Source organism: Nicotiana tabacum, unplaced genomic scaffold (assembly GCF_000715075.1).
Source record: "Nicotiana tabacum cultivar K326 unplaced genomic scaffold, ASM71507v2 Un00029, whole genome shotgun sequence".
In the NCBI taxonomy this organism is placed as follows: Eukaryota; Viridiplantae; Streptophyta; class Magnoliopsida; order Solanales; family Solanaceae; genus Nicotiana; species Nicotiana tabacum.
The window spans coordinates 378199-450287 of record NW_027438267.1 but is presented as its reverse complement, the minus strand read 5'-3'; the positions used below and the strand labels follow the sequence as shown (position 1 = coordinate 450287).

General features: G+C 38.1%; 2 protein-coding genes across 13 annotated transcripts in view; both read right to left on the bottom strand.

Moving 5' to 3' along the window:
* Positions 1-3572, bottom strand: part of LOC142178902 (anaphase-promoting complex subunit 1-like) — a 29574-nt gene extending 26002 nt beyond the window's left edge. The window contains exons 1-4 of one of the 2 annotated variants that reach the window (XM_075248711.1): positions 3140-3572; positions 2875-2938; positions 1351-1435; positions 173-450 (exon numbers count right to left, since the gene is read on the bottom strand). In XM_075248711.1, coding sequence (XP_075104812.1) covers positions 173-450; positions 1351-1435; positions 2875-2938; positions 3140-3363 — 651 coding nt within the window. In that variant the 5' untranslated portion in view covers positions 3364-3572. Of the gene's footprint in view, positions 1-172; positions 451-1350; positions 1470-2874; positions 2939-3139 lie in introns of both variants that reach the window. The other variant, XM_075248712.1, reaches the window with a different exon arrangement.
* A 13082-nt stretch (positions 3573-16654) lies between these two features.
* LOC107772467 (anaphase-promoting complex subunit 1-like) lies at positions 16655-61041 on the bottom strand. Of its 11 annotated transcripts, none has more exons than XR_012707089.1 (39): positions 60540-61041; positions 60275-60338; positions 58750-58834; positions 57572-57849; positions 56230-56335; positions 55978-56135; positions 55552-55739; positions 55403-55472; positions 52607-52738; positions 45131-45618; positions 42903-43362; positions 42277-42615; positions 41772-41855; positions 39559-39651; positions 39388-39447; positions 36188-36286; positions 35902-36042; positions 34850-34930; positions 33910-33981; positions 33305-33376; positions 32698-32791; positions 32545-32627; positions 32056-32112; positions 31857-31934; positions 31644-31765; positions 31400-31560; positions 24845-24921; positions 24663-24776; positions 24486-24587; positions 23976-24116; positions 22986-23034; positions 22657-22830; positions 22488-22551; positions 22262-22398; positions 22033-22181; positions 20800-20878; positions 20424-20522; positions 17324-17741; positions 16655-17185 (listed from the first exon to the last, which is right to left on the bottom strand). XR_012707089.1 is itself a non-coding variant. In XM_075248716.1 (39 exons), exons 1-38 carry the CDS (start codon positions 60761-60763, stop codon positions 17361-17363), a joined length of 5460 nt encoding a protein of 1819 aa, XP_075104817.1. In that variant the 5' UTR covers positions 60764-61041; the 3' UTR covers positions 16655-17185; positions 17324-17360. The 11 variants fall into 11 exon arrangements, 9 of the variants coding, with proteins under 9 accessions (XP_075104817.1, XP_075104816.1, XP_075104820.1 ...); XM_075248716.1 differs by having other exon boundaries at positions 22657-22835; XM_075248715.1 differs by having other exon boundaries at positions 16655-17741; positions 22657-22835.
* Positions 61042-72089: the final 11048 nt, after the last annotated feature.

The window sequence follows — 72089 nt, the reverse complement described above, 5'->3', positions numbered from 1 at the left end:
AAAGGATAAAAATACTCATATAGGAGGGACTATCTAAGTTTATTTCTCTAGATAACAATATAATATTACCAAAGCCCAAGATCAGAAAGAGAAAAGGAATAGACAATAAAACAAAACAAAAGAAAAGAAAATAATAGAGACAGAGGGGAGGCAGAGAAAGCATCATGTACACCTGAGGTTCTTCCAATGGATCCTTTAGTATCTGAAGTGAGGACATTGAAGAACCATCTCCCCTGACAGTAAAATCTAGACCATGAACAGCAGTACCATTCTGAGGGTTAATGTCCCTTTTTGAACGGAATGTATCACGAGCACTTAAAAATGGACTCAAAGACGAAAATGGGATATGCGCTGGTGAGCTCCCTTCAGGTGCCTGTTGGAGCAGTAAACCATATGGAAGAGGCCATATGGAGGTGATGTTACGAGAAAGAGGAACGGATGTTACTTCACCTACAAGGCAAACCACTCAGCAATTTTAACATCTTCTCTAAACAAGCAATTGTAATGGCAAAACGGCAAGAACTCACTTTGACAAAAAGAGGAAAATTTAAATACTAAAAAGATTGCCATGGGTCAGGTAATTGAAAATTTTGAAAGGATGAAAATTTGGCCCACTTTGTCTCCTCTTTACTCAGCAACTCTTTAATTGTGAAAATAGCCTCATTCAGAGCCTCCCATTACCACAAAATTAAAATCAAACCAAAAAAACGTATCGACACAATTTAGAGAAAAAAACTAATTTCTTTGCCAACAATAGTTCAAATATCAACTAAAAACCAAATCTGCCCCTCTGCTGCACTAAACTCCAGTTCCCCTTTCAGTTTTGAACAACTTTATGTTTAATCATTTTAACACATCCCAAAGAGGCAGTTGCAAGGGAGCCGACACCAGTTTGCTTCACTACTCTACAATTATGACCCATAAAAGAAAAGGCAGACCTATCAACTCCAATCACAAAATCTCACACTGGTACACATTTAAAAGCGTACATGGTATTTGAACATGATGAGAACTCCAAATGTCAACCAATTCCTTCACCGAAACACATCAGTCAATTCGCTTACCGACTCTAGTTGTTCAATAAATGTCAAATTATTGATTTTTTCAAATCCTAAGTTGTATGGATTTTCCTTACCTAGAAAGAAAAAATAAAAAATAAACAATAGGAACTAAAATAAGGAAAGTTGGTCTAATGTTTGCCATGGGACAAGTAAATCAACTTTATTTTTTATTTTACTGGGGACAAGTAAATCGACTTGATTATTCAAAGAAATTCTTTATATGCAGTGAGAAATGTGGAATTAGCTCAATGTAAAATAGAATACGCAGCAGTAAAACTGGTTAAATCACCTGATGTGTTATAAATTGTCAAACTATCACTCTGTAGAATGCACAGAACAGCTTCTGAAGTATAGCCCATACGGCACCAGCATGCCTAAAACACCATTAAAAGTTGATTAAACATCCACCTAGAGAATATGAAGGCAAACAACAAATGATTAAAAAAAAAGTAATGATCATGAAAATCATAAATCAAGTTCCATTTATGTGAGATATGCCAAAAGCTAAGCACGACACCAAGTGGATGTGGGGAGGACTAATAGACAAAGAAATGAACAAGAATAAAATTAGACAATTCCACAAGACATGTAAATTTACGTGAAACCACGTATTGGCCATATAAGTGACCTGCAAATGTTTGTTACAAACCAAACCACACAGGTTCATGTCAATAGTCTAAGCAAGTCAGTTATTTGCATATTTATTGAGCAGTAACAATGCATCTAAAGTAAGAATAAAAATAGTTGCAAATGAAATAGAACAATTTCATTCACATGGCTCAAATTTTATTTCAATCAAGCCAGCCACTACTTGAGCTGGTTTTGCAGATTCACCAAGCGACCAATGATATTTAGGTTCGCTTGAGACACTATTAACTTTTTAAGCTAGGTGAAACCCAAGTTGGACGTTTCACTTTGCTTAGGTGCTCTTTATCACAAAGTCATGTGCCTCGTCATCCATAAACTCGTCTTTAAGAGGGTGGCAACTAAACAATAATACTAGTATGGAAATGATAATTTTTAACAAAACATTATGAATGAATTTTTTCTTATTACAAATAAAAATTACAATTTCAGTATAAATGGTTCTTTTACATGATCGATGTGATTTTTACTTCATATATTTCAGCTGATTAGCAGTTTTTTTCCAATTCTTTTGTTCTACTAAGAAATGTTTGTGTTTGTAGTAACTTTTTCCTTATAGTAGATACATATTTTTAATTTCTCATCATTAGCACATTTCTTGACTGCCCATGCTTTTTTGTACTTTGTGCTTGAAGCCCGACAGACCCTAGCGCTTTTCTAAACTTTTTGCCTTTGACAACTCTGCAAGCTACAAATCATGGAAATTGGATCAATCATGAAAGAGACAAAAATGATAAATGAGACTAGGTAGACCTATTTCAGTTCTAAATTTTAATAGTACATCGCATTTCCATGATTTCATTTTAGGATAAAAAGACGTCAAGCAACGAAAGCATACAAAAAAACTTACATAAACTCAATAAGGCAATACAATAAGCAAAACCTTTATATGAATGCTGAGTCAATCATTTGTAAACCATATTCTTAGCTAGGTACATGTGTATGCTTAGTGGTAGGGTCAGTAGCGTAGCCCGGCATTCTAGCAAGGGATTCAAAAAAGTACAAGATATCACACAGGAGATTTGAATCTGCAAACTAAAGTAATTATAAAACCCATTTACCACTATACTAGAAGCTTCACTTACGTTAAGGGGATTGAAAAGTTTAGATATACACAAAAAGAACTGTTTTACCCTATTTGTGCAAGTTTTTATGATTGCAGAGTTACCTTTATTACTGTGGAGGGTGATGTGAACCTCTTATAGACTCGCGAACCTATGCTCCATATTATCCTGTAATCATGTGAGCAATAACAAGTAAAGCCAAGTTACATCTTGATATTCACAAAACAAAAAATTTGGAACTTTGACTTTCTTAATTGCAATTTAGTAAAGAAACAGAAACTAAAGAAAGAAGGCTAACAAATTTGCAACTATGAATTGAAAGAGCAAAACATTAGAAGTCCTTAAGGGATAATTTCTTAACCAAAATACCTATTCCCTCTAATGAAGAGCTCATGATCGCTACGGTCACTAGACGGCGACGGCAAATCGAGCTCATCGGCTTCATCTCTTTGTTTGGTCAATTCTGGACTGAACAGGAAGTAACGATAATCCTCCGCACAATTATCGGAGGGGCTGCCGTCAAGAGCTTCGGCAATCAAGCCAAAGGGCTTGAACTCACCAAGAACAGTAAGTTCACGGGCACCAATTGACATCTTCGGAGCCGAAAGGCGTTGGGAATGAGCGGGAGTGTAGTCTCTGCTGCTCCCTCCCGCTCTTTTTTTGCTGTTTCTTGGTTTTGAAGTGGGAGTGACTGAGTAAGCTATCTACTCATAAACCCTAACCGGGGCGCACTGAATGGCGCCCTTTTTTTTTTAAAGACAAGGTTGGATTCGAAGAAAGCTTTTTCTTTTCTTTTTTTCCTGTTTGGAAAAGTTACAACTCAAGTTGAATCTTCTCGTGTTTTGCAAAAGTAATTGCAAGGTTTCCAAAAACTCAAACAAAACGCAATTTTAATCGAATAGTAAATTTGCCACACTTCATGTGCAAAGGTACTTACAAGTAAATTAAGGAAATAATTCTTTTGTCACGGCCCAATTCCCACCATAGATTGTGACGGCGTCCAACGTTGTCATTAGGCAGACCAACGGAGAACCACCAACACAATTATCCATTTATAATACCTTTAAAATCAAGAATTTCATTAAGAAAGTGGAATGAAGTCTAGAATTCATATTAAAATACTTTCATTCTTAATAAATCATAAAGTATGAAACAAACATAAAGTGAAATGATGATAGTATTAGGTACAACCACAATCATCTACTAGATCCCCAAAACTCGGTGTTGCAAAAAATATGAACTACTATAACTATTGTCTGGAATAAAATAGACAGAATAAAATGGACATAGGGGGAAGGAGACGCCGGGTGTTGTGGGTCGAAGCATGAAAAGCAACTCACCACAAGGTCTCCAGCAAATGCGGCTACGCACCCGAGTGACCATGGCCATGTGAAGTACCTATATCGGTACTTGCACAATAGTGCAGAAGTATAGTATGAGTATGTAAATCAACGCGTACCCAGTAAGTATCTAGTCTAACCTTGAAGAAGTAGTGACGAGGGGTCGACATCGACACTTACTAGTGGTTCAATAATAGTGTATATAAAATAGACATGTATGAAACACAACAAGTAGTAACGAAACAGATCAATATAAATAATAAGGTTCTCAAGTAGGGGTGATTACGAAGTCATCAAATACCATAACACTACTACCAAGGAAACTGGGACAACCAATCTCAAGTCAGAAAAACTCATATGTACGTTAACTCCCTATCGAGTATTATGCACAAGTCTGACGAGGTGAATGGCCCGATCCCATAAGAATAATATTACACAATATCGCTGAGGCGAACGCCCCGATCTATAATGATATTTCACAACACTACGAGGCGAACGGCCCGATCCCATAAGAATATTTCATAATACTGCTTACGCAAACGGCCTGATCCCATAAAAGTAGAGAAACTCTCTTACCCGTGAAGATACGTGCGAGTCAAGAAGACATTGAACTACCGATCACATGAGCACCACATGAAGATAGTAATGCAAGAGGAATATAATTGTTACAAATCATCAAATATCCCACAAAAATCAAAGTAAGAGGCTCGGTCAATACATAAATTCTAGTCTCAATCTCAGTTATAAATTCAAGTAATCAAACACACAAGTTTAATTCAAAAAGTAAAGTTAAGGCATGGTGTAGGTGTAAGTCTACCCGGACATAAATATGAATCCAGCTACGTACGGACTCTCGTCACCTCGTACGCACGTAGCACCCATAACAAGTAGCACACAATAATTAAAATACCTACGGGGATAATTCTATCTTACAAGATTAGGCAAGAGACTTACATTGTTTTCAAGCCCACTACTAGGCTCCCGCACCTTACTAGTTACCTCAAATCGATGCCGAGTAACCCGAAACTAGTCAAAGTACGTACAAACCAATCAATATATGCTCAAAAGATCATAATTTAACTATTAGAGTAAATTACCAACCCACTCAAAAAGTCAACAAAAGTCAATTTCGGTCCCACGTTGTTACACCCCATATTTTCGTACGCAAAAGTATGTCGTAAGTCAATTGATATAAGCTCAGAAATGAGATCACCATGTTATCTTGAGGGTTACAAATATATAAGATCATAAATAACAAGTGCCAAGATGGTTGGAAAGGCTTAGAAGCTAAACAAATTGAAGAAAATAAGTTTCATCGAAAGTCGATAAGTTTGGAATGTATAAACATGCACTTTGGGGTGAGACTAAGGTTCTTAACGTGATAAGGAGGTTATGTTATGATTTATTTTAGGCATATGATAGTCGTGTGTTACCCTTTTAAGTCAAGCGAGTTGTGGAACAAAACTTGGCAAAGGTCATCATAAGTTACATTCATAAATGTGTTGAAAATTAAGTCAAATGTAGTGGAGCTTTTCTCCCAATACTTGGAATTACAGGACAATCCACATATCAAATTGAATATCTACGAGACTAGTTTCTAATGCATTAAACTGTTTGTTGATACACTATTGGAGTAGAGAGATATTTGCAGTTTTGCGAGACTGTACAGACTGCATATGTGACAAGTAGGTATGTCACTAAAGCTTTTTGAGCAACACATTTCGTATGTTATATGAGGTCTTTTTGGGACATATTGTATACCAAATTGAATATATTGGAATTTAGTTTCCAATGCTCTTAACCATTCATTCATAGGACATTCGAATAAAAAGATATAAGCATCGAAAGATGGGTCAATGCTAGAGTGCCAAGCTAACACCTCTTTAACTTTTCAAAATTGTTGATATATATATATATATATATATATATATATATATATATACACACACACACACACACATACACACACATATACATATAGGTTTTAACTCGTCTTTCTTTCATTTCTCATAGCAAACGACCAAAGAAACCCCATAGATTCCCCCTTAAGCTCTTTCTAGGGTTTTAAAGAAGATTAACCTCCCAGGTACGAAATCAAGAAGCGATTGTCACACCTCCTTTTTCCGCACCCGCGAGGGCGCAAGGGAGTTTTTTTCAATTAAAGGACAATCGAGACTGAATTGGTTTATTTATTTCAGAGTCGCCACTTGGGAGATTTAGGGTGTCCCAAGTCACCAATTTTAATCCCGAATCGAGGAAAAGAATGACTCCATATTACAGTCTGCGTACCAGAAATCCGGATAAGGAATTTTGTTAACCCGGGAGAAGGTGTTAGGCATTCCCGAGTTCCGTGGTTCTAGCACGGTCGCTCAACTGTTATATTCGGCTTGATTATCTGATTTTATACAAGTGTGAACTTATGTGCAAAATTTAACTTTTAACCGTTTTTTATCATTTATTTTAAGGAATGTGAACATCGCTTAAAACATGTCTTTGGACTGCGTCACATGAAATGCACCGGCAATCCGGAACATATTTTATTTGACGTTTTGGGATTTGGATTTGGGTCGCATGAAATGCACACCCAAGTTTAAGAAAGTAGATTATTAAACACGCGCCTAAAGAGACTATCGTGTTATTATTTTGGGAAGGCCACGAAATTCGCTAAGCGGCCCTCCTGAATTCTGAGTAAATTTAAAACAAGTATTTACTGAGGGGCCCGCAAGTTGCATTTTTTTTGTTTGTCGAGGCTCGTCCCATTTATTATTTTAAAAATGAATTTGCAACGTCATGAAAATGCATCTCAGACCACGTCACAGTCAATGTACCCGTGATTAGAGACACATTTCGATTTCGTTGAGATTTGGATTTGGGTCACATAAATGTGCACCCGAGTTTAGGGAGATAACATTATTAAGGCGCGCCTAAAGCAACTAGCGCATTATTATTTTTTGGTAGGGCCGTGAAATTTGCTAAACGGCCTGTCCCGAGTTCTAAGCATTTAATACATATATTTTGTGAGGGCTCCGCAATCTGTACATTTTTATTTTTGGCGAAGCTAGTCTCGTTTTTTTATTTATTTATTTTTTCTTTTTTTTAGAAAAAGGACAACGCTAAAATGACTACATTTCTTTGCTACTTCGCGAGGTCATGGATCGTAGATTAAACTTATTTGATGAAACGAGTATTTTTTCCGCGGGATTAAATTACTACTATGATTTTAACATTACTACTACATGTACAAACAACTATTAAAACAAACATTGAGATAACAATAATCTGAGCATGAAGAAACAAAATGCCGAATAACTACTTAACATGACGAAACAAAGGAAATACATTCACGACCAAATTTCAATATCATACGGAGTTAATTAACAAGAAATAGCAACTTACAAACATCATATGAATATGTCTCGCTCATTTGCATACTATTCGCATGAATTAGGATTGTATTTCAACGAACACATGTACATGTTACTAAACAACAAATATGAAGGACACGGACAGAGATGACCTACTTGATATTATCGTCCGATGCGTTGGACCCGCGACGAAACCTCGGACAACAATCTCGACGTACCGGACCTCGATGAACCAAAGACGACCTCAACGGACCTCACCCCGGACAGAACTTCTGGGCTACCTTTTCGTACGTTTTCAGTTAAGCTTCAGCTGGTGTGTGTGTGTGTGTTTTTCGGTCAGCCATGGCAAGGGGGGAAGGGTCGTTCATGGCTGGACGTTGCAGGCAGTCGTTTGGACGTAGGGGTGCGACTGGATGGTCACCTTGGGCAGTGACGACGGGAGGGGCTGCTCATGGTAGCTTTTGGACTGGTGGGGATGATAGTTTGATATGAGGTCGTTTGGGCAGTGTAGTGCAGCAGCAATGGTGGACAGCAGGTGGTCGCCGGTGAGTGACGTCGGAAAAGCTGGAAGGGTCGACGGGAGGGTCTGTTTGGTGTAGGGTTTGGTTGCGACAGTAGGGGTGGTGGTCGACGATGGCGGAGTTGGGTTATGGGGTAGGTTCCGGCGTCGGGGAAGGTGGGGGAGCTGAAGGTTTTGGTTGATTGATTATGGCGGGGTAGCGGGCAGCAATGGTGGTGTTTGAACTGGTGGTTTTCGGACAAGTTTTGTGTTAGGGTCGACGGAGTGATGGAACTAGGAGGAGACGGGGTGGTTGCGGATGGTAGTTTTCTAGGTTTTTCTCTTCTTCTTCTTCTTCAGGAAGAAGATGTACAGTAGTTCCTTTTCTCCCTTTTCAAAATCTTCAAAGTCCAGTCCGTTTTTAGTTTTTTCCAAAAGTCCCCGTTCAAAATTTTCAGTCCGTGTATTTGTGCCCATTTGCCCAGGAAAATGAGCCCCACGCGTGGTGGGGTTCGAGGCTTGTGTTCCCCACGCGTGGTGGGGTTCCCCATGTGTCATGGACTCGGTTTATTATGGGCTAGGCCCGAAAATTAGGCTTAAAACCGGGTAGTTTGAACCCGAATATTATTCTTTTGCCCGGACCCGAGAAATAGGAACACGTTGCTTAACTAGTCCTATGTAAGCAAAATAATTACTAAAATAAGACTAATTATTTAAAACAAAACCATATCTTTTTTAAATATTTTTCAAGATTTAAAATAGCTACCAAATATTAATAAAAACTATTTTTTTGTAATTTTCGTTTTTTTATATATAAAAAGATAAAATATGAAGTAATATTTTTTGTATTTTTCAAAATTATAATGACTGCAAAACATTAATAGAACTATCTTTTTTTGGTAATTTTCAAAATTATATAAAGCACAAAAATAAAGTGCAATTTTTCTATTTTTTCAAGTTTATGAGAAATACATAAACTAAAATTTATATATATATTTTTTGTAATTTTTCTTTTGCGAGGAAAATAAAGTAAAAATAGTCAAAATAACTATATTAGACCCATTTCACATATTCACGCTACAAAATGTGAAAATTCTCGGGGAGGGTCAAAAATCCGGTGTCTACAGCTGCCCCTCTTTGACTGGAAACACGAAGAGTTTTCCGACAAAGAACGACTAGACATGTTTTTGACCCGACCGTTACTTGGACGAACTACACTAAGGAAAGGAAGGGAATGTGACCGAGCCCTGGTATCTGAGCTGCCTACATATCCTTGGTTTTACAGGAATCAGGCCACGTGTAGTTCGGACATGAGAGAGAGATGGTAGAGTGTACCGAGGTGAAGAGCCGATCGAGGTGCCGTTCCGTTGAGGTTCCGGTCCGCGGTCCTGTCATTACAACAAAAATGAAAACTGAAAAAGACTAACTAAGCCTATCAGCTACTAGTTACAAGGATTCTTATCTTTAAGTCTTCTGAAACTTGGTCTTGAGTCTTGAATGGTGCTTCATACAGACTTTGGATTTGAACCTTGACTTGCTAGTTATAGGTGCTAGTTCTTGAGCAGACCACATTTGTTCCCCACTTCCGTAATTTGGGTTCTTTTTTTTCTCTTTTTTTTTCTTGTTTTTGTTTTTGTGACCAGCTTCTGTTGATCATCCCAGACCATTGACTCGCATTCTTGAGGCGAGCTTCTACTATTTCTAACTTGGATTGAATGCTGGGGATTTCTGTTGTAACCTTCTGCTTTCCAGTGGGTCACTGCTTGATCTTGAAAATTGTTCCTCCGTTCTACAGGCGGGTCCCTGACAATCAAAACAAACAAAACAAACAAAATTTCCTAACCAGTTTGTACTGGGAAGATTTGTGAGTCGTTAGCAAAATTGTAACCTATTTGTACTACTGATGCAATGACTTAGTAAACTAAAGACTAGACTAGAATGTGTATCTCCTACGAGTAAAACCAAAAACTCTTGCTAGCAAAAGTATCTGCGAAAATAAAAACCACACTGACTCAAACTAGAAAGTGCTTCTTCTATGGTTGAATCGGAATGAGCTAAACTAGGAAGTGCGTCTCCTAAGGGTGCAAACTTCAGTGACTAGAACTAGGAAGTGCGTCTCCTATGAATAAAATTTCGATTTAGGAAGTGCGTCTCCTAAAAAACTTGAAAGACCTCGATTAGGAAGTGCGTCTCCTACGGGTAAACTTAAAAAACTGGACTAGGAATTGTGTCTCCTATGGTCGAACTTAAAATGAATCAAACTAGGAAGTGCATCTCCTAGGGGTGAAATCTCAATTCCAGAAGTGCGTCTCCTGAAATAAAATATAATCTAAAAAGCCAAACTAGGAAGTGCGTCTCCTAAAGCAAAAGTATAACTTGAGTGAACCAGACTAGGAAGTGTGTCTCCTAATAATGAAAACTTAATTCAGGAAGTGCGTTTCCTGTGCATGAAATTAAACTTAGAAAGTGCGTCTCCTAGGGGTAAAATAGTCTTAGGAAGTGCGTCTCCTATGGGTGAAACCTCAATGATTTTGAACTAGGAAGTGCGTCTCCTATGAATGAAAATAATTTAGGAAGTGCGTCTCCTATGCGTGAAATCTTAATTTAGGAAGTGTGTCTCCTATGGGGTAAAAGTAAACTTTAAGGAAGTGCGTCTCCTATTGGGTACAATAAACTTAAGGAAGTGCGTCTCCTGTGGGCACAATAAACTTAGGAAGTGCGTCTCCTATTGGTAGAACTGAACTTAGGAAGTGCGTCTCCTATTGGGTACAATAAACTTAGGAAGTGCGTCTCCTATTGGTAGAACTGAACTTAGGAAGTGCGTCTCCTATGATAAACTGAACTTAGGAAGTGCGTCTCCTATTGGTAGAACTGAACTTAGGAAGTGCGTCTCCTATGGTAGAACTGAACTTAGGAAGTGCGTCTCCTATTGGGTACAATAAACTTAGGAAGTGCGTCTCCTATTGGTAGAACTGAACTTAGGAAGTGCGTCTCCTATGATAAACTGAACTTAGGAAGTGCGTCTCCTATGGTAGAACTGAACTTAGGAAGTGCGTCTCCTATTGGGTACAATAAACTTAGGAAGTGCGTCTCCTATTGGTAGAACTGAACTTAGGAAGTGCGTCTCCTATGATAAACTGAACTTAGGAAGTGCGTCTCCTATTGGTAGAACTGAACTTAGGAAGTGCGTATCCTATGATAGAACTATTCTTAGGAAGTGCGTCTCCTATTGGTACAACTATTCTTAGGAAGTGCGTCTCCTATTGGTGAAACTTGTTTAGGAAGTGCGTCTCCTATTGGTGAAACTTATCTTAGGAAGTGCGTCTCCTTAGGAAGTGCGTCTCCTATTGGTGAAACTTATCTTAGGAAGTGCGTCTCCTACTGGTGAAACTTATCTTAGGAAGTGCGTCTCCTATTGGTGAAACTGACTTAGGAAGTGCGTCTCCTTAGGTGAAACTGACTTAGGAAGTGCGTCTCCTATTGGGTAAAATGGACTTAGGAAGACACAATATTCCCTTGTTATACAGGTGGGCGTCTAATGGCAAAGACACAAAATGTATTCCCTTGTTATACAGGTGGGCGCCTGAAATATGAAATGAAGAGACAAAAAGTATTCCTCTCGTTATTCAGGTGGGCGCCTGTCAAGAAATTTAAAGACTGAAATGTATTCCTCTCGTTATACAGGTGGGCGCCTGGTAAGAAATTTAAAGACTGAAAGTATTCCTCTCGTTATACAGGTGGGCGCCTGGCATGAAATTTAAAGACTGAAAAGTATTCTTCTCGTTATTCAGGTGGGCGCCTGGCATGGACAACAACTTTAAAAATAGAATCCTATTCGAGGGCGGATGAACCCAAAATATCCTATTCGAGGGCGAATGAACCCAAAATATCCTATTCGAGGGCGGATGAACCCAAAATATCCTATTCGAGGGCGGATGAACCCAAAATATCCTATTCGAGGGCGGATGAACCCAAAATATCCTATTCGAGGGCGGATGAACCCAAAATATCCTATTCGAGGGCGGATGAACCCAAAATATCCTATTCGAGGGCGGATGAACCCAAAATATCCTTAAGTCTTGAAAATGTCCTAGCTACTATGGGGCGGCGGGTGGATTTGCAGGTGCTGCCCTAGCTACTATGCGGGCTACACCCCTGCCCCTACCACGGTCTCGACCGCGACCTCGGCCTCTAGTGGTCCCAACTGGGGGTACTGGTGGTCGTCTGTCCTGACCAGTAGCACGTGTCCTCACCATCTATGAGAGAATAGAATAATAGAAGTTTAGTACTAGAATCAACAGATTCGCACGACAGGAATTTCAAGAATGTGAAATTTCCTAAAGGTTCTATAGCCTCCCGAGAATAAGTACAGATGTCTCCATACCGATCCGCGAGACTCTACTAAATCGGTTCATGACATGTGAGACCTATATAACCCAGGCTCCGATACCAACTGTCACAACCCCGAATACCCCGGTCGTGATAGCGCCTATCACAGTAATAGGCCATCCAAAACAACACGAACAATATAAAAATATTTTGTAAATTCATTTTTCTAAACAAATTAAGTCTTAAATCTTTCATTTTTAATATATCAAAAGAAATACGCGGAAACAAGTACGTAAATACATCAACACAACCCGAATTTGGTGCCACTAGTCATGAGCTACTAAGTACAACTCAACATTGTCTGCTTAATACAAAATAAGTCTGATATATAAAGTACTAGGATAGGAAGGAGAAAGGCAGGGCTGCGAACGTCGTGCAGCAACCTTGCTAACTCCGGAAATACACAGAAGCTGTTGAAAGCTCTCACTCTAAAGCTCTGGCACCTGGATCTGCAGACAAGGTGCAGGAAGTAACGTGAGTACGCCAACTCAGTAAGTAACCAAAGTAAATAAAGTGTGAGTGCAGTCACGAGCATTTAAAATCATATGCATACTTTATCAAAAATCTCAACAGAAATATCAAAGTCAAAATCTGCAGTTCAATAACCAAATATCTCGTAAAAACCTAGTTTCAATGAAAATCCTTTAAAGCATTTATTCAACATTTTTCAATAGAGGCTTAGTATAAAAGAAGAGTGAAAACAGAAAATCTCATAAACAAGTCCCTCGGGCAAAGTATCACTCAAAAGTATAGCCCCTCGGGCAAGCCTCTCAGTCATTCGTGTCTCTGCTTTTGTCAATCAATACTCACACTCAGCACTCCAGCTCAATAGATATCTCATAATAGTAACTGTTGCAGCGTGCAGCTCGATCCATAATATATAGTTGACTACGCTCACTGGGGGTGTACAGACTCTGGAGGGGCTTCTATAGCCCAAGAGTCATATCGCTGCGGCGCGCAGCCCGATCCATATATATATATATATATATATATATATATATATATATATATATATATATATATCATTGTGGCGTGCAACCCGATCCATAACATATATATAATCCTCACCAATTGGTCCCCAACCTCTCTCTGTCATTAACCTCACGGCCACTCGGGCATTTTAGTGAAAATCAGGGAAACTCGGCCCAAACAGTTTTCATAAATAATGAAACCGGATTAAACAATAAATAGGTAAAATATGACTGAGGATATGCTTTCAAATCAAAACAGTGTGAGGAAAGTAGTAAAATACCCCTAAGGGTCTAAACAGTTCGGCATAAAGGCCCCGAACATGGCATTCAGTCCAAGTTAACAGATTCATTTCTAAAACACATGGATATCATATAAAGTAATCTAAATATGCAACTATACAGTCGCCATGGGACGGACCAAGTCACAATCCCTAAGGGTGCACGCCCACACGCCCGTCACCTAGCATGTGCATCACCTCATTTATCAAACAGTACAAAATTCTGGGGTTTCAACTCAAGTCTGGATTTACAATTGTTACTTACCTCAAACCGAATGAAATCCTACTCTATGACGCCCTTGCCTCTCGACACGGCCTCAACTCACCCCGAATCTATCCAAAATCGGAATCATAAAATCAATATATGCTAAGGGAACAAAGTCCATGCGAAAATAATCAAATTACATCAAAAATCCCGAAATTGGTCAATCCCGACCCCTGGGCGCATTTCTCAGAATTTTATAAAAATTACATCAATAGAATCCTTATCCTCCCATGAGTCCATACATACCAAGAACATCAAAATCGGACCTCAAATGGCCCCTCAAATTCCCAATTTTACCTCTCCAATTTCAAGCCCTAACTTCCCAATTTCTCACCCTTAATCTCATAAATTTCATGCTTAAACAACTGAAAATTAACATAGAATCGAGTTTTAGGTTCTACAACTCACCTCAATGAAAACCCCCTTGATTCTCTCTTCAAAACCCTCCAAAAAGCTTCAACTCCGGATGAAAATGGTAGAAAATAACCCAAATTTCGCGAAGGCAAGAATTTATATGTTCTGCCCAGGGGTTCCGCATCTGCCGTCCAATACCGCACTTGCGACCTCCGCACCTGCGACAAGAAGTCTGCATCTGCGGAATTTCATTTAAAGTCCAAATCCGCCCCTGCGATCAAGTCACCGCATCTACGGGCTCGTAGGTGCGACTAACCTTCCACATCTGCGTTGCATTCCCAGCCAACTGGCCTTCGCTCCAGCGATCAAAATGCTACTTCTGCGGCTCGCACCTGCGGTCCCCAATCCCCAAGTGTGGTTATGACAGAAACACAGCAGCTTCAGCTAAAAACTCTATTTTCCAACTCTCCGATAACCATCCGAAATCATCTCGAGGCCCCAAGGACCTCATCCCAAAATTACGAACAAGTCACATATCATCATTCCAACTCATACCAACCCTCGAAACACTCAAAACAACATCGAAACACTAAATCACCCTCGGATTCAAGCCTAAGGATTCCAAACTTCCGAATTCTGCAATCGATCCAAAAACCCTTCAAACCTCATCTGAATGACCTGAAATTTTGCACACACGTCACAAATGACATAATGGACCTACTCCAATTTTTGGAATTTCATTCCGACCACAATATCAAGATTTCACTACCAACCGGAAAACGCCAAAATTTCAATTTCACCAATTCAAGCTTAAATCTACCACTGGCCTCCAAATTACATTCCGATCATACTCCTAAGTCCCAAATCATCTAGCGAAGCTATCCGAATCATAAAAATCAAATTCCGAGATCATTTACTCACAAGCCAACTTTCGGGTTGACTTTTCCAACTAAAGTTTCCAAATAAGAGACGAAGTGTCTCATAACACTCCAAAACTACTTCAAACCCGAACCAACCAACACGATACGATGAAATGTATCTGAACAACACATAAAAAAGTAGAAATGGGGGAAACGGAGCGGTAACTCATGAAACGACCGGCCGGGTCGTTACAGTCATGTAGTAAATTGTGTTTTTCAATTACTTCAACTAAAATAAAAGAGTTCACAAAATTTCATATCCATATTACGGAAGACACATATGGAAATAAATGATGAACCAGATCATAACATTTTATAATTTGAATATAACTAGAAAAATATGCTAGGAGGAACACAACGCGAACTTTATGAACTGGCAGTCTAGCATGTACTATAGTTATTTCTTTTATGTTTTGTTTATTATATGATGGTATGAGTTGAGCTTAAACGAGGAAGTGAGAATTCTACAGCCGACTGATCCATTGCTGGGATTGAGGCGTAGATATTATTATACTTTTTTACAAGTTTTTATGCTTAAGCCTTACACTGAGTTTGCCTTTCGTTTTCAAATAATGTGATCTACTTATATTTTTAATTCAAAATTAAGTAACAGACTTGGATTTATTGGAAGAATAGGCTTTATACTTAACAAATTGTGATCTATATTTAATAATCTCTTTCCCTCCCACATATCTTGAAAACGAAAACCGAATGAAATTAGTAAATGTGAAAAGTTTACTAAAAGATCATCTAGTAAATTGTGCTTCCCAATTACTCCAATACAAATTAAAGAGTTGATCAGATTTTAGATCCACTATTTTTGAAAGAACCAGGTTAGACATGAAGATGAACCACCTCATAGCATTTTATGAAAGTTCATAAAATCAATGCCACGATCACGGCCAAACGGGTATGTCCCATGCGGACCGCGACGGCAGGCCAAGATCCGGGATCTCGAAGAAGCTTAGTCAAGCTTAGGTTTTTCATGGGGTTCCATGATCACATTTGGCCTAGTAATCAAATAAAACCAAGTCAAAGAAATTAATCAAGACAAATGAGAACAAGCCAAAGAGAAAAAAGAAAGTCTCAAATTTTAAGCATGATTGAATGTGAACATAGGACAAACAAAGTTTCTTTGTGATGTATAAATCAAAAATCCATCTAGTAAGAAAATAATTGCAGAGAAGCTCAATTGACTATCAAACAGAAGCGGTGAAAAACTGAAAATTATATCAAATCGAACGGAACTCAGAGTGCAAAATAACACCAATCAGTACAATTTGCTTCCTAAATTGAAATAAAATGATCATAAAAATGCTTATGCTTATATACATATAAAAGAAAAAAATTGCACCATCATTGCTACAATTCTCAATAATGAAGAAATATAAGGTAATGAAACTTTAACATTTTTTATGTTCTAAATCCCTATTGGGTGAATTGAACTGCAAAAATAATATTTAGAGGGACATATGAGTAGAAATCAAACAAAGCAATTGAGTATCAGCTCAAACAAATTAACTTCAATGTATTAAAATGATATCCATGCATTTACATGAGGCAAAATCAAACACGAATAGGATTATATCTCAATAACTTTCGAAGATGATTAGCAACACCAGGAGAGAAGGAAAAAAACGAACACTTTCACTGAATTGTGAAACGCCCAGCGAGAACTTCCGAAATTCATTCACTTCCCAAAAAAAATAAAAAGGATTAGAAGAAGGTGAATCTAGTTTCTTTTTTTACTCTTTTCAATGTTCTATTTCTTCACTACTGATCTCGCTCTTATTCTTCAATTCTCTTTTTCTTCACTGGTCAAAATGTGCTATCTGAGACGGCAACTCCGGAAGATGCTGGCTTCATCCGATCTCAGTTCTCGGGTTTCACAGTAGGCTTTGTCATATTTTCAAATTGAAGCTCTGATTGACTATTGGATTGTAACGGTGCAATTGATTTTCTTCAAACTTCAGCTGAGTTCACCTGTATGACCCTTCGTCTATATTTCACGAGCACTGATATACGACTTTTGAGCTACATGGAAATGAATATCCTTCTAGTTATTAGGACTATAAATTATAACATAGTAGTCAGTATATTCTACAAGAATAATCTTAACCATTCTCTCCTATCTCCATATTAACATTATTAATAAAAAATAGATAGACTTACAACAACAACAAAATTTAGCGAGTATATCTTAAGCTCATCAACGGGAGCAAAACCCTGCTATCTCACTGAGGGCAGTAACATCAGTCGTCGGGAACACCAAATGTAAAAGAGGGACCGAAGAGGATGTGTTAATTGCCTTGATTTTATCCAAAGCTCTTTTAACTTCGAATGGTGATGCCACATTGTACCATCGTACATACCAAGAAAGAAGAGTTGATGAAACCCTTCTCTCAGAATCTTCAGTTGGCCATTTTCCAGATTTCATGTACGTAGAGAAGTCCTTTGGGAATTCAAGAGATGAATTAAGAATCTCATCTACACGCTTCTGCACTGAACCAAGAAAAGTTGATTGCACTATCCCTTCCTTTGAACTTGTTGATCTTTTACTTAGCAAACCATTACTGTAAGCCAGTGCTATCTATACACCAAGAATGGAATACGGTAATCAATTAAAGATGGATATCAAGCACAACAATTAAAGGTAATTGCAGAAATAAAACTACTTGAAACTAGTCATATGCAGCTTAGTGGGATAGGCGTAGAGAAAAATTATTTTCCCTATTGATCAGCTTCTGTCAAGCACACATACAGCCAGTAAATCAACACAGACAGCACAACGTTAAGAGCAACGAGCATTTCCAAATAGATCTGTGACCTAATTCACTGTTAAGTGTTTGTTCCTTAATATAAGGAAACTTTAACGTAAAGCACATAATTTTTACTAAATATTAATTAGATGACATATTGATTGTCCAAGGTTTACAAAGAATAAAATCTGTACTTGCCACAATAAAATCCTCTTATTGACTTATGTTAGATATCTAAAGAAGATTTATTTCATAAAGATGACATAGTATTTCAAGAGTATTAGGTCTGTAACGGTGTTAGATATGTTAAGAAGGGGTGTTCATAAAAATCCGAAAACCCGAACCAAACCGAAAACCAAACCAAACCGACCAAAAAAAACGATACTTTTTGGTTTGGTTTGGTTTTGGCTTTGAAATTTAAAAACCGATCAAATTTGGCTTGATTTTGGTTTTAATTAAAAAAAACGAACCAAACTAAATATAGGAGTAGCTATTTTAAATTTATTATTACACCTATATATATGTATACTTTTATACAAAGTTTTAAAATTTTATAGTAAATATTAATCGTTTGCACTTTTAGTACAGTTCTTTACCGTTACATTCTAGTTTAATTGGTAGTTTTCTTTTGTTAAGTGTAAGAATCTATTTCATGTTAAAAATAATATATTTTTAATTGAGTCCTTAAATTATTCATCACTATTTGATTCAATTATCATCAATATAGCTTGGTAAATAATAGATTTCTCAAAGGGCAATTGATTTGATAGTATTACGTTGAAAATGTGGTCGCCGAAATGTGTGTTTGGTAGTGTATGTCTTATATTTAAGAAAAAACCGACAAATAACCGAAAAACCGACATAAACCAAATCGAGAAAAAACCGACTTAATTGGTTTGGTTTGGTTCTAATATTTGAAATACCGACTTACTTGGTTTGGTTTCTTTTTAGGGAAAAACCAATCCAAACCGAACCATGAACACCCAATAAGATACATTGATACTCATCGACCAAGGGTAGGATATAAACTTTCCAAAAATAAAATCATTTGTCTTTTGGACTTTCTTATGTTAGATAAGTATCTATACTATATTAAAAGCACGAAAACCCTTAGCGAAATGTCGTTCGCCTTTTTTACCCTTTGAAAATAGATTTTACATTGTACAAATTCGTAATTTAATTATTTTTCCTAATATTTAGGATGTTAAAATCAACTAAAATTTTGGTTATTAATTCTTTCCTTTAGGTAGAAGTTCCTACTATTTAGAAATTTAAATCGAGTAATATTCTACTTATATATTCTTTCCTTAGTAGAATTACGTAAAATACAACAAAATGATCCTTTGTAATTTTCCAAATTAAAAAAGACATTTTTTTTCCGTGGATCCTCAAACCGGCTATATTTTTTAGCTCCTTTAGAAATCTTTATGTAATTTCTTTTCATCTATAGACAAGAGGGACAGTACCAAAAAGCTATATAAAAGCAGAATAAAAACAAGATAGTAAGGTGATCAACAATGAAAGAAAACAACGGTTAGTCATAAAAACCTATTACCAACAGAAAGTGAGACTGTATGCCAATACTACTGTTATGAGCACTCTAGACTACCTACTCTACTACCCTAATCATCGACCTTCATACCTTCCTATCAAGGGTCATGTCCTCGGTCAGCTGAAGTTGCGCCATATCTTGCCTAATCACCTCTCCCCACCTCTTCTTTGGCCTACCTCTACCTCTCCGTAGGCCCTCCAATGTCGACCTCTCACACCTCCTCACTGGGGCGTCTGTGCTCCTCCTCCTCACGTGACCAAACCACCTAAGCCGCGCTTCCCGCATCTTGTCCTCAATAGGGGCCATACCCACCTTGTCACGAATAATCTCATTTCTGATCCTATCTAACCTGGTGTGCCCGCACATTCATCTCAACATCCTCATCTCTGCTACCTTCATTTTCTGGACATGAGCGATCTTGACTGGCCAACACTCAGCCCCATAGTTTCAGTACTTAGCTAATGGAAAAAGAGTTGGCTCATGCATTAAGTTGATGATAGATAAATAAATCTTTCTAATACCAATCAGACTAACTTTTAAGTAAACCATAGCTAGCTCCCCTCAACTTCAGCAATATCACGTACACTAACCTCTAGTTTAAAAGTTACACCAACCTCCTATTTGATTTGTGTTATGGAGACTTCCCATCACTTGTTTCAAAGAGCATTTGGTATGGTTTTACACTCTACGGTAGCCAGGTATACAAAAAAAACATGCACCAAAGCACTAAACAGATAGTCCAAATATGAGTCTAAAACTAGATCACATTCAGGTAAGAAAAGGAAACCCTTCACTTCTTCCAAAGAGAATTTAGAATGATCTAAATGCAAAATAATACAAAGATAGCATGCCCAAGCACTAAGCACGTAGTTAAAATGGAAATTTGAGTCTGAAACAAGACACTTTTAAGAAAATTCATAGGTTGAACCAGCTATTCAGGTACAAAGCAAACAACAGATACCTTCAAACTTGAGATGAACAGTGTGTCTTGTAAATTGCTGGATCTACTAGTAATCTGATCGACCATGGAACCAATAGTTGTGTATAATGACAGATAAACCTGCAGTGTTTCCAAATGTTAAAAAACTACCTCCTAATAATAACACAAGCTTCTGAACAAGGAGAACAAGTAACAAAACCTTCATGAGAATCTACTTCTAATATTGAGTAGATAACATTTTTTCTGAAAAGGCTAGCAGAAGTTCAATTCAAATGTAAGTTTTTTCTGTGGTAACTACACAACTGCATGGCTCCTTACATAGCATGCACTTTCCACCATTTAAGAATTCGCTGTTTAAGTATCAAGGTGAACGAACATTTGCAAGATGAAGCATCACCTGTAATAGTGCTGCCCTGTCCTTGCTTACACACTCAAATAAAACTTGTAAGCAAAATTCCTGGAAGTCAATGTCAGATCTGCAAACATGCAATACAGACTTTACTATCAACTCGTGATTCCAATCAGAAGACAAGATTATCAGCAGGACTTCAGACAATCTTGCTACATTCACATCTTGAAGGCTAATCGTTCATTATCTGTGCAATCAAGTTTGATAGGACTTCACAAAATCTTGCTGCATTCACATAATCAAGGCTATTCATTCATGCAATCTTGTTATATTATTTAGTTGGTTCCTTGTAATGAATTACTTGGTAGATAACTTCCTTGTAAATAGTCCCTTCTTAATTGGAGCAGATATAGCTTTATTTAATCAGCTTGATGAGTCAGTTCATGCATGATTCCCGGGATTCTCGTATGCAAGTTGGTCTTCGCATTTTGGGGTATCTGAAGTCTGCTAAATGCAAAGGTCTCCTTTTCTCCAAACATGGCCACCTCCAGGTAGAAGCCCATACAGATGCGGATTGGGCTGGATTTCTAGATGACATAAGATCTACATCCGGTTAATGTACGCTCATAAGAGGGAACTTAGTTACTTGGAGAAGCAAGAAGCAAAGTATTGTTGCTTGATCAAGTGGAGGCGGCAGAATATAGATCTATGGCCCAAGGTGTTTGTGAACTTTTGTGACTACAAAAGCTACTAGAGGAATTGAGATTGTCTAAAAAAGGGAAACTTTCCTTGTATTGTGATAACAAGGCCGTTCAACATGACAAACGAAACATGCTGTAATTGATCGACAACACTTCATCAGAGAAATGATTATAAGTGGTATCTTGACTTTGAGCCCGTTTGGATGGGCTTATTTTAAGTGACTTTTAAGTATAAGCCATAAGTTAGGAATTCTAGCTTTTGGCTTCTTCTTTTTTGTCATTTTAGCTTAAAAACAAGCGGTTAAAAGCACTTTTTTACTTTATCCAAACACTACAAAATAGCTTAAAAGCTATTTTGGCTTAAAAGCACTTAAAATAAGCCAATCCAAACTGGCTCTTTGTTTCAGGTGTCATCATAGAAACAACTAGCTGATGTGTTTACAAAAGGACTCAATAAAAGATCCTTTCACACACTGGTTTGCAAGTTGGACATGTGTGACACTTTGCAACATTGAGTCAGGAAATCAGTAATAGCTAGTGTATTGACTTGAGAATGAGCAATTAATAGACGGGCACTTGCCTGCTATTCCAGTTAGGGTCACAGCAGAGTTGGGCAAACGAAATTAAGCTTGGGTTAGACGAGAAAGTACTGATCAACTGATCTACCATGTCGCCATCTCGACAATCTCTACTGGTGGCAGAAGCTCTTAAACGTGTCAAACCAAACACCTGTGTTAAAAGCAAACAAAATTTGATTTAACACGTAAACTAGACAAAGAAGAGTTAAATTGATATAAATGAGAACTAACCTTGTGCATTGCTCGTGACAGCAGTGACTGACACCCCGCAGGATCATCCACATAGGAACATGCTCCGACTTTTCTCTTGACATAGAGGACACCAGAACTAAGCGCGTCATTCTTGTCCCCTGAGCTCCATGATTTTTCTGAAAAAGAGTTGCAGATAATATTGAACAAAATAAGTAAATAACCTCAATGTCCAACTACAAGAAGCCAAAAGCAATATCAAATTTACCCTCAGGGATGTGGTTGATGACTTGAGGCCAGTATCGAGGACCGCAGACATGAACAGCCTTTAACTATAATGCAAAAAGGCAAAAACGTGGTTTGGACCTAAAGTTTCACGTATATGGTAATCTTAAAATTACAGCATAACTTTGCTTGTAGAGAAGATCAGAACTTACAACAGCACGTTCTGGAAGAATACATGGGGTGACCTCATAAAAACTTGTTTCTGCATAGTGTTCTGTCTCTCGAACAGTAACTTCTAAAGGACAATAGACAGGTAAACCAGTGTCCACATCAACTGTCTGAACCCAACGAGCTTCTGCCGCAAGAACATACAAATGCCGAAAAGCCTGTACTGATGCAAACTTGAATTTTAAAGTACAAAAAAACAAATCACAGGCAAAGGAACGGAAAGAAGCATAAACAATGACAGTATATGATGTTTACTTAGATTATTAACCAAAATAGAAGACATCAATTGAGATCGAAGAAGAAAGAGTAATACACTTGCAAAGAGATACTCCACACAGGGGGGAAAGGAAATAGTCAATAACCTGTCAATTTGAAAAAGGGAAACCAATATGTTGAATAATTTCAATTTCTGCATGACTAGTATCAATGAAATCCACAAATGAGAGTTTTGAGACAATTCAGCTTCAAATAAGAGACAATATATCATATCATGCAACACTAACTTTCAGCTCAATACCATGTGCAAGTATTGCCAATGTCTAGATGTTCCGTGGGACTTTTCATATCTGAACTCACCACCTGTAAACAGATCTTAACTCACATGTATTAGTGGATAGCTACATATACCTTCTCCTTTGTATCACATTACAGCTGACTATGTCAGAGACTCCTTCAACAGCAGGTGCATTCATATGCACTCTTCAGAACAAAGTTTACATATCCTAATAAGTCGTTTGTTCCACTAAAAGACGTCAAGGTCTTTTTATCAGGCAATGGTCAAACACAGGTAATACCAGTTTGATTTTTTACCTCATTAAAATAGCTTTTGCAGCGACCATGGTCGTCTCTCTCATTTCAACTGCCCATTCTCTATAAAAATTACAACTTTCTTAATAGGTAGTCCTACAATTGGTGGATCTACAGAAATCCAATGAGAAATGTTGTCTACTTCCAATGTTACGGGACCTCCAGTGTTCCCTGTATCTACTCGACTATCGGCAAACAAAAGGTCTCAGATGCACTCGATTACACAATGTTTAACTTAAAAATCTTTAAGTTCTTTTCACATGTCTTAATAGGAAATACCCCATTTACGCTTTTCTTTTATCTTTTTTTAAATAAAAAACAACTATTGTGAACACCACATTGAATGGAACTTGTCTCAATTTTTCTGGTTAGTGAAAGCAAAATTTGGATGGACAAAGCACAGGCAGTAGCAATAGATTCCATTTTGTAGTGTTGGTACACCAAGCCTGATTTATAAGTTCCTAAAATCTACTAAGTCACTTCTGCATTCATTTACCTGAAGGTGGCACCGATTGTCATTAGGTCCAGTCGGCAATCGCGGATATAGTGTTATTAGCAAAGCAGCAATAGAACTTTTGCTAGTCGAAAAAGTCTGCATTCCACCCCCAAGAAACAAGAAACCAGTAGCTAAGCTTACCTGAAACATTTTTCAGATCAATGCATGAAAAAGATGGTCATAAAAGAAACTGCTATTTGAATCTACAATAATTTCTGCATCTTAATGCAAATAATTTGAATGAGTGTAGACGGAAGAATTAATTTCACTAACGAGTAAGGTCATACTATCAGATGCTTTGAATCTAAAATGAACATGTCCAAGCAATTATTTATTGGTTGTTGAAAGAAAATAGTTTATGGCGATCCTTTTCTTTTCAAGGTGATGAGTAATCCACAGTATTTGTTGGTTGATCATAGACATTCCTCTGATCTCTCGTGGAAATTGGGTAGCAACCAGTGCCAGAAACAGGTGATTCAAGAACTCGTTGTAAAATGACAATACACTTACAGCCATCTGATTACCGAAGCTCAAGTGCCCATCAGCAGAATTTCGACCACGCAAATATTTCAACAATTTGAATGTTTGTAGGTGTCCAGACCCCGCCATAACCTGCACAAGTAGGAATTCTGAATGAAGCCTACCCCTACAATTAACCAATTTGCACTTGCGCAACTATATACCAACCACACAAAGAGAGAGAACAATTAGGTGAAGACATGTCTCCAATGAACCACGATCAATATATCTAGACAGTCCTTTTGGCAATCCACGTCCAGTTGTGACAGATACAGGTTTAATCTGCAATTAGAAGTAAACTTGTCACAGCATAATAAATATGAATCAGCACATTAAGGTGAAAGACAGACCTCGTTAAGGAAGTATAGAGCATATTTGTAGAGCAGCTCTTGTAAGTTGTCATCTCTAGTACCAGCATATCTTAACCCTGCCAGAATTATAGCTTGCAAATCAGGGATAACCGAAAGTACAACATCGGGCAGATGTAATGATGAATCAAATGCGATTCACCTCAGGCCTAGAAGTAGATTAGTGTAGTAAGCATAAAATACACTCTAAAAGACGAATAAGAATCTAAGACTTCGCTCAGAATCTGATCCATTTCACATGGTATGAATTTAGCATATTTTGATATCAAGACTGCCAACAGAAATTCACTATAAATGAAGAGCTGGTGTCAAACTTGAAACAATAATTGGTTAGTTCTCTGCCAGCATTCAGCATGTCCAAGAAAATCTAGCACCCAAGAAACCTCATACTTCGTAACCTATTCCCGTCTCCATCTGTTAAATGAGTTGTAGATTACTGATGAACCTTCTGAGCTTAGTGCCAAAGGCAACTAAACAGGAAGCCAGAGACAGAAGTAAACACTTTGAGTTGTTAAATAGTCTCCTTCGCAGCTGACCAAATGAACGAAGCCCACATTTTGCATTAGCTGTCCATCCCTCTCAATTGATGTGCTTTTGAAACACTATCGCATTGCAAAAGAGCTTCTGTCCATATCAACTAACTTCTGAAAGATCCACGCTACTACAAAAATATATACTCCCACTTTCCAGAATATTCATGTCTCCACCTGCTCTAATTCAGTGTCGAAGTAGATGTTTGGACAATATTTGGTCGAACAACATTAGTTATGCCTCAGTCCCAAAAACATTTGGCATCGGCTATATGAATCCTCACTTCTCCATTTAAGCTCAACTCACGTTATCATACCAAATAAAAATAAAAATGAGAATAAATTATATATATATATATATATATATATATATATATATATATATATATATATATATATATGTATGTATGTGTGGGTTTTACTAACCTACTACATGGTTGTAGTAGGTTAGCATTGTATACATATTTGTTTTGCCTTAATCCCTAACAGCATATCAATAATGTGTTAATGTGAGGGCTTTTTTGCCTTTCTACGAAAAATCTATCCAAATCCACACCCCCCCCCCCCCTTCTTTTTATATTTTTGTTCTTCTCAAATTGAACTCTATTAATTCATTGTCAATTGTTGTTTTGCTCCATTGGATCCAACCATTAAATTTCAAATTTTCATACTCAAAGCATAAATAATTTGACATAACTTAAAAACAGACATTGTTTTTTGAGATGCAATCCTTCTTCTTGCCCCTTCTCAGTGACTGAAAAATCGGCAACATTGCCGCCGTTGATCAGAACTACAGCAAAAGTACTTTTTAGAATTGGGTTTATTGGGTAGTCCCCATAGGAAATGGGTTTAATCGTTGGATCTAATGTTTTACCCCTGCATTATCTTCTTCAAAATCGAACCTAGAAATTAATCAGCGGAAACACAAACTATGGGTGAAATCTTTAGCAATGACAACACTTTAATTTTTTGCTGAACTTAAAGAGATAACGAGAGAGAGAAAGGAGGGGAGGGATGGTTTCGCCATGGACAAAAGGACCAGGAAAAGAGAAGGAATTATTATTTGATTTTATGACGAAAAGTCAGAAAACCCCCACCTAACCTACTACAACAGTAAAACCCTATATATATATATATATATATATATTTCTAATAAAGAAAGTAGTAATCATTAATAATAATAATAAACATATTATTAGAGGTTCTTTAACAAGACTAAATCCTATTCCCCAGGGGCGGATCTAGAGCAAAGGTTACGGGTTCCCGTGAACCCAGTAACTTTTGCATAGACCCTGTATTTGCACTAAAAAATTCATTAAAAGTATAAGAATATTTAGCGTGAAACCCAGTTCGTTGGTCCAGTTATCATGTAGATTAACTTGAGATTGTTATAAGAACCCATAAGCTTAAAATTCTGGATCCACCTTTGCTATTCCCCACTAGTAGATATCGCCAAATGAATCTTTTTTTTCATTGTGTTCGATCTTTAACTAAGTCTACATTGATCCATGTAGGTGTTTCGAGACAACTTCTTTCCATATGATTTTAGGTCTGCCTTGTCCCTTTTTAATACCTTCATACACCACAGCTATTTCTCATTTTCCCTTATTCCCGGTCCCATTGCTTTGAACTTCATACCAAAAACCAAGCTTTTTAATTCTTGCAAGCCCTTCTTTCTGGGATAGCAGCAACTGATGATTTTGCAATTTTCACTCTCTTCACATGCCTTCTTTTGTCAATTTTCATAAACATAGCCATTGCCTCCTTTTCACATCCTTGGAAATCCAGCTCAAATTGTTTGCTGAGTTTGATTACATTTTGGTGTACCCATAAGGATGCGTTCAGTTCACCCTCTATCTCCCCCTCTATCGACTGTATTTGCAACGGTGCGGCTTCCTATATAGGCCCAATATGTGTCCCTATTGTTTCAATCATTTGCATGTCTCTTGTGACCACTCAATTCTCCAATTGTACCCTTTCCCTTTCGATGTTAGTCATGGCATCTTCATAGTCATCAGCTTCCTCATGTATTATCATCTCTTTTCAATCCTAAAATTTTGGTTCTTATTCTTGTATGTGGTTTTCCATAACTCTGTAGCTTTTTCATCTTAGTTCTGGGACTTCAGCATATTGACCCCAAATTCATAAGCTGTTGGGTTAAATTTGTTCTCCATATTTAAGTAGACTTTGTTTTGTTTAAAGACTTGGGCCTCATTAAATAAGTTTGGGCCGAAGGACCTGCCCTTATTGTTAGTTTTGCTTGTAATACCTAGCCCAATCTCCATTCCTTCAATGAATTTAGCTCACGGTTGTTTGTCACGTGTACGCTCCCTTTCAACCTATGCAATTTTATCTTTCCGCTTGCATTTATTAGAGACCACGTGTGCCCCATTCTTTATAGTAAAGCTATCAGGACTACCCACCTCCTCGTAGCTCTCATTTACCCAGCGGTTCTCCATAAGTTTCTGTTCATCTTCTCCGATAAATACGATGATTGGCGATTCGCAACAAATAGGATGAAGGTTAAACATTTGTCTTCAATCACCACTTATTTCGGAACTTTTCTCCCATCTCCTTTAATCTTTAATCTTGCCTGTTTTAGATGATTTCTCATAGAAGTTTCCTCCTCTGTTTCCGCCATCCTCCACAGTGATCTCCAATGACTTTGAAGATTTTCTCTATCCTTTCGCTGACTGTTAGAGCAGTATCCGGCCACCAGGGACCACCATTCCATATGGAATTTTATTCACTTCCACCACCACTCTCCTTATAGTACATGTTCCGCCATATATTTTGTTGGGAATTCAAAAAGAAAGAGGTTGTACCCCATTTCGTATATGTTCCTCCAAATGTGCTTTTTCAAGAGCTCACAGACTATCTTCGGATGTCATACAAAGTTGGTTTTTCCTTCACTTCTTTATTAATATGACCTAGCAGACATCTTCCGAGAAGCCCACTTTCAGCATTTGCCTCTCCTCCATCTATGATAATTTTGTTGTTGCTTGTGTTGATCATGGCTTAATTTGAAACCCTAATTTTCCATTTCCTAGCTCTGACAAAGGCTGTGTATGGATTTTGGGATCTGATTTTCCTAGAATGTTTGTAATAAATGGCCCAGTATTTTCTTTAATGAATTTATCAATCTTAAATGCAACATCCCTCCATCCAGCATTGAATGTAATTTCTGGAATAATAATGACAGATCTATTAACTCCTTGTACTGTTACACTGCTTATGAATCTGCCAAAATTATTGTTTTTCCTTGCACAGAAAAAAAAAGTGACTGCTGCTCCTTTAGCTTCCATTTTCTCATCAGCCTCTCAGTGTCTCTTGAAGCTTCTTGTAATACAAAGCATATCCATTCCACAGTTTTCCTGTTGAACGTGGTTATGCGCGTCAAGTTCCGACTTCGCTCCACCTAATCAAACCATACTTCAGTTCTTGATTTAACTCTTGTGAAATTATATGACTTAGAATCCAACTGCAAAATAAATTTTGTTCTCCCCATTAAATTTGTAACAAGAAAGATACTGAAAAAGCACTAAGAAACTACCGAAAAAGAGTTCTTTTCCTTCCTCGATATATGTGTCTGGGTGCATTTTCTCTCTCTTAATTCCTTGTGTTAAAACTTGCTACTTTCTGCACAACTTCTTCATACCACAAAAGCATTAAAATAGCCACATGAGCATCTACTTCATATTCAGATATCAGGTCCTCTTTACCATTATCCGTTGAATCATCATAGTATTCTTATAATTCGCCATCATCATCAACTTCGATTAGCTCTGTTCTCGTAATTTCCACATAATCAGCTTCAGTAATCATGTCGTCCTCTGATTGTTCGCTAATTGATTGACCTAAATTCTCTTCCTCCATTTTCTCTGCTTCTTTATCTCTATAATGCCCATTCTCCAAATTTTTGATTCTTTATTCTCAACATTTTTGAAGATGGAATTTCTCAACAGCCTCTTATCTCGATATTCATAACTATGATTATAATGAAGGGCAGAACTTGGGTCAACCTAATTATAAGGACTGGGCATATTATCTTTTTTTATTGTCCACACTGATGTCACTTGGCTTTTGAGCCTTTTTTATACGCATTAGCAGCCGTCCCAAATCTCTCCACTTCATTACCTATAACCCGAGGCCTTTTAAAGTTCACTTTAATATTCAACTTATAATTAATGCTATGCACACATTCCGCACGCGTCTCTAATTTCGAAGTCCACCTTCCTGGGCAGCGGCGGAGGTAGGATTATCACAAAGGCGGTTCAAAAAAGAAAAAGTTAAAAAGGTTGTAGCTAGTGGGAATAGAACCAATGACCTTACAAAAGTTTTGAACCCCCTTGACCACTAAGCTATTGCTTTTGGGTTGGGTCAAGGGGATTCAAAACATAATATATACAGGTAAAAAACAGATTTTGCCTTATATATACAATATAATTTTTCGGCGAAGGGGGTTCGGGTGAACACCCTTCCGCCCCCCTAAAACAGCCCATGTTCCTGGGAATCTGCTCTGTCGTCTCTCTTTATTCGATGAACTGTTGCGTCACTAATCCTGGCAAACCTCTTCAATTTTCATGTCACTTGTCTCCACCCAAACTGTGGATTTCACCCACACCAGAACCGTGAAAGTAAGATCTTCCACTTTGAATTTCCAATTTGCCGAAAATTTATTTCTAGAGAATCGAACACAAATTCTTACCCATTTTATATGTGTTCTGAATTTACTATCATCATCATCTTCCAGATACCCTCCAAGTCGATCTCCAATTTTCTTGAATAAACTCTCCGACCACAAGCAAATAGGGAATCCCACCAATCTGACCCACACAAGATTAGGTCGGATTTTTTCTAGATGACAACTCCAACCTCAATTCTAAATTCTTAAAGAACCAATTTCCCATCTATCACCTTTTCGTCTCAGAATCTTGAAGGAAACTCAAATAAGAAAAGACCTCCATTTAGCTCCTTCAAAGACTCCAGCGCGAATTTGCCACTTTCTACGAACCCATCCTTAGACTTCATATCTACCGGAAGTCAGAACTGTATTGTCACGGTAAATAGCCAATTAAACAACTATGCAGATATTCCACCCTTGACTTGATCGACCTTTTGCCTATTATGAATTGATTTCCTTCAGCACCTTCTTTTTCTATTGCTATCACATCATCTTTGGGTCATCCCTTAATATGTGCAACTCGAGCAAACTTTCTTTTGCTTTGTATCTTATTGTTACTCTGATCATTGTTGATTCCCCCTTTTTCGATGAATCTAAGGATCTTTTCTGCATAATCATCCCAACCAAGATTTTCTCCTATTTCTGGGATGATATTAATAGATTTTTTCCTCCCCTTATAAGAAACGACTCTGACGTATCTTCCATATACGTTAAAGTTCAGGTATATAAATATGAATATAATTGACTACTAAACTCCCATTCTGCAGGTTTTACCATTCTCCGTCGATGCCAATTTGAGATATTTGCAAAGCTCCAGAACTAAATACATCCAGTATTTCGAAGGACTTGTTACCAGCTAGAAAGAAAGAATTCCTCCCCATGTCATTTTGTTAGTTTCTAGGACAATCACCTTTCTCGCTGCCATATACTAGGCTTAAGTTACTCAGTGACCGTCTTCAAAGCTAACAACACACAAAGTAATGGAAGAAATAGAACGTTGTTATGAAGGATGAACAATGGTAACAGGGATAAGAAAGAATAGGGCCCACCTAAACAGACAGATTTGAATCTGAAAATAAACAGTAGAGAGAAATAAGAGAAGAGAAGAATTGAAGAGAATTATAACAATTAATCGGAAGAAAAGGATGGAATTCTTGCCGGACAATCTAGTCGGAAGAAGAGGGATGAAAGAGAATATTTATTAGCGCACTTCCCAAGAGAGAAAATAAGATCCATTCTAATTGGAAGAAAGTATTACATAGCATCATAACTAGAAAAAGTTCAACAGACAGGAGAAAGACATCTTTTAGAACTTAGGCTCACCAAGAGAAATGCAGGCTCCAACCATTATGTGAACATACGCCTGAACAAATGCATCAGCATGTATTTCATCTGTGTCACTCATGCTATCACCAAGGTCTTTAACACCATTTTGAATAACTTCTGGAATTTGAGAATGAATCCATCCTTCAGATGCATGAACTCTAGAAAAAATTAAACTATAGTTAAACCTGAGAAGCAACTTAAAAATGTTTTGCTGATTGAAAAGTGTTGGGAGCATGTTTACCTGCTCCACATTATCAAATTCCGGGCAATGACACGAAGCATTATGAAATCAGGTCGAACATAGTGTAAATCAAAATGTGTCTGCGGGACAGACAACCTAGAATAGACCAACTCTGACTCCGTCTGCAGTTGATTGAGAGCAAAACTAATCACTAGAAGAAAGTTGTCTAGGAGGTTATCTCAAACTAGAAAATAATATAATGTATAAATTTACCTTCAAAAACATAAGAGCAAGGGCAATGGTGGCTCCAGGTGCAGTAACATCAACATTGACTGCAGCGCTGTCCATTATCTGCAAGAAAAAGGATACAGTTTCAGAAGATAGATTTAGAGATCCATATATCGGTACCTATCTTTAAGTCAGATAAGACTAGCAGCACTATAATATACGCGGAGAGACAGGATGACCTAACCTGTCCAGCACTCCGATTATGTTCATCAATAGATGGTGCGAAAAGATGGAACCTCTCCTGAAGAAGATCAGTTTGAAGAATTATATTCAAAAAAATGAGAACATTGAGTCCCACATCGACAATGAAGGGGATGGGTGGTCTCCTTATATGGACTTGGTCAATCCTCACTTCTTGAGCTAGCTTTTGGGGTTGAGTTAGGGCCAAGATCCATTTAACATGGTATCAGAGCAGGACCCATCCCGATTTCCCGATGTTGGGCCCCCATAATTGTCCACGCTCCAGATGTCCAGTCCTGGGCGTGAGAGGGGGTGTTGAGTCCCACATCGACAATGAAGGGGATGGGTGGTCTCCTTATATGGACTTAGTCAATCTTCACCTCTTGAGCTAGCTTTTGGGGTTGAGTTAGGGCCAAGATCCATTTAACAGTCACAAATCAAAATTTTCGAATCATATTGCATAAAACAGGAGACAAATTCTGCAAGCATATACATTTTGAGGCTCCTTGCAGCCAATGTACTGAAACAACCGATCAACCAAAGCATCCACGAAACCAAGAGCATCTTCTCCACGACCTTCAGTTAAACCAAAAACACTTAGAGACAGACAATAGCCATAATGATGCATGTGATCTTTCAATCATACCCAACGCGACCAATCCCAGTGAAAACCCTGCAGCAACTGCATAACCCTCCCTTTCAAGTACATTATCTCCTCCACTTCTACGACCTATTTCACCCTGCAAACCAGCTACCAGTGGTTAAATTCATGAAAACATGCATAAAACTTGGATTAACGCTATATTACCATTTTGGTCCAATAAGAAGCCATCTCTTCTTGCACACAAGCAAGATCATTATGAACTATCTATAATCACCTACTCCTTTTCACTTTAATGCCAGAACTTATAAGTAGAAACAAATAATTCTGCAATTCCCTACAATAACTTCCAGAGGAACAAATTATTTAAAATGAATGCCACACAAGATCAATTGTCCTAGTACTCCAGTTAGCTTTCAGTAGCCCTCTGCTCCTAACTAAAATTGAGGAACAACAAAAGCAAAAACTCAGTCATGCACCAGAAATAAGAAATCAAGTTTCAAGTTTCCATATATTCGAATAAGGTGAACACTAATCTTGAGTCGAGACCAACTACCGAATAATACACAGTGACTGTTCAACACTTGACCAACAGATGATCCAAGAAAACTCCAGGAGTGTATAGACCTCCAAGATTTAGAGAAGAAAGTACCAGAAGAATTTGCATTGTTTGGGGATGTGCCGATCCCTCATATAAAAGCCCAACAGAAAGGAGAGCTGCTGCCTGAAAAGCAATACACCTTACGAACAATCATTTTTCAAGTCAAAGATACTTCATTAAAGAGGTTGATTGTTTACCACAAAATAAAAATTCAAAAAAAACATCACTTTAACACAAGTGCATGGAGGAGGAAACACAAACCATTTTTTATTAGGTAGGAGGAAACACATACCTTTAACTCTTCTAAAAGTTAATAGGTGGAAAAAAGAACAGAAACATATTGGAGTAAGGATATCATGGAAGCATGAAACATATATTCAGTTCTGATTTGCTAGCAAGTATATTAACATAGAATGAAAATCTACTAGGGGACAAAGAGGAAATTATTTTAGACGAAAATGATAAAATGAGGTAAGGATCAGTACAGCACTTCGGCTGAACACTGAAGCTTAATAAAACAGAAGCAAGAGTATGATGACCTAAACGAACTGCAAATAAAAGATAAATCCATAGAGAAGACCAATCTCCACTGAGAATTCAACATTTTCACAGATTTACAATGCATGCAAAATTAGGAGGTAATCCTGCAACATTACCTGCAAAAGGGTTGGCAACTCCAATTCCGGAAAGGAAGATGGATGATGTGATGGTATATGAACATAGAGAGACTGCATGGAGATCAAATAGATTCCTGATTCGTTAGAAGGAAAACGAGAAAAGCACATCCAATGACAAATTCGATAAACTGCAACTAGAAAGTAGATACAAAATTAATAAAGCAGATAAGGCACCCAATAATAAGGGACGTTTGAATGCCAGTACTGATTGTTAAGTAGGAAATATCATTCAGTAACTGACAAGGGCAGATCTGGAGTGCTCTAACTGAAAAATGCGTTGAAATAAAAGAATCAAAGTTACACTAAGCTAGTTTAGCAACAAGAATACGGCAACTTCCTATCTGCAGATAAACTAAGAGGCACTCTACTCGTCGAATTATTATGAGTTATCCTCCTAAGCTTCGAAAAGTAAAACAATCTGGCAGCAGACAGCTATATGTTGTTGAGAACAACAAATGAAGTGTAAGGAAGCTTGATGAGAATATCCTGGCAATAATAAGGCCATGGCCTAAGCTAGCTGAAAGTTGATAAAGGTTTTAAGATCTGCTGACACAATCAAAACTTCATGCAGTATGTCTGTTAACTTCATTAGCATAGGTTACTTCCACGAGACTTTATCAGCTACAACCTTCTATTTATCCTCTTCCTCCACCCACCAAAAGGAAAGATAAAAAAACAGCAATCAGATATGTACATACCTGTGTTGACGACTCCTAAATAACACTACTAGTGTAGTTTACAAGTACTCTACTTAACTAAAATATGCGTAGGCCGTGAAGCGACGGCTCGTAATTAGATGATCAGAGATCACAAGGAAAATAAGAACTCTTTGTTCCAACATTTCATATTCACAGTAGGTGGAGCAAAGATATGACAAGAATGGAATAGGAAATGGGAAAAATGAAGAATCATTCCTTACCTTTGAGATTGCTGGCTGCATAGTTCCCCTGTATGATGCTGCAAGGCCAAGCATCAATCCAACAGTTGTACTTTCGTGTTCCTACAAGGGACAACATCACCGGGAGCAGAAAATAAGCATGTGTCTAATAGATTCATACAGTGTTATCAAGGGCGAAAAGCGCAAAAAAGCTCTAAGGTCCATTGGGGCTTTAAGCGCAAAGCGCAAATAAAGCACGTGTTTTAATAAAGAAAGGCTCAAATGTGGGAAAAAATATAAATATGTATGTGTAGTCCAAACCTATTAATTATAAGCATGAAATATATATATATATAAACAAAGAAATAGAAAACAATTACGATAAACTGAAATATCAATTGTTCAGTATTGCCTCTTTAGGATTATGCTCGTTGGCAAAGAAAAGTATGTCGTAGAGCCTTGATGACGACACAGAAGCGCTCACTAAGCGAGGTAAAGCGCTCAACATGTTTAGCATCTCGCTTCAGGGCTTAAGCACACTTTAAGCGTGCCTTTGACAACACTTGATTCATAATGCATTCAACTCCACCTCCATATGCGAACCTAATCTTTCCAACTTATAATTGTAATATACTCGAAAAGATCTTGAAACCTGACTATTGTTACTTCAAACAAACATGAAAACGGATTGATGCCACTTAAAAGTCTTCATTCTACCAAGATGACAACTTCAACTACACAGGCTGTAGTTACCCTCCCAACCTTCATGTGTAATACAAAAAAATTCTACTTTGCATAATCACATAGCATTCTAGCTTTTAACTCCCTTTTTTCCTTTTCAGAAAGAAACATAGCACTCTAGCTCCAATGTAAGTCGACAGTACCAAATAGTTACTTTAGTAGCTTTCACAAAATTCATCATTTCCTTTTTCCCCCAATAGGAGCAGGATCATATGTTACATGATATATGCAGTACAAATAAAAGTATGATGTGTAAAATACGTTGAATCTGAAATATGAAAAGAATATTGTAATTTAGGTAAGGAGGAAAGCACTTGCTTAAAATAAGATCGGCCCTAAAAGAAATAAACAACCTGAGAGTAATATTGGTATATATCAGTTATAGTTAAGACGCGAAGATGTCCATGTAATCCCAAAGCAAGTAATAATCCAGCATGAACAACATTGGGCTCTTCAGGTTTGTTATACAATATCCATGTTCTTGACATTTTTCCCTGCATAAGCACATGACAATGCATCAGAACATTAGGAAACGATATCAACTGAGCAATTAGAAAACTATCTACGTAAGACACTGGAACAACAGTGGGAGGAAACCACATGCAGAATGGATAAAGTATTTCAGGAGCATAACTGAACCTGAGGTGGAGCAAGTCTTAGTCCCGCAGCAACTGCATTGTGAAACTCCGGCCAAGATTTGAATTCTTGAACATTCCGAACATTTGGATCCAAATTAACCTAAACAAGCACAAGAGGCAAGATTAACACAAAAACCTTCACAAATGCATAACTCCGGCAAGGTAGACATGGACCTAAGGGGTATATAGGTGGTAGGGGTGTCAATGGATATTTGAAAACCAACTAAACCGACCGAACCGCACTGCAACGAACCGATTTTTAGGTTTCTTTTAGAGAAACCATACGTTTTTATATAAATCTATAACCGTACAGATAATTAGGGTAGGTTTTTTATTTTATAAAAATAAACCGAAAAACTACCGAACCGTACCGAATAAATTTTACCAGTGGAATATTTATATAGTAAGTTTGAAACGAATAAAGCATTAAATTTTCTATTGGGCCTTGGAATTATGAAAAATGTTACAAGCCAACAAGTAATTAAACAAAATACTAATTCCTAAAACTTATTATGCTACTTATACTTAAACTAAGTTATTCCAAGTATCTTTATTAGCAAGACACAAAGTATTCTAGCGATTATGAGTAGCAAACTACAATGTATTGAATTTGTTTCCTTTCATATAATTTAGATTTATCTTTTTGAATATTTAATATAGACTTTATTCTTGAGTCTCAGTTTGGTTAATATCTTTCCACTCATGTGATTTATATTTTCTTTGTTTTTACTTGGTTTCTTTTACGTTGCTGTTGAATAACTGATGGGTCTATACTCTAGTCATCTTTCATGTTTTTTTAATTCATCACCATTTAAACAGACTGGTTTCTTTGGCAGCTCCAGGGGTCTCAAGCAAGGTGACCCCATATCCCCATGTTATCCATTCTAGTGATGGATGCTCTGAGTAAAATGATGGATCGTGCGACGAGTGGAGGCTTCTTCAGAGGATTCTCAGCTCCGATCGAGGTGCTCAGTGCCCGAAGAGTCTCTTATTTGCTTTTTGTGGATGACACCCTGTTTTTTTGTGATGCCGATATGGATCAGTTGACCTACCTGAAGCAGGTCCCGCAGTAGGACTCAAAATTAACCTCGGCAAGTGTGTGATTTTCCCGGTGGATGAGGTTGCTGGCATTGATGCTTTGTCTCATGTTCTCAGATGTAAGGTGGGCTCTCTTCCCACTACTTACCTGGGTCTCCCATTGGGTGCTTCGCATAAGGATACTACGGTTTGGAATCCAGTGATCGAAAGGGCTGAAAAAAGATTAGCAGGCTGGCAGAAACGGTACTTGTCAAAAGACGGTAAGGAAGTGCTTATTAAAAGCACTTTATCGAGTATGCCCACCTATTACTTGTCCCTGTTGCAAGCTCCTGTGAGCATCACAGATAAACTGGAGCGGCTTCAAAGGAATTTTCTTTGGGATGCAACGAATGGAACTAGAAAGTTTCATCTAGTGAATTGGCAGACAGTCACTTCCCCAAAGAAGTGGGGTGGACTTGGAGTAAAAGATATTAGAGTATTCGACAGAGCTTGGTTGGGGAAGTAGCTGTGGAGTTTCGGGGTAGAAGAGCATGCTTTATGGAGAGAGGTCATAGTAGAAAAGTACGATTCCACAGGAGGGGGTTGGAGGACCAAGGCAATCACAGCACCTTTCGGGTGTGGCATGTGGAGGAGCATCATGAAGAATTGGGAAGCCTTCAATAGCAACATCACTTACTGGGTGGGAGATGGGAGGAGAATCAGCTTTTGGAATCACAGGTGATGTGGAGAGGATACTTTGAGGGTCTCTTTCCCCCACGTCTTCAGAGTTTCAAACCAGAAGGAATTGATGGTCCAACAGATTCGCAAGGAGCATGAAGGGGGGGTAGTACGGGACCTCTCATTTAGAAGGAAAATGCAAGATTGGGAGATTGCAAAGCTCCAAGATTTGTTGGCACTGCTATATGGGCAAGACAGGCCCCAGCCATCTTGTAATTCTTGGAGATGGGGGTTGCGTGGTGATGGTTTGTTCACCGTAAAGTCCTTTTACCAGAGTATGTTGATGAGAGAGGAGGCCACTTTCCCATACTTCTCGATCTGGATTCCTACGGCGCCCACGAAGGTGTGCTTCATGGCTAGCAGCGAGGGGAGTGATCTTGACTGCTGAAAATCTGCGAAAGAGAGGAATTACACTTGTTAGCTGGTGCTACATGTGTAAAAGCTCATAGGAAGAAGTTGATCATCTTTTGTTGCATTGCCCTGTGTCCTCAGGTTTGTGGAGGGCAATCCTGAATCTTTTTGGTGTCCAATGGGTGATGTCAAGCACTGTAAAGGAAATGTTATATAGCTAGGCCGGTTTCCGTAGAAAAAGAAAGCAAAAGGCGTGGAAGTTCGCCCCATTAGCTCTCATGTGGATAGTTTGAGGGGAGAGAAATAGGAGAGCTTTTGAGGGGATTGAGTCTTCTTTTTCACATCTTAAGAATAGTCTTTTATCTTTGATCGCTTTTTGGTGCACTCATATAGCCCCTAGTTGTATAGAAGATTGGGCGTTTTTTTGTAGAGAATCATGTTTTGATGTAAATTCCCTACTTTTTGGTATATTTCTTGTATACGGGAGTTTTTTCTCCCTTTTGATTAATACAATTTACCTTATCAAAAAAAATTAGTAAAAATGTGTAGAAAGTTTTGCTAAGTCCTATAAAAGAACGTATGCTATTGAATTCTACTTCTACTGGTGAATTTTACATGACATTTACGAAAAATACCGAAAATTTACTGAACCGTACTGGTACCGAAGTGAAACCGACATGATTGGGACGGTTTCAAAAAGTCTAATTTTGGTTATACATAATAGAATAACCGAAAAATTGATATGGTACAAATTTTATGAAATAACCAGCCGAACCGAACCATTGACACCCCTATTAGGTGGTTAGGATACTGGTCACAAATGCCTAAAGAAAATCAACCAATATAATAATGCTGAAATGTGGGCAATGCCAAAGGAAAATGTACCACATTAGTTGGCATAAATCTACTAAACATCATGCAGAAGAACACACTTCAAGGATAAAATTAATTCATCGATGTTATGTGTCCATCTACGTTCAGTAAGTAAAAGGAATCAACCTGACTCCACTCAATTATCTCAAGACTGAACAGCTACTTTAAAGAAATACGTACATAGAAAGAAATAGATGTTCACTGGAATTTGACCAGACATACCGTTGCATTTTGCTGTGCTGGCAACCGACCTGCCAAGACAAGCTTGGGAACCGTGAGCGCCTGCAGATGTTAAAACAACTTCCTTAAAACACCACAAGGTCCAGCTGCTATATTGTCGATCAAAGACTATGCTAAACTATTCCAATTGTAGAAGAAAGTAAAGAATGGTACCTCCGTCAAGAGAGTGCAGGTTGTAGCAAGTGTAAATGCACCACGGCCAAAGGGAAGGGCAGTAGTCCTTTGAGCAAGCTGCCATAACTGAGCCTAAAGAAAAGAAATAAGAGAATCTATGTGACAGACAGACACTCGCAGGTGTATGTGAGATGTAAAGGATAAAGTGATGCACATGGTCATATGTCACAATAACAATGTACAGCCCGACTCGACATACCATGTTGGACATGAGTCAACACCATTATCCCAAAAAGAGAATGCACTAGATAGGTCTGAGTGCTACAATATAAGAAATAAGCCAGATCACTCGATCAGCCTTTTATAGATTTTAAAAGTTAATGAAATATGTGGACAGAGACTGGAACTATCTCTGGCATGAGGGAAATAGGAAAAGAAAGGAAAAGGAACAGTATTCCGTTTTCTTCCCTTTTATTCAAGTATTGAGCACAGGGAAAAAAAGTTATAATCTGAGCCAATACATCTACTTGCCAGTCAGTTAGCTAGCTTGCCAACACCTACCAACTCTATGTACCCTAATAGGTAAATTCTGTTTACAAAGAAAACAAACAACATACCAATTGCAATCCCACATAGTGGGGTCTAGAGAGAATAGTGTGTACATAGACCTTATCCCTATCTTGTGAAGGTAGAGAGGATGTTTCCAATAGACCCTCGGCTCAAGATGTTTACAAAGAAAACATATGTAGGTTATTAGATCGGTAATTTAATAGGCAATAGTAACTTGTTGGTAGATAGTAACATAAGGACGGTCCATGGACATATAAATTGCAAGGTCAAGAGGTCAACACTCAACAGTAGTTAAAAACAACCAGCAGAAGAGAAAAAGAAGCACATGGTGACAATTTATAGGTAAAAAAGAGTGAATACCCCTAAAAAAAACCTAAACTATCACATTGTTGTTAGTTTCCTACCTAAACTAATTAGAGTCCCCAAAACCTCCTCAACTATATTCCTCTTTTAATCAAAACCTCCTCGTTGAATTATTAGAGGTGCGGCTAGTACATGCTCTTATGGCTATTTAACACCATAAAACCTCTCTAAACTATCACTTTTTGTTAGTTTCCTATCTAAACTATCTGGTGTCCGCAACCCCCCCCCCCCCCCAACAATATTCACCTAAGCTAGGGTTTAATTCTGGGCATTTTGGCCAAGTAGGATGCAATGCAATGTGTTATTTCTAGCTTTAGTTGTGGTTGCGCTTTATGCTAGATTCCACTTAAATAACCATTTGTTTACATTCACTTTGCAGCAAAAAAAAAAAATCAGAAGAAAGCATATAGAGTTGCATTTCTGGGAAATCATCTTATATTACACGAACAAGATTACACAAAAAAAGATTCCACAAAGAAGAAACCAAACGGGCAGCAACTCCATTCTCTATTGTGTTTAATAAGAAGATATAAATGGGTGTTCTTTCAACAATATGGGTAAGAAATGAAAGAAGGCTAAAACAAGAAAGAGAATAAATAGTTCAGAAGAAACAAGAGAGGGAAAAAAATTCAGAGGGAAACCAAATGGAGAAATGAAAAAGAAGGGTGAAAAATGAAGAAAGGTGTAAAAATGAAGAAAACCTAGAATATAAAGGAAATCAAGAGAAAAAATAGATATAATATTTAAAAAAGGATAAGCTTAATTAGCCGTTATGCACGGCCATGTGGAGCCATTTTGATGGCTATTCATCCATCACATGCCTTTTTGCAACTTATCTCACGCATTTTGCCAGATAATAACGGGGAATTTTAAGAAAAGAGGAATATAGTTTAGGAGGCTTTGGGAACACCGGATAGTTTAAATAGGAAACTGACAAAGGTGAGATAGTTTAGCTTTTTTTTCTGGGGGTGGGTGGGGGGTGGGGGGGGGTTATTCACTCAGGAAAAAAGAACTGTTGTCATTACCCTATTAGTAGCACTGGGAAAACAGGTAGCCTTATTTATAGTACATGTAGCACATTACCCAAAAAAATTGATAAAGGTGTTATCAATAAAAAGGCATCACGAAGATGCATAAAGAAACAAAAGGTTACAAAGAGAGATGACTGTCAGCTCTATTAATACAAAAAAAAAAAAAAAAAAAAAAAAGCTATACTAAGATCAGAGAGCTAACAAAGTCCAAAAAATAGTCAGTGCTAGTTACAGGGGTCATGAAGTTCCAACTAAAAAGAACATTACCAAATTATTGAAACAGTATACCTGTTGGAGGTCCTGATCTGACGCAGTTGGATTAACAGGTGTTTGAATAACGACAGGCCTAGCAGAGCATAGAAGACGTCTAACCTATGAAAGCAAAATCACTTTTTAATGATAGTGAAGAAGAATAAACAAATTACACAAGTACAGCACTCGACCATGCATGGAACTTTGTGATGAAATTAGCAAATGAATAAATCAGGTATGCCAGAGAAACTAAGTTAATGGTCTATTGACATCATCAAGTAAACACTGTGGTTTTCACATCATAAATAAAAATGACATGAAGTCAGTATTTATGACACGACAGTTAGGTTTCCCTGAAGAAATGAATGTGGATTGACTCTTTAGAGAAGAGTTATTGGATGGCCACCCAGTTGAGGGTAAGTATCACTCTCTCATCAGTTAATTCGTGAATAGCTCCTATAAGTGTGGCAAGGTTGTATTTTAGTGGAAAACAGTGCCTGCTAACATCTATTTCAGTGATGCGCAATATTAATAAACCGACCTCATTCAACCGCAGATCACGACCATAACGCAACTGGATGCCAGAGTTGAAAATATGCTCCATACCATCAGCCACAGATCCCTCAACAGAATCTACATCCTCTAGCTTGTTATCATCTGACTCTATTGTGTCAGATATTGAGGAAGGAATTGTCACCGGATGCAGGTTCAACATGTAAGGAGTGGACATACATGTCATATTTACATTAATGTGGGGCTCAAGCTCCACAGATTTTCTTGAATATGCTAAGCGTGAGAAAGCCAAATCCTCCCGGCCAAGAAGAACATAAGCAGCAGCAGGCCAATCCATTGGAGGAGATTCACGACATTTATCCAATGCCTGCATAAGAACAAAATCACCCCTTTTGTTAATAAAAAGCAAGTCAACCAAAAAAGAAAATCTTGAGTGCATGGAAACATCTGAGTATAATTTTGTAATGTGAACTGATGCAATTAAAAGGAGAAGATTGTACGTCCATTTAGGGTAAAAGATCTCATTATGCAACATCTCCGGTTGGCCTATTTGTATGTTCAAGCAAATAAATAGATCAAGAATAACCAAATTTTGCACTTCCTTATTTTGGATTGGAAACCTCAGATGTAAATTTCTTTTAGCTCTTCACTCACATCTCGAAGAGGAAGGGAAACTCCAGCAGGCAACAAGTCTAACTGCTGTAGACCTACTCTTTCTCCAACCATTGCCAAGATAGTTAGTTCCTCTGGAGTATTAAATGATCCAGATGCAACAGCACAAGAAACCCCAGAAGATAACCTTTTACCCAAAAGCTCAGCGCCACATAACAAGCTATAGAACGATACAATTTTCCGTCCCCAGTTGACAACAGAACTTCCATCTTTGAAGATCAAAGATGGGAGATGACTGATACTAGCAGAACTACACCCATGCTTCAAGCAGGACTCAAGCCACCTGAATAAACTAGGAGGAATTTTCTTGGGGGATGAGGTGAGAGATACTTCACGGCCTTTTGAGAGGCAAGGAAAGTCGCGTATATAATGATCCAAGTAGCAATCTTCGTGCAGGAAAGCAGCAATATCACATAATAGAACCACCAGAAGACCCAAATCTCTGCATTAAGTTTAGTATTTTAAGTGGATACCACATGAGATTATGGAAGCGCAATAAGCGAAAGAGATTTTACTAACACATCAGAAAAAACTGCAGAAGTCAATGAGTTAATACAGGAAAAAATTGCTCTTTATCTACAAATATATTTTGAACTGTTAACATCAAGTCCAACTCACAGTGTTGATCCATTGGCAAGATATATTTTACCCACTAGAAAATCAATTAACCAGCAGAGACATTCCACCTCCCTCCCCTGGGAAAGGAAGGTGGCAATGGCATATAAAGTCATTCATCTCATATTAAATAAAGTTTCCAACTAACAAGCAACGCGAGTTCCAAATCAAAATTACCCCAAAATATCAAGCTTAGAGTTGCAAGCTAACGAAACCAAAAGAAAATTCATGCACAACTTACTTGTCTTTTTTTCTTTTTTTTCTTTTTTTCTTTTTTCGTTTTTCTCCTTTTGGATCTTCTGACATAACATTAGCTATCGGTATGCCATATTGGTCGGGATCAGCACATCATGGAAGGTTACCCTAAATTTCAGCCAGATAGATTATATTACAGCAAACAGAGCTCATTTCTAGAGAATCTTGCATTTTTACTTTTACAAGATATGGTTATTGGATAGCAAACAAGTCGTTAGAAGTAAAAACAAAGGACTCCACAGAAATCTCAAACAACCTATGTAATGTGAAACCATCTTCTCTTTTTCCTTTTTTTCCTATTTATTTGCAAGAGCAATGCAGATCACTACATATAGAATCTGGTCAATCTGTATCTCCAGAAATATGATAAAATTGTGAAAAAAGCATTAAAAATTTCACAACTAAAATACTTCTACTCAGAGATATTAATTACAAGATTTTATTCAACTCTGAAGGCAGATAAGCTAAAGCTTTAGCCACTGTGTGCACCATAACTTATCAAAAAAACTGTGTGCACCATTTGCCACTCCAATTCACAGACCAACATTACAAAAATAGTGGCTTAGAGATACGACTGTTAAATCAGCAGGATAGCTCAAAACTTTCTCAGTAGTCATCTTATCCAACTAGAATGACGACGCAAATGTCGTGACATCGGTCACCATTGAATTATATTCACTGGCACCAGTCTGATAGACTGATACTATAAAAGCTCCAAGACTTTACTATATTGCCTTCTTATGTATCCTGAAGAAGGGCTCCAAATTCAGGTAAAAAGATCAAAAGATATCTAAGAGAGTGTTGGTTTTATTTCTTTTGGGACAAACAGACAGATCTACAACACATACATTGAAAAAGGGCATCACAGCTCACTGTATATAAATACAATAATTTGGAGAGACAATGGGCATCAAAGCTGAATTAACAGCAGATCTGAAATATCAGATTTAGGAAACTTTCTCCAAAGGTCAAATGTGAGAGGATCTGGAACTGACTCCTGAGTCCTATCTTTCCCCGTGTTTCTTTTCTTTCAGGTAACACAGATAGACCAACATTATTTTTGATAAACATAGGAGGATATGTAGTAGGCTGTAAATATGACAACTTAAATTCCAGATTAGGTTTCCTTGTACTTGAAATGCATAAATGTTTCAGGAACTGACTCCTTTTTCCCCTCTGATTGTTGTCTATCCAGAGAAAGCACAATGTTCCTTAGCAATAGTACTTGTAGAGAAGCATAAAGAACTAGTGTTAACAGCGCAAATGAAAGAATGAACATAAAAGATGGTTTAAAATGACAAATGAGCTGATGAAACAATAAATGTAAACAGGAATGTTACCGTTTACGGAGGTTGTTTAGTTTCAAACTTTCGTATACAGTATGCAGTGTATCTAGGGTCTCTGCCAGCAATTCTGCATACAACGAACTTTCAGCATTATGTGACGTATCCACGAATGATCCAGGTGAATACGATCCCTGCTGATCAATTGAAGTTTCTGAAAATCCAGATATAGGATAGCTTTTGCTGTATTGCTTATGATATCTGCTGTTAATAAGGAACTCCCATGAAGAGCATGAAACAGAATCTGAAAGCTTTTCAGAATTATGACTAGACTCTTTGCATATTTGTGATATTACACTTTGAAAGGACTCCCACTCAGAATCAGCAGTCAGATCCGTCCTACTCAGATATGCTTGATCACCATTGCGCCAAAGAAGAACAAGAAAGTGATTATACAAAGTAGAGCTCATCCCCTCCGCCAATGCAGTGATGCAATCATTTGCCAAGGACGATGATGGATTGCGTCGCCAAGTACATCGGTAAATCTGAAATGCCAAAATAAAGCGGGAAATCATAATTCCATCCTGGTTAGAACTTAGAAACTCAACTGACCTATATCAGACTATATATGGTTATCAAAATTAACAGATAAGGGATGATAACTTAAAGAAGACTGTCTTGATCCTCCATCCAGCACCCCCCCCCCCCCCCGGGTCTCTCTTTGGCTCCTTCCCATCAAAAACATCAATCCACCAGGGTAAAGACCTCGCACAATACCACTCCATTTTGGATCCATCTCTTTTCTCAACATTGTCTTCTGATGTGAGATTTTAAGTTGGTGATAACAGGTTCTAATCTCTCTGTCCTATTTTCTTACTCTCACATTTTTATCCGTGAGGGATTTAAGAGCTATGGAGCACTAACAGCTGTGTTTGCAGCCCCTCTCTTCTACAGTCTATCTTCTCTTCCAGAAATACTGGTGTTTATTGGTGCTGGAATATGAAAGTCTCCTCTTTCTCCAAATAACTTCTCATAAGAATAAGTTTTTCAGCAGAAAATGTTAGTAAAAAAGAGCAGCCCGGTGCACTAAGCTCCCGCTATGCGCGGGGTCCGGGGAAAATGTTGTAGTAAATTTGAAAATGAAAACTTTTTCCAAACTGTATAAGCCCCAACCACAATGTGGAGAAAGAGAGAAACAACTAATAATCTACATCTATTTCCCAACTATCTAACTTATTCAGCCAGTAAAATGTCATAATTATCGAGTTAGTAAAACTACATGAGACTTGGGAAACAGTAAGTATCGACAACATAGCTAAAATCAAAACGAGACTTTGCAGCACAAGTAGAACCTATAACAGTGAGTTGAAGATATTCAAAAATGCCGGACAAAAGAAGAAACTTTTACAATAGGGACAACTTGGCACCACAACAGGCCCTGAAAGGAGAAGGTACGTTGAAACGCCAACAGGCGTGAATTATATTGGCTTTACCTGAATAGCGGCCAATTTGGGAACGCCCACATATCGTCTCTCTGTGGGACTTCTTCCCTCTTCAAATCAATGCTTTATAGATAGGCATCTTCTTTATTACTTTTTCGATTATGGACCTGTTAGTCATTGTTAGAATAGTTATGTAACCCTAATCCCATATGTATTAGGAGTAGGATATGTTATGTATATATATAGGGCTCATTGTATCATGTTTAACATATGTGAATAATATCAATCATATTTTCTCTCGTGTATTCTCACATGGTATCAGAGCTTTAGTGAGAAACCTATCGTTGTGCATCATTCCAGCGACTTCCGGGAAGAAAGACCTCATCGCCGTGCAATTTTCCGGTGACTTAGAAGGCTGCCCGTAATCACATCAATTTCTGTTGGTGTATGCAAAAAACCAACACCACCACAAGACTCCTCAAGCTCCGGCGACCAAACCCCAGTAAACCCCACCGGAAAACTCCCTTACACGCGCCAGAACTTCCCGACGAGATCCAACATACGCGCCCAACGCGCCGGCGCGTGAACACTGTTCCGACCATTTTTTGAAAATCTTCCAGTTGGACAGTCGGATCGCCTAGTAATTCCGAGTCTATCCATACCTTTTTCGTTTGATTCCGACCACTTTGAGTTTTTCCGATGAATACACAGACTTTTTCCGGCAGCTACAGTAATTTTCCGGCAAAAACAGTGTTTCCTTCATCTGTTTCAGCGAGTTGTCAGTTAATTCTTTCTGTTATTTGGTGATAATCCAATGATGTCTTTGGGAGTCGATGCTTTCGGGTCTAAAAACCCGAGTTCTGGCAGTTCCGGTGTTATGATTACTTAGCTTGGGCTTCGTCTGTCGAGTTGTGGTGTAGAGGTCAAGGAGTTCAAGATCATTTAACAAAAAAGGCTAGCGAAGGTGATGAAAAGGCCAAAACACTTTTGGGAGAAGGTCGATGCTCAGTTATGTAGTATTTTATGGCGATCTATTGATTCCAAATTGATGCCCTTGTTCCGTCCATTCCAGACATGTTAATTTAGTTTGGGAAAAGGCTCGTCATTTATACACTAATGATATATCTCGTTTCTATGATGTAATATCGCGAATGACAAGCTTGAAGAAACGGATATTGGATATGTCTACTTAATTGGGACAGTACAGGCAGTCATGGAAGAATTTGAGACGTTGATGCCAATTTCTGCTAGTATTGAAAAGCAACAAGAGCAACAACAGAAGATGTTTCTAGTTCTTACACTCGCTGGACTCCCTAATGACCTTGATTCAGTACGTGACCAGATTTTGGCTAGTTCGACTGTCCCCAAAGTTGATGAATTATTCTCTCAATTACTTCGCCTTGCTGCAGCACCAAATCACCCAGTGAGCTCATCACAGACACTTGACTTATCTGTCCTCGTATCCCAGTCAGTGGACAATCGGGCATCTCAAACTATGGAGAATAGACGAGGAGGAGGTCATTTTGGAAGATCTAGACCCAAGTGCTCTTATTGTCATAAACTTGGACACACTCGTGACGTGTGCTATTCTTTACATGGTCGCCCACCCAAAAATGCTTATGTTGCTCAGACCGAGACTACAGGTAAACAGGGATTTTCTTTATCTGAAGGGGAGTATAATGAGTTCCTTCAATATCGAGCAAGTGAGCAGACATCTCCACAAGTAGCCTCTGTTGCTCAGACTGATACTTTTGTTGCTGGTAATTCTTTTGCTTGTGTTTCTCAGTCTAGTACTCTTGGACAATGGGTTGTGGACTCAGCCGCTTCTATCATATCTCTAGTAATAAATCACTTTTGTCAAATATTGCGTATTCACAGTCTCTTCCCACTGTTACTTTAGCCAATAGGTCTCAAACTAAAGCAAAAGGTGTTGGACAAGCGAATCCCCTACCCTGTCACTCTAGATTCCGTTCTTTATGTCCCTGGCTGTCCTTTTAATCTTGCATCTGTTAGTCGTTTGACTCGTGCCCTCCATTATGGTATATATTTTATTGATGATTCTTTTATTATGCAGGACCACAGTACGGGACAGACGATTGGAACAAGACTTGAATCAGAAGGCCTTTACTACCTTAACTCACTCAATTCCTCCAAAGCATGTCTAGTTACAGATCCTCCGGACCTAATTCACAGACGTTTAGGACATCCAAGTTTATCCAAGCTTCAGAAGATGGTGCCTAGTTTGTCTAGTTTATCCACATTAGAATGTGAGTCATGTCAGCTCAGGAAACATACCCGAGCCTCCTTTCCTCGTAGTATTGAGAGTCATACAGAGTCTGTTTTTTCTTTAGTTCATTCTGATATATGGGGTCCTAGTAGAGTCAATTCAACCTTGGGATTTCGTTATTTTGTTAGTTTCATTGATGATCATTCAAGATGTACTTGGATTTTCTTAATGAAAGATCGTTCGGAGTTGTTTTCTATATTCCAGAATTCATGTGCTGAAATTAAAAATCAATTTGGTGTTTCCATTCGACTTTCGCAGTGATAATGCCTTAGAATATTTATCCTCTCAATTTCAGCAGTTTATGACTTCTCAAGGAACTATTCATCAGACCTCTTGTCCTTATACCCCTCAGCAAAATGGGGTTGCAGAGGGAAAGAATAGGCACATTATTGAGACTGCTCGCACACTTCTCATTGAATCTCATGTTCCGTTGCGTTTTTGGGGCGATGCAGTTCTCACAGCTTGTTATTTGGTTAATCGGATGCCTTCATCTCCCATCCAGAATCAGATTCCGTATGCAGTATTGTTTCCCCAGTCACCCTTATACTCTATTCCCCCTCGTGCTTTTGGGAGCACTTGTTTTATTCATAACTTAGCCCCTGGAAAAGATAAGTTAGCTCCCCGTGCTCTCAAGTATGTCTTCCTTGGTTATTCTCATGTTCAGAAGGGATATCGTTGTTACTCACCTGATCTTCATAGGTACTTTATGTCCTCTGAGGTCACATTTTTTGAGTCTAAACCTTTCTTTACCTCTTCTGACCATTCTGACCACCTTGATATATCTGAGGTCTTACCTATACCGACTTTTAAGGAGTCTACTATAGCCCCTCCTTCACCTTCCGCCACAAAAGTCTTACCCGAGTCTATAGCTCCTCCTTCACCTTCCGCTACAAAAGTCTTACCATTTCCTACCATTGGAGAGTCTAGCGTGGCTCCCCTTAGACTCTCTGCCACAGGAACACCACTCTTGACATATCATCGTCGTCCGCACCCAGCATCAGGTCCAGCTGATTCACGTCCTGCACCTGACCCTGCTCCTACTGCGGACTTGTCTCTTCCTAGTACACCTATTGCACTTCGGAAAGGTATACGGACCACCCTTAATCCTAATCCCCATTATGTTGGTTTAAGTTATCATCGTTTGTCATCACCCTATTATGTTTTTCTATCTTCTTTGTCCTCTGTTTCCATCCCTAAGTCTACAGGTGAAGCATTGTCTCATCCAGGATGGCGACAGACTATGATTGACGAGATGTCTGCTTTACATACGAGTGGTACTTGGGAGCTCGTCCCTCTTCCTTCAGGTAAATCTACTGTTGGTTATCGTTGGGTGTATGCAGTCAAGGTTGGTCCGGATGGTAAGGTTGATCGTCTTAAGGCTCGTCTTGTTGCCAAGGGATATACTCAGATATTTGGGCTCGATTACAGTGATGCCTTCTCTCCCGTGGCTAAGATAGCATCAGTCCGCCTTTTTTCTATCCATGGCTATTGTTCGCCATTGGCCCCTCTACCAGCTAGACATTAAGAATGTTTTTTTACACGGTGACCTTGAGGATGAAGTTTATATGGAGCAACCACCTAGGTTTGTTGCTCAGGGGGAGTCTCGTGGCCTTGCATGTCGCTTGCGCCGGTCACTTTATGGTCTAAAGCAATCTCCTCGAGCCTGGTTTGCTAAGTTCAGCACAGTTACCCAGGAATTTGGCATGATTCGGAGTGAAGCTGATCACTCTGCATTTTATCGGCATTCTGCTTCAAGTATCTGTATTTATCTGGTGGTCTATGTTGACGACATTGTTATTAGCGGCAATGACCAGGATGGTATTACTAAATTGAAGCAACATCTCTTTTAACACTTTCAGACTAAGGATCTGGGCAAACTAAAGTATTTTTGGGGTATTGAGGTCGCTCAGTCTAGCTCAGTATTGTGATCTCACAACAAAAGTATGCCTTAGATATTCTTGAGGAGACAAGAATGACAGGTTGTAGACCTGTTGACACTCCGATGGATCCGAATTCTAAACTTCTGCCAGGACAGGGGGAGCCTCTTAGCGATTCTGCAAGATATAGGCGGTTGGTTGATAAATTAAATTACCTTACAGTGACAAGACCTGACATTTCCTTTCCTGTGAGTGTTGTGAGTCAGTTTATGGATTCTCCGTGTGATAGTCATTGGGATGCAGTTGTTCGTATTCTTCGGTATATAAAATCAGCTCCAGGCAAAGGTTTATTGTTTGAGGATCGTGGCCATGAGCAGATCGTTGGATACTCAGATGCTGATTGGGCAGGATCACCTTCTGATAGACGTTCTACTTCTGGATATTGTGTCTTAGTAGGAGGAAATTTGGTATCTTGGAAGAGCAAGAAACAAAATGTGGTTGCTCGGTCTAGTGCAGAAGCAGAATATCGAGCAATGGCTATGGCGACATGTGAGCTAATTTGGATCAAACAGTTGCTCAAGGAGTTAAAATTTGGTGAGATTAGTCAGATGGGACTTGTGTGTGATAATCAAGCTATTCTTCATATTGTGTCAAATCCAGTGTTCCATGAGAGAACTAAACACATTGAGATTGACTGTTAATTTGTCGGAGAAAAGATACTCTCGGGAGATATTGCTACAAAGTTTGTGAAGTCCAATGATCGGCTTGCAGATATTTTCACCAAGTCTCTCACTGGTCCTCGTATTAACTACATATGTAACAAGCTCGGTACATATGATTTATATGCACCAGCTTGAGGGGGAGTTTTAGAATAGTTATGTAACCCTAATCCCATATGTATTAGGAGTAGGATATGTTATGTATATATATATATAGGGCTCATTGTATCATGTTTAACATATGTGAATAATATCAATCATATTTTCTCCCGTGTATTCTCACAGTCATAAAGATATTTATCGTTCCTGAATCAGCTTCACCTTAATTATTAGTATTTGAACAAGAAGTGGGATGATTAGGCCGAAGTGGTTGGTGAGGTTGTAATGCCTTCTGGCTATCCTATGCCTTAAAACTGAATTTTCCCTAAATTTGCAGTGGAAAAATGCACTATCACAATTCTAATATGGATGCTCCTTTAGAGAGAAATAGATATTCTAGATTGCCAAAAATCATTTCAAAGGGGAAAATAAGATGGATGACATAATGCAAATAACTGAGAGCACGAATGTATTTCCAGCTTCAAATAGCCACAAAAGCAGAAAGAATGATCTCCTTCTAGGAATCTACACTTAAGCCCAGGCATAGCAATTTTTCCAGCATTTTAAAGCCTATGATTGCAAAAAAGAAACAAAAGAAATAAAGGTAGGAGGATAACTTGAGAACTGCATCTCTTATTTTTTTCTTATTCCATTCAAACAGTGTAATCCCTAATAGTGCTACTTCAACATGACAGTTTGTCGCAAATAAAAATACATGTATCAATTGTCACCTAGACGACGGCAAAAGCAACGAAAGACCATCTTCTTCAAATTACACATTTCAAAAGCTACTTGAACAATGATTTTAGCCATCAGAAAGGAAAATATACCATTTAACTCCTCTGTTTCTATAGAATGAAGGTCCTCAGTACTAACCTATTGCCCAAACAATTTCATTGAAATTTTATGTGGTATAGAAATTTAGTGATTCATCCTAGCCATCTAAAGCTCAATGAAGGTAAAACCAGATATAGACTCACAATCTCGTTATCTGATGTCAGTCCCATCATTAGTAACAATCACAATATGGGATGCAAAAGTCACAATGAAGAACTTACAAACTACTTCAGCCTCAAATAACAAAAGCTAAATACAGTCAGCAACCATACCCGTCCACTGTTCACAATTACATTGATACGCTCCTCAACAGCATCGGCTAACCCAACAATTTTAGGATCATGCAAAATCTGATCTTTGCCAAGGGAAGACAACTTGAATCTACAAAGGCATTGCTTCCCGGACTGCAATTTTAAAAGGTAAAACATCATATTTCATGAAGAAATCAAAACATCAGATACTAAGCGAAAGTGACGTGCGAAGGTGATGACATCCTTCCACAAATAATTTTGTGATGAATTAAGTGGTATACAAAAGTGAATTAAAATTTCTAAATACTTTTTATCACAATGTGGATGATCATAGGGTTTTTTTCCTACACTGAGGGGTCGTTTTGTTACCAGGATGGGATTAGATAAGGATATCCCATGGAATTAGCTAACCCATATAATCCCACCATTTTGTACGGACCAATTAATACTCTTAACCAAACGCGGGATAAAATAATCCCGCATTTTATCCCGAGTTTGTTATCCCTTACCCACCGAAATGACCCCTGAGTTCTTTAGACATAAAAGCACATCAGAACCTCAAAAGGACATGTTCACATAGGATTGGTACGATATTGAAAATCTTGCAATATCATTCTCATGTCCTACACCCATCTAAACAATGTGCCAAGGCAAAGGTGAAATTTCCTCAAGAAGCCAAAATGTGTTTCACTGGAAAATAAACCATGACACCATCTATGTCAAGCTTGAAAACATCAGGATAACTAAACAACTACCAGGTTTACATGTCCCAGATTGTAAATTTTGGCAGGAACAGAAAGGGGACAGAAACGGGAAAAAAGAAAGGAGGAGAATAAAAAGAAGACTTGCTCTCCTCCCACGTTAAACCTGCTCCACAATGACCTGACCCTACCCCAAGCAAACTTCAAAAGAGAATGCATCTACTCTAAGCTCTTCAAAAGAAGAATCTAATGGATGAGTTCCAATAAAGGATTCAAATATCAATCAATCAATTATCTAAGCCACAGTAATTTAGCTTGGCATCAGCTATATGAATAATCATCTATATCCATGTCACTTTATTCAGGTCTATTTCATTCCAATACCAAATAATTTGCATGTTAACACAAATTAGGGGTTCTCTAAATCTAGAAATTCTCTAAATCTCATACATACTGATACACGGATATAAGAGTTATAACACGACTTCTGACAAAGAATGGACCTAATGTAAGTGTAACAATAACGAAGCCTTAATATCAGCCCATTTGGATCGTCTATACGGATCTTTTGCTTCAATTGTGTTCTATTTTTAGCTAAAGCTGCATCAATTTTGAGAGATTATATGTTTTTGAAACTTACCTCCATGTAATTTTAAATCTATATCATCTCATTTTTATAACAGTGGTGTTTGAACCACCCTGTCTATACCTCAACTAATCCACTGGGTACCTGCATCCTCCGATGGTATATGTACAAGGTAACTCGGTCCATCAATTTTTTTTAAATGCAAATAAGAATTCATCGATAATAAATAGTCCAGCACTAAGCTAGTACTTAACCAAGACAAAGTCAGAACCCCTCCCCCACCCCACCCCACCCTGAAAAAAAAGGGTCCCTACATTGTTAAGCTTCTTCAAATCGCATACCATTCTTCTTGCACTACGGATGATTATAGTGATTGTGTTGGTTCAGATCTATCTTTCCTTCGGAACCTTGGCGAAGGTTGTTTCCCTTGCCAAGAAGGATTCTCCAGCATTATCACTCAAGACTTGGACTTGGAATCCAACCATCTTTTTTTTATTGTGCGATTTCTTTCATCTATCACGTAATTTTCCTAAAAGATAGTCTTTTGAATATCTGAAAAGTCAATACACAGACTTCACGAGTTCGTCTAATCTATCGTGTCATTCATCCAAACCTCTGAGCCTAGATATATGAATTATCTACGTTTAGATACTATGATCCCAACTAATCCAGCTTCGTCTTCATTCTTCTTATACTGACAAAATTTGCGCGCATATGTACTTTCTTACTTACTTCTACTTATTCTAAAACTCTTACATGAGTGTTTTCCCATAATTCTAACTTTTAGTTGATCCTTTGTGAGTTTCACCAAATAACACAATAACATTTGCAAATAGCATACGTCTATTATTGGTTAGCTCATCTATAATTCTAGAGAAAAGAAGAAGTGTTGAAGGCAGATCCTTAGTGTAAGCCCGCAGTTACAGAAAACTTCCTCTATCTTTTCAATGTTCTCGCGCTTATAACCACTCAGTTATACTAGTCCTTTACTCAATGAACAAAAAATGAAAATATCCTTTCATCCAAAATCAAGTTTTGTATTTGTATGAATAACCTCTTGTAATGTATTTGACAATGCAAATTATCAACACTTACTTCCAGCTTTCTCTAGGAAACCTTCTACCATCTAGAAAGAAATCAAAAAGCTACACAAATCATAATGACAATCATGCAAAAATTTAAAAGGAAAAATAAAAGAATTAAGAGAGAAAAACAGTATTTGCTGCAAACATACCAAATATCGCAAAAGTTGTCCCTTTCAGACAAAGAACTTTTGTGAAAAAGACAACGGCACATTAGCATTTAGCACACAAAAGAAATAACTTTTGCAAAATAGAGTCACCAATATATTCAGCCAAAAGCGAAGTAAACACAGAGAGAGTTGACATATTCCAGATGCAAATATTCTAGAATACATCAAATGGAAGTCCTCCGCTTTAACAGGAAGATGAGACGAATGCAATTCATGGCATAGAAATTGTTTTCTACTAAGAGGAGCAGTTATGTAAGAGAGTTTAGCATTGCACTTACATACAGAAGAAGAGTGTTTTCTGAAGTCAACACAACAATATCCACAAACGGAAGTCCACCCACTTTAACTCTGAAGATCAGAAATTGGCAGTCAAGAGCAAAACATTGTAATATAGCTAGATAAAACCAAAATACATAGCAAAACCTACCCTGGTCGAGTAACAACAACTGGTGCTGCAGCAACTGCTAGTATGCTCCAACTCATGTCAGGCTTAATATCATAGATAGTTTCCGTATTTATTTCGACAGTCTGAAGCCGCAAAGACAACAACTTTTTTTGCTCTTGGAGTAGAAAGCAAATAATGGGTGATGTATCATCATCAGTTGCTAGAAACACCTGAGAAAATTACTTGAGGCTCTAAACGACAAGCACATATAAGGACACAAATATATGAAATCGTTCATGGAGATATGATTATAAACTAGGACGTTAGATTCCTAATAATGTAGTTCACTGAGAGCAATGCCCCGTCAAGCAACAAAAGAATTTCTATTCCTTTCCCAATTACGAGGGTAGAGGGAGTAGCATGACATTCTTTTTATTAAAGCAACAAAAGAATCATCTATAATCAAACCTTACTAGCAGCTGTTTGGGAACCCTTTCCTTGCCATATCCTCCGGAATGAAAATTGCTTTGTTAGCACCCCAACAGGAACATCAGGAAATCTAGAATTTCCCATTTCAATGTTAGAATTGATTTTTTCAACAACCCATAAAGAATGTTGAAGCTTAGCTGCAAAGTAAATCAGGGACAGAATGCACTCTATTATAAGTCAACCAACAAAGAAGGGACAATCTAATAGTTAACTAAAAATAAAAGGAGAAACCTTTGTTGTATGACGCCATCAGGGGGACACAGTCTCCAGTCCAGATGGTCCTTTCATCAAATTCTTTAATAAAGTTTAATTTCCCCCTCTCCTCAATATAGGTAGGCTGTGATAATCAGAATAGAAAAGTACAATCAAATTTGAATCAAAAACTCTAGGGAGGAAAATACTATCCCTTTAGCTGACAAAGAGCAAATATAAGTGGATTACAGGAGTAATAAACTTAAATAGTCCTTAAATATTCCTATAGAGTATTTTTATCCCTTATCTATACCACTGAATATAATAAAACTATTATCTCTATAAAAGTAGACAACTTTAGTCTAACCTTAACAGGGTCTGTAAAACCAACGGTCAAACACTCAAACTGAGTCAAAAATAACAGAATTGTCCAACTATCAAAGCCCAGTTAAATATGGTGTTAGTGAGTCACATAGAAGTCACGTGACTCTCCGTCATCTCCCAAATTAATCCCATCAGACCCCTTTTCTCGTTTGCCTCCCACCTGTCGACCCCCTTTTTTCCCTAAGTCCCTTGAACTCAACCATTTAACTTGATAATGATTTCAAAAAAACTAGCTTAAGGTTTTATTTCTAAAGTCTCGGTAAGTGCCAGATTTAATAGCAGGAAATGATATTTACTTATGTGGTTTATGTTTACGGCAATATTGTAGAGATAATGGAAGCATTAGTGACATAAATTATACAGTGACACTAAAAGAGAGCTTCGCGATGAATGTCCCCATAAAGAATAGGACAAGGCAAGTTCAAATAATCAACTTTCTCCGGCTTGACCATCGCCGATTTTGAACCAGCTGGATGAACAACAATCCTACAAGCAAGTATTGAGCGTGTCCTCGTTGGGGTAAGCCTATTAGTTTAAAGCTTTTCTTTTAAGATGTCAAAGAAAGAAGGAGAAGAGACAAGCTCTATACCTGAAATGCAATTTTTAGTGCGGGTAGTCTTAGAAGGAGCAAGCAGATTGTACTATAAATAGTGTGGAGAACTTTAAATAGTCTTAGAAGGAGCAACCTGAAATGCAATTTTCTTCCTTAATAGTTGCCGTAACTTTCGGGAACTTACAGTTAGTTTTACAAACCGCATTAAGGGTTAGACTAAAGCTGACCACTTTTACAAAGATAAGGGAAGTTTTATATTCAGCAGTATAGATAAAGGATAAAAATACTCATATAGGAGGGACTATCTAAGTTTATTTCTCTAGATAACAATATAATATTACCAAAGCCCAAGATCAGAAAGAGAAAAGGAATAGACAATAAAACAAAACAAAATAAAAGAAAATAATAGAGACAGAGGGGAGACAGAGAAAGCATCATGTACACCTGAGGTTCTTCCAATGGATCCTTTAGTATCTGAAGTGAGGACATTGAAGAACCATCTCCCCTGACAGTAAAATCTAGACCATGAACAGCAGTACAATTCTGAGGGTTAACGTCCCTTTTTGAACGGAATGTATCACGAGCACTTAAAAATGGACTCAAAGACGAAAATGGGATATGCGCTGGTGAGCTCCCTTCAGGTGCCTGTTGGAGCAGTAAACCATATGGAAGAGGCCATATGGAGGTGATGTTACGAGAAAGAGGAACGGATGTTACTTCACCTACAAGGCAAACCACTCAGCAATTTTAACATCTTCTCTAAACAAGCAATTGTAATGGCAAAACGGCAAGAACTCACTTTGACAAAAAGAGGAAAATTTAAATACTAAAAAGATTGCCATGGGTCAGGTAATTGAAAATTTTGAAAGGATGAAAATTTGGCCCACTTTGTCTCCTCTTTACTCAGCAACTCTTTAATTGTGAAAATAGCCTCATTCAGAGCCTCCCATTACCACAAAATTAAAATCAAACCAAAAAAACGTATCGACACAATTTAGAGAAAAAAACTAATTTCTTTGCCAACAATAGTTCAAATATCAACTAAAAACCAAATCTGCCCCTCTGCTGCACTAAACTCCAGTTCCCCTTTCAGTTTTGAACAACTTTATGTTTAATCATTTTAACACATCCCAAAGAGGCAGTTGCAAGGGAGCCGACACCAGTTTGCTTCACTACTCTACAATTATGACCCATAAAAGAAAAGGCAGACCTATCAACTCCAATCACAAAATCTCACACTGGTACACATTTAAAAGCGTACATGGTATTTGAACATGATGAGAACTCCAAATGTCAACCAATTCCTTCACCGAAACACATCAGTCAATTCGCTTACCGACTCTAGTTGTTCAATAAATGTCAAATTATTGATTTTTTCAAATCCTAAGTTGTATGGATTTTCCTTACCTAGAAAGAAAAAATAAAAAATAAACAATAGGAACTAAAATAAGGAAAGTTGGTCTAATGTTTGCCATGGGACAAGTAAATCAACTTTATTTTTTATTTTACTGGGGACAAGTAAATCGACTTGATTATTCAAAGAAATTCTTTATATGCAGTGAGAAATGTGGAATTAGCTCAATGTAAAATAGAATACGCAGCAGTAAAACTGGTTAAATCACCTGATGTGTTATAAATTGTCAAACTATCACTCTGTAGAATGCACAGAACAGCTTCTGAAGTATAGCCCATACGGCACCAGCATGCCTAAAACACCATTAAAAGTTGATTAAACATCCACCTAGAGAATATGAAGGCAAACAACAAATGATTAAAAAAAAAGTAATGATCATGAAAATCATAAATCAAGTTCCATTTATGTGAGATATGCCAAAAGCTAAGCACGACACCAAGTGGATGTGGGGAGGACTAATAGACAAAGAAATGAACAAGAATAAAATTAGACAATTCCACAAGACATGTAAATTTACGTGAAACCACGTATTGGTCATATAAGTGACCTGCAAATGTTTGTTACAAACCAAACCACACAGGTTCATGTCAATAGTCTAAGCAAGTCAGTTATTTGCATATTTATTGAGCAGTAACAATGCATCTAAAGTAAGAATAAAAATAGTTGCAAATGAAATAGAACAATTTCATTCACATGGCTCAAATTTCATTTCAATCAAGCCAGCCACCACTTGAGCTGGTTTTGCAGATTCACCAAGCGACCAATGATATTTAGGTTCGCTTGAGACACTATTAACTTTTTAAGCTAGGTGAAACCCAAGTTGGACGTTTCACTTTGCTTAGGTGCTCTTTATCACAAAGTCATGTGCCTCGTCATCCATAAACTCGTCTTTAAGAGGGTGGCAACTAAACAATAATACTAGTATGGAAATGATAATTTTTAACAAAACATTATGAATGAATTTTTTCTTATTACAAATAAAAATTACAATTTCAGTATAAATGGTTCTTTTACATGATCGATGTGATTTTTACTTCATATATTTCAGCTGATTAGCAGTTTTTTTCCAATTCTTTTGTTCTACTAAGAAATGTTTGTGTTTGTAGTAACTTTTTCCTTATAGTAGATACATATTTTTAATTTCTCATCATTAGCACATTTCTTGACTGCCCATGCTTTTTTGTACTTTGTGCTTGAAGCCCGACAGACCCTAGCGCTTTTCTAAACTTTTTGCCTTTGACAACTCTGCAAGCTACAAATCATGGAAATTGGATCAATCATGAAAGAGACAAAAATGATAAATGAGACTAGGTAGACCTATTTCAGTTCTAAATTTTAATAGTACATCGCATTTCCATGATTTCATTTTAGGATAAAAAGACGTCAAGCAACGAAAGCATACAAAAAAACTTACATAAACTCAATAAGGCAATACAATAAGCAAAACCTTTATATGAATGCTGAGTCAATCATTTGTAAACCATATTCTTAGCTAGGTACATGTGTATGCTTAGTGGTAGGGTCAGTAGCGTAGCCCGGCATTCTAGCAAGGGATTCAAAAAAGTACAAGAATATCACACAGGAGATTTGAATCTGCAAACTAAAGTAATTATAAAACCCATTTACCACTATACTAGAAGCTTCACTTACGTTAAGGGGATTGAAAAGTTTAGATATACACAAAAAGAACTGTTTTACCCTATTTGTGCAAGTTTTTATGATTGCAGAGTTACCTTTATTACTGTGGAGGGTGATGTGAACCTCTTATAGACTCGCGAACCTATGCTCCATATTATCCTGTAATCATGTGAGCAATAACAAGTAAAGCCAAGTTACATCTTGATATTCACAAAACAAAAAATTTGGAACTTTGACTTTCTTAATTGCAATTTAGTAAAGAAACAGAAACTAAAGAAAGAAGGCTAACAAATTTGCAACTATGAATTGAAAGAGCAAAACATTAGAAGTCCTTAAGGGATAATTTCTTAACCAAAATACCTATTCCCTCTAATGAAGAGCTCATGATCGCTACGGTCACTAGACGGCGACGGCAAATCGAGCTCATCGGCTTCATCTCTTTGTTTGGTCAATTCTGGACTGAACAGGAAGTAACGATAATCCTCCGCACAATTATCGGAGGGGCTGCCGTCAAGAGCTTCGGCAATCAAGCCAAAGGGCTTGAACTCACCAAGAACAGTAAGTTCACGGGCACCAATTGACATCTTCGGAGCCGAAAGGCGTTGGGAATGAGCGGGAGTGTAGTCTCTGCTGCTCCCTCCCGCTCTTTTTTTGCTGTTTCTTGGTTTTGAAGTGGGAGTGACTGAGTAAGCTATCTACTCATAAACCCTAACCCTAACCCCGGGCACTGAATGACGCCCTTTTTTTTAAAAGACAAGGTTGGATTCGAAGAAAGCTTTTTCTTTTCTTTTTTTCCTGTTTGGAAAAGTTACAACTCAAGTTGAATCTTCTCACGTTTTGCAAAAGTAATTGCAAGGTTTCCAAAAACTCAAACAAAACGCAATTTTAACGGAATAGTAAATTTGCCAAACTTCATGTGCAAAGGTACTTACAAGTAAATTAAGGAAATAATTCTTTTGTCACGGCCCAATTCCCACCATAGATTGTGATGGCGTCCAACGTTGTCATTAGGAAGACCAACGGAGAACCACCAACACAATTATCCATTTATAATACCTTTAAAATCAAGAATTTCATTAAGAAAGTGGAATTAAGTCTAGAATTCATATTAAAATACTTTCATTCTTAATAAATCATAAAGTATGAAACAAACATAAAGTGAAATGATGATAGTATTAGGTACAACCACAATCATCTACTAGATCCCCAAAACTCGGTGTTGCAAAAAATATGAACTACTATAACTATTGTCTGGAATAAAATAGACAGAATAAAATGGACATAGGGGGAAGGAGACCCGGTGTTGTGGGTCGAAGCATGAAAAGCAACTCACCACAAGGTCTCCAGCAAATGCGGCTACGCACCCGAGTGACCATGGCCATGTGAAGTACCTATATCGGTACCCGCACAATAGTGCAGAAGTATAGTATGAGTATGTAAATCAACGCGTACCCAGTAAGTATCTAGTCTAACCTTGAAGAAGTAGTGACGAGGGGTCGACATCGACACTTACTAGTGGTTCAATAATAGTGTATATAAAATAGACATGTATGAAACACAACAAGTAGTAACGAAACAGATCAATATAAATAATAAGGTTCTCAAGTATGGGTGATTACGAAGTCATCAAATACCATAAAACTACTACCAAGGAAACTGGGACAACCAATCTCAAGTCAGAAAAACTCATATGTACGTTAACTCCCTATCGAGTATTATGCACAAGTCTGACGAGGTGAATGGCCCGATCCCATAAGAATAATATTACACAATATCGCTGAGGCGAACGCCCCGATCTATAATGATATTTCACAACACTACGAGGCGAACGGCCCGATCCCATAAGAATATTTCATAATACTGCTTACGCAAACGGCCTGATCCCATAAAAGTAGAGAAACTCTCTTACCCGTGAAGATACGTGCGAGTCAAGAAGACATTGAACTACCGATCACATGAGCACCACATGAAGATAGTAATGCAAGAGGAATATAATTGTTACAAATCATCAAATATCCCACAAAAATCAAAGTAAGAGGCTCGGTCAATACATAAATTCTAGTCTCAATCTCAGTTATAAATTCAAGTAATCAAACACACAAGTTTAATTCAAAAAGTAAAGTTAAGGCATGGTGTAGGTGTAAGTCTACCCGGACATAAATATGAATCCAGCTACGTACGGACTCTCGTCACCTCGTACGCACGTAGCACCCATAACAAGTAGCACACAATAATTAAAATACATACGGGGATAATTCTATCTTACAAGATTAGGCAAGAGACTTACATTGTTTTCAAGCCCACTACTAGGCTCCCGCACCTTACTAGTTACCTCAAATCGATGCCGAGTAACCCGAAACTAGTCAAAGTACGTACAAACCAATCAATATATGCTCAAAAGATCATAATTTAACTATTAGAGTAAATTACCAACCCACTCAAAAAGTCAACAAAAGTCAATTTCGGTCCCACGTTGTTACACCCCATATTTTCGTACGCAAAAGTACGTCGTAAGTCAATTGATATAAGCTCAGAAATGAGATCACCATGTTATCTTGGGGGTTACAAATATATAAGATCATAAATAACAAGTGCCAAGATGGTTGGAAAGGCTTAAAAGCTAAACAAATTGAAGAAAATAAGTTTCATCGAAAGTCGATAAGTTTGGAATGTATAAACATGCACTTTGGGGTGAGACTAAGGTTCTTAACGTGATAAGGAGGTTATGTTATGATTTATTTTAGGCATATGATAGTCGTGTGTTACTCTTTTAAGTCAAGCGAGTTGTGGAACAAAACTTGGCAAAGGTCATCATAAGTTACATTCATAAATGTGTTGAAAATTAAGTCAAATGTAGTGGAGCTTTTCTCCCAATACTTGGAATTACAGGATAATCCACATATCAAATTGAATATCTACGAGACTAGTTTCTAATGCATTAAACTGTTTGTTGATACACTATTGGAGTAGAGAGATATTTGCAGTTTTGCGAGACTGTACAGACTGCATATGTGACAAGTAGGTGTGTCACTAAAGCTTTTTGAGCAACACATTTCGTATGTTATATGAGGTCTTTTTGGGACATATTGTATACCAAATTGAATATATTGGAATTTAGTTTCCAATGCTCTTAACCATTCATTCATAGGACATTCGAATAAAAAGATATAAGCATCGAAAGATGGGTCAATGCTAGAGTGCCAAGCTAACACCTCTTTAACTTTTCAAAAGTTGATATATATATATATATATATATATATATATATATATATATATATACACACACACATACACACACATATACATATAGGTTTTAACTCGTCTTTCTTTCATTTCTCATAGCAAACGACCAAAGAAACCCCATAGATTCCCCCTTAAGCTCTCTTCTAGGGTTTTAAAGAAGATTAACCTCCCGGGTACGAAATCAAGAAGCGATTGTCACACCTCCTTTTTCCGCACCCGCGAGGGCGCAAGGGAGTTTTTTTCAATTAAAGTACAATCGAGACTGGATTGGTTTATTTATTTCAGAGTCGCCACTTGGGAGATTTAGGGTGTCCCAAGTCACCAATTTTAATCCCGAATCGAGGAAAAGAATGACTCCATATTACAGTCTGCGTACCAGAAATCCGGATAAGGAATTCTGTTAACCCGGGAGAAGGTGTTAGGCATTCCCGAGTTCCGTGGTTCTAGCACGGTCGCTCAACTGTTATATTCGGCTTGATTATCTGATTTTATACAAGTGTGAACTTATGTGCAAAATTTAACTTTTAACCGCTTTTATCATTTATTTTAAGGAATGTGAACATCGCTTAAAACATGTCTTTGGACTGCGTCACATGAAATGCACCCGCAATCCGGAACATATTTTATTTGACGTTTTGGGATTTGGATTTGGGTCGCATGAAATGCACACCCAAGTTTAAGAAAGTAGATTATTAAACACGCGCCTAAAGAGACTATCGTGTTATTATTTTGGGAAGGCCACGAAATTTGCTAAGCGGCCCTCCTGAATTCTGAGTAAATTTAAAACAAGTATTTACTGAGGGCCCGCAAGTTGCATTTTTTTTGTTTGTCGAGGCTCGTCCCATTTATTATTTTAAAAATGAATTTGCAACGTCATGAAAATGCATCTCAGACCACGTCACAGTCAATGTACCCGTGATTAGAGACACATTTCGATTTCGTTGAGATTTGGATTTGGGTCACATAAATGTGCACCCGAGTTTAGGGAGATAACATTATTAAGGCGCGCCTAAAGCAACTAGCGCATTATTATTTTTTGGTAGGGCCGTGAAATTTGCTAAACGGCCTGTCCCGAGCTCTAAGCATTTAATACATATATTTTGTGAGGGCTCCGCAATCTGTACATTTTTATTTTTGGCGAAGCTAGTCTCATTTTTTTATCTATTTATTTATTTTTTTCTTTTTTTTTAGAAAAAGGGCAAGGCTAAAATGACTACATTTCTTTGCTACTTCGCGAGGTCATGGATCGTAGATTAAACTTATTTGATGAAACGAGTATTTTTTCCGCGGGATTAAATTACTACTATGATTTTAACATTACTACTACATGTACAAACAACTATTAAGACAAACATTGAGATAACAATAATCTGAGCATGAAGAAACAAAATGCCGAATAACTACTTAACATGACGAAACAAAGGAAATACATTCACGACCAAATTTCAATATCATACGGAGTTAATTAACAAGAAATAGCAACTTACAAACATCATATGAATATGTCTCGCTCATTTGCATACTATTCGCATGAACTAGGATTGTATTTCAACGAACACATGTACATGTTACTAAACAACAAATATGAAGGACACGGACAGAGATGACCTACTTGATATTATCGTCCGATGCGTTGGACCCGCGACGAAACCTCGGACAACAATCTCGACGTACCGGACCTCGACGAACCAAAGACGACCTCAACGGACCTCACCCCGGACAGAACTTCTGGGCTACCTTTTCGTACGTTTTCAGTTAAGCTTCAGCTGGTGTGTGTGTGTGTGTTTTTCGGTCAGCCATGGCAAGGGGGGAAGGGTCGTTCATGGCTGGACGTTGCAGGCAGTCGTTTGGACGTAGGGGTGCGACTGGATGGTCACCTTGGGCAGTGACGACGGGAGGGGCTGCTCATGGTAGCTTTTGGACTGGTGGGGATGATAGTTTGATATGAGGTCGTTTGGGCAGTGTGGTGCAGCAGCAATGGTGGACAGCAGGTGGTCGCCGGTGAGTGACGTCGGAAAAGCTGGAAGGGTCGACGGGAGGGTCTGTTTGGTGTAGGGTTTGGTTGCGACAGTAGGGGTGGTGGTCGACGATGGCGGAGTTGGGTTATGGGGTAGGTTCCGGCGTCGGGGAAGGTGGGGGAGCTGAAGGTTTTGGTTGATTGATTATGGCGGGGTAGCGGGCAGCAATGGTGGTGTTTGAACTGGTGGTTTTCGGACAAGTTTTGGGTTAGGGTCGACGGAGTGATGGAACTAGGAGGAGACGGGGTGGTTGCGGATGGTAGTTTTCTAGGTTTTTCTCTTCTTCTTCTTCTTCAGGAAGAAGATGTACAGTAGTTCCTTTTCTCCCTTTTCAAAATCTTCAAAGTCCAGTCCGTTTTTAGTTTTTTCCAAAAGTCCCCGTTCAAAATTTTCAGTCCGTGTATTTGTGCCCATTTGCCCAGAAAAATGAGCCCCACGCGTGGTGGGGTTCGAGGCTTGTGTTCCCCACGCGTGGTGGGGTTCCCCATGTGTCATGGACTCGGTTTATTATGGGCTAGGCCCGAAAATTAGGCTTAAAACCGGGTAGTTTGAACCCGAATATTATTCTTTTGCCCGGACCCGAGAAATAGGAACACGTTGCTTAACTAGTCCTATGTAAGCAAAATAACTACTAAAATAAGACTAATTATTTAAAACAAACCCATATCTTTTTTAAATATTTTTCAAGATTTAAAATAGCTACCAAATATTAATAAAAACTATTTTTTTGTAATTTTCGTTTTTTTATATATATAAAGATAAAATATGAAGTAATATTTTTTGTATTTTTCAAAATTATAATGACTGCAAAACATTAATAGAACTATCTTTTTTTGGTAATTTTCGAAATTATATAAAGCACAAAAATAAAGTGCAATTTTTGTATTTTTTCAAGTTTATGAGAAATATATAAACTAAAATTTATATATATTTTTTTGTAATTTTTCTTTTGCGAGGAAAATAAAGTAAAAATAGTCAAAATAGCTATATTAGACCCATTTCACATATTCACGCTACAAAATGTGAAAATTCTCGGGGAGGGTCAAAAATTCGGTGTCTACAGCTGCCCCTCTTTGACTGGAAACACGAAGAGTTTTCCGACAAAGAACGACTAGACATGTTTTTGACCCGACCGTTACTCGGACGAACTACACTAAGGAAAGGAAGGGAATGTGACCGAGCCCTGGTATCTGAGCTGCCTACATATCCTTGGTTTTACAGGAATCAGGCCACGTGTAGTTCGGACATGAGAGAGAGATGGTAGAGTGTACCGAGGTGAAGAGCCGATCGAGGTACCGTTCCGTTGAGGTTCTGGTCCGCGGTCCTGTCATTACAACAAAAATGAAAACTGAAAAAAACTAACTAAGCCTATCAGCTACTAGTTACAAGGATTCCTATCTTTAAGTCTTCTGAAACTTGGTCTTGAGTCTTGAATGGTGCTTCATACAGACTTTGGATTTGAACCTTGACTTGCTAGTTGTAGGTGCTAGTTCTTGAGCAGACCACATTTGTTCCCCACTTCCGTAATTTGGGTTCTTTTTTTTTCTTTTTTTTTTCTTGTTTTTGTTTTTGTGACCAGCTTCTGTTGATCATCCCAGACCATTGACTCGCATTCTTGAGGCGAGCTTCTACTATTTCTAACTTGGATTGAATGCTGGGGATTTCTGTTGTAACCTTCTGCTTTCCAGTGGGTCACTGCTTGATCTTGAAAATTGTTCCTCCGTTCTACAGGCGGGTCTCTGACAATCAAAACAAACAAAATTTCCTAACCAGTTTGTACTGGGAAGATTTGTGAGTCGTTAGCAAAATTGTAACCTATTTGTACTACTGATGCAATGACTTAGTAAACTATAGACTAGACTAGAATGTGCATCTCCTACGAGTAAAACCAAAAACTCTTGCTAGCAAAAGTATCTGCGAAAATAAAAACCACACTGACTCAAACTAGAAAGTGCTTCTTCTATGGTTGAATCGGAATGAGCTAAACTAGGAAGTGCGTCTCCTAAGGGTGCAAACTTCAGTGACTAGAACTAGGAAGTGCGTCTCATATGAATAAAATTTCGATTTAGGAAGTGCGTCTCCTAAAAAACTTGAAAGACCTCGATTAGGAAGTGCGTCTCCTACGGGTAAACTTCAAAAACTGGACTAGGAATTGTGTCTCCTATGGTCGAACTTAAAATGAATCAAACTAGGAAGTGCATCTCCTAGGGGTGAAATCTCAATTCCAGAAGTGCGTCTCCTGAAATAAAATATAATCTAAAAAGCCAAACTAGGAAGTGCGTCTCCTAAAGCAAAAGTATAACTTGAGCGAACCAGACTAGGAAGTGTGTCTCCTAATAATGAAAACTTAATTCAGGAAGTGCGTTTCCTGTGCATGAAATTAAACTTAGAAAGTGCGTCTCCTAGGGGTAAAATAGTCTTAGGAAGTGCGTCTCCTATGGGTGAAACCTCAATGATTTTGAACTAGGAAGTGCGTCTCCTATGAATGAAAATAATTTAGGAAGTGCGTCTCCTATGCGTGAAATCTTAATTTAGGAAGTGTGTCTCCTATGGGGTAAAAGTAAACTTTAAGGAAGTGCGTCTCCTATTGGGTACAATAAACTTAAGGAAGTGCGTCTCCTGTGGGCACAATAAACTTAGGAAGTGCGTCTCCTATTGGTAGAACTGAACTTAGGAAGTGCGTCTCCTATGGTAAAACTGAACTTAGGAAGTGTGTCTCCTATTGTAAAACTGAACTTAGGAAGTGCGTCTCCTATTGGGTACAATAAACTTTAGGAAGTGTGTCTCCTATTGGTAGAACTGAACTTAGGAAGTGCGTCTCCTATGGTAGAACTGAACTTAGGAAGTGCGTCTCCTATTGGGTACAATAAACTTAGGAAGTGCGTCTCCTATTGGTAGAACTGAACTTAGGAAGTGCGTCTCCTATGATAAACTTGAACTTAGGAAGTGCGTCTCCTATGGTAGAACTGAACTTAGGAAGTGCGTCTCCTATTGGGTACAATAAACTTAGGAAGTGCGTCTCCTATTGGTAGAACTGAACTTAGGAAGTGCGTCTCCTATGATAAACTAAACTTAGGAAGTGCGTCTCCTATTGGTAGAACTGAACTTAGAAAGTGCGTCTCCTATGGTAGAACTGAATTTAGGAAGTACGTCTCCTATTGGTACAACTATTCTTAGGAAGTGCGTCTCCTATTGGTGAAACTTGTTTAGGAAGTGCGTCTCCTATTGGTGAAACTTATCTTAGGAAGTGCGTCTCCTTAGGAAGTGCGTCTCCTATTGGTGAAATTATTCTTAGGAAGTGCGTCTCCTATTGGTGAAACTTATCTTAGGAAGTGCGTCTCCTACTGGTGAAACTTATCTTAGGAAGTGCGTCTCCTATTGGGTAAAATGGACTTAGGAAGACACAATATTCCCTTGTTATACAGGTGGACGTCTAATGGTAAAGACACAAAATGTATTCCCTTGTTATACAGGTGGGCGCCTAAAATATGAAATGAAAAGACAAAAAGTATTCCTCTCGTTATTCAGGTGGGCGCCTGTCAAGAAATTTAAAGACTGAAATGTATTTCTCTCGTTATACAGGTGGGCGCTTGGTAAGAAATTTAAAGACTGAAAGTATTCCTCTCGTTATTCAGGTGGGCGCCTGGCATGGACAACAACTTTAAAAATAGAATCCTATTCGAGGGCGGATGAACCCAAAATATCCTATTCGAGGGCGGATGAACCCAAAATATCCTATTCGAGGGCGGATGAACCCAAAATATCCTATTCGAGGGCGGATGAACCCAAAATATCCTATTCGAGGGCGGATGAACCCAAAATATCCTATTCGAGGGCGGATAAACCCAAAATATCCTTAAGGCTTGAAAATGTCTTACCTCAACACTTGTTGGGGGATTATTTACTTACCTGCTAGGGGATAAAATTTTATCAGCTGGGGGTACCTGACTTCCAGAAAATTTTCTTCCCCAGTTTGATAATATCCCTTGGCATGCAGTTTTGGCATCAATGCCATTTCCGTTACCTGTTTCAAATCAAACAAAATTTTGTTAGTTTAAAACGCGGTGGTTGGTTGTGATACTCCTACTGGGATGGCTTTCCCTTTCTCTCTTCCTTGCTCTGTGCTCCACAACTTGTTGGGGATGATATTATGTGCTGGGGATAATCCCTTCCTGCTGGGGATATCCCTCTTCTTTCGTGGCATAGCTCGGAAACTGGCATTTCCCCGACCTTTTAGTCTAGCATGAATTTCCCCAAATCATGCACACTGCTTTCCTTGCTTTGTTCATGGGCCTTGGCCTTGAGGTTTATAACTTTTGGTAAAGGCGATGGTATCCCTCTTGACACTTGTCAATCTTTTTGTCAACTCCCTTTTGGGGATATCTTTTTGACATTGGCCTCGCGCTTGTTCCTTGACGACTATACCATTTGGGTGCACTAGTCAGATCTCATCTGGCATAATTGAAAAGCTGATGGCATATTTTGAAGTCAATTCACACTTGTTCTGACCAGACAGACTCTATTGGGGATTTTTCTATGAAAGGAAAAAGATAAAAGGGAACATAATAAAAAGACCAAGGAAAAAAATGACTCTTTAACAAAAGAAACTATAAATAAAAACCTATCAAATGCAGATACCGACTCTAATGGCCATGACATGCGTATGTGGCCTATCCTTTACCGTCAATCATCTTTCAAGATCTTCAATTGGCGATTCCCCATCTTAATCTTATTCGACTTGTAGTGCCCGAAGGGTTTTCACTATCAAGTCTATCTCATTTTTGGTTCTTCTCTCAGCTTTCATCGCCTTATGGTGCCTGTGAAGGTTTTCACCAATAAGACTCTCTCGTTTTATATCTCTCTCCAGCTGGGGGATTTGGAGTGTTGCCGGTATGACTCTTTCTGTTGGAGATTAGAGTCCTTTCTGCTGCGGAACAGAATGTTATGTTCGCCGGTAAGACTCTTCATTTGTCTGACTTGGCATCTTTTTGAAGACTGATCAGAAGGTCTTTCTTTGGACCGTAATGTGGGTTTTGGATAGGCTAGAAAGAAAGGGTATAAAAGGCTCAAAAAATACATTAATTTTGGGTTATTAGTTACAACCTTCGGAATTAGATTTATTTACAACAAACGCGACCTTTGCCCCAGTTTCTTGCTTGGGGATATTTTAATTGATTTTTCCATTTTTCAAAACTATGACCGAACCGTGAAGCGCCTACGTATCCTCTTTGAGGAATCAGGTCAAACGTAGTTCCCAATTCCTCTGTTTCATTTGACTTTTTTTCTTTGTTATCATTTTCCTTTCTTTTCTTTTTCTCTTTTTTTTCTCTCTTTTTTCGTTTTGTTGTTTTCTTTCTCTCTTTCCTTTTTTTTTCGTTGCTACTGATTCCGAACGAGGGGTATGAAAGAAAATAAATAAGGCTCAAAAGGGGTAACGAAGAATAAAGTGTTTAGGTAGCAGAACAAAATGCCTTCGTCATTCCAGTCTTTAAAAACATGCCAAGTGCAAACAACACAATTAAACAATAGATTTATAGTCTCTTCCGATGGTGCTGGACTTGATAATTATGTTAAACATTTTATTTTTCCTTGTCATTTCAAAAGCACAGTTGGGTGACACTCTCACCCTCATTATCTTGAACGGCCCTCATGCCAATTTGGCGAATCTTGCTTTTAACGGTTTTTCTTTGTGTTTCACTTGCCCCTAGTTTTCCACATGACTCGGGCCCTGAATAATCTCAAACCGTTCTTATTTCCTTTAAATGGTTTGATCACCTTTTCGGGGTTTTATGATTAACTTTAAATGTTAGGCCCAAACTGTGCACGCATGTCATGTCACTAGAATCGGCGTTGAATAAAAATGATAAAATGACTAAACAGAAAGATGACTGGGAATAATCCAAGACTAAATTTTTTGCATTGGACTGAACAAATGGTTTTAAAAACAAAGCAAACCGGAATAAAATCCTAAACAACTTGGACAAAACTTAAACAAACCGCTATGACAAAACGGAAAGATAAGCGGAAAGATATTGACACAAAACAAATCCGAATTACAATCCTAATAATCTGAACAACGGAAATGACAACAAAATAGACCATCAAAGATCCTCTCCAGTTGACCTAAAATGGAGTGTCTTTCCAACTATCCAAACACGGCATCTCCGGCTGACCCAAAATGGAGTATCTTCCAACTGCAAAGCATGACATTTTAGCCATTGAGCTCTATATCAACATTGCCAAGACCATCCCCAACTTCAGTATTATCAACATCAATCAACAAGTTCTCAAGATGATTCGCCTGCTCCCTGTCACTGTCGTCGATCACAATTGCCCCTTCCTGAATCATTCTTTCGATTTCCTTTTTCAAAGAACGACAATTTTCAATGCTATGTCCTTGGACATTAGAGTGGTACATGCATCGTACAGCAGGATTGAACCCTTTTGCATATGGATCTGGAGTATAGCCAAGGAGCAGCTCAATCAGTCCTGAAAGCTTTAGCTTTTCAAACAAACTTGCGTAGGACTCCCCAATTGGCGTGAAATTGTTTCCTTGCCTTTGTTTTCCCCCATGCCCCTGTTTTCTAGGGTCGTTGGGTGCTTGGAAACGATGTGAAGGCAAGAATGCATTACGTGGTGTTAGCTCTCG

Excerpts from the sequence above, each read along its gene's own strand:
- LOC107772467 (XM_075248715.1), bottom strand. The coding sequence starts at position 60,763 with ATGTCAATTGGTGCCCGTGAACTTACTGTTCTTGGTGAGTTCAAGCCC. Across the intron at positions 45,619-52,606 it reads TAATTGTGAACAGTGGACGG|ATTTACCGATGTACTTGGCG; the intron begins GTATGGTTGCTG and ends TTGGCATTTCAG. Across the intron at positions 31,766-31,856 it reads TTGCTCTTATGTTTTTGAAG|ACGGAGTCAGAGTTGGTCTA; the intron begins GTAAATTTATAC and ends AATCAACTGCAG.